Genomic DNA, 60948 nt, shown 5'->3' with positions numbered 1-60948 from the left:
TGCGGGACACCGCAAATCCTGCATTTATGTCATCGTGCTTATATGTGTCTCATGCTCTGGAATCTTACTACTCTCTTTATTTAACTCTCTTGGAGTAATGAATTCCAGGGATTAATTTTTAATCCCTTTTAATTTTCTGTTTATTAACTTTTTTCCCTTGTCTCTTCATGTTTTAAAGTAAATTGGAGCCGTTGTTTAGTTTTCAAACTGATTCACGAAAAATTCGAGGGGAGAGGAGGAAGGAAATAGATCCATGCCTGTAATTCTAGTATTAAATACAGTTTCAAAATAAAATACATTAGATTAGTTATTTATGAGGTATATTAAAAATAAAAATTCTTCTTTCCTTGGCACAGTGCCATAGGCCATATCCCTACTTTGGGTCCAAGAGGTGCTCCTAGCTCCTGGAATTGGGTATGTCCCATGGCTGCCCCTTAGAGTTTTCTCTAACTAGCCTCTCCTAGATCACTGGATTTGAAGAGTAGCCACTGTATAGGTTTGACAACCAACAGAAAGAGTGAGTGGTGCATAAGTCGTACGTAGAGAAAATTGTTCTGGCCTGAGACTATGGCATCTTCCCTGCCCCCATCCTTGGACAAAAATTACTTCGCTTGGCAAAGAAGATAAGCACACCCATGGAAAGACGTGATTAAACTGTCACCTTTTGGTGATGTCTTTAACAACCCTGGTTGAGTTGTTTATGAAAAAAAAAAAAAAAAAGTTATAAACCCTACTTTTCAGGCCATTAGAATGATAATTGATTTTCACTTATTTTTGCATTCAAGGCTTGAATCTGAAAGGGGGTTGGGGTGAAGGGATCCAAAAAAGCATGAGAAATTACTTCCTCTGGCAGAATACCAGCATTGTCCATCTGTAAAGTATTTTCCAAATGACTTATCTAATTCTTGCAACATCCTGATGAGGTAGGCATTATTTCCCCACTTTACAGATAGCAAAACTGGGCAGAGAATCAGTCAGAAGACACTCTGGCAGGGGAGTTTAGGACATAAAAGCACTCCTTCCTCCTTTGCGCCTGCTTCTTTTGACTCAATGGGTGGCAGTCACCTTGAGGTTACAGCTGCCCTCCTGCACGTGGGAACAGGCAGAAGTAGATGGATATGAAAAGCCTGACTCCTACCTCCCCAGCACAGTGGCCTTCACCACTGAACTGCGGTGCACGTGGAAACTATCACAAGTACAAAGAAAAGCACAGCTATGTTCTGCTCCTTCCTCTAAATTGTGGTTCAATCTGGAGTTGGATTAGATGACTTGTTCCATATCACAAGGCAAGTCTGGGTCAGAACTGGGAAACCACTTAAGAACTGGATTGGGGTTACTGACCACACACACATGCACACACATCTCTCCAGCAATGCTAGGTCAGAAGAATATATACATAGCAGTCAATGAACTATATATATGTGTTTCTATGATTCAGTGCATTGGGGGCAATGGCAAGTTCTGAAAAAAAACCACTTGGATTTAAATGACCATTAGGCCTCACTACCCTCCTCATGAGTAAAATGCATTTGTTTTTTTCTCAGCTGACTCTACTTGTATAATAAACCTTCATTCCATCACCACTACTTTTGACTATAATACATAGGTTAAACTAGGGTACCTCATTACATTGGGATGTGCAATACACAATCGACAGAGCAGTCGTCTGAGCTGAATAATCTGAATACAAGTAAAAAGAGCAAGTGAGCTTAAACAGTAATATACTCCAATTTACAATATAAGCAGAACAAGTAAAAATATTGCTCCCCATCTGATCTTTTTTTTTCCCCTCCACTACTGCTGTGCCTGTAAGGTTGGCTTAGTAAACCGGATGCACTAAAAAATAAGAAGTTTGCCTCTTGGAAGCTCATAAAATTATATTAGAAAAAGTTTTCTGACAGCTGATCCACACAGACTGCAGTCATTAGACAACTGGAACCGGTTGGATAGAGAACCCTTTCACAGAGCTGTGGAGAAATAGAAAGAAATAGCCACTTCACATATCTCAATGCTGTTTCTGAAAATGAGGGAGGAAAAAAAAAAAAGGCAACATATTAAGAGTCTTTGTCACTGTCCATCGTGCCATACATATCTGCCAGCTTTTTAAACCGTGGCCCCCAGTCACTGAGGTAATCATAGTCCTGATCTCCGTCCGTGGTCACCGACTCCAAGGAGCTGAGGGACTCTGCCACAGAACCATTACCTTCGTATGCGTAGGTTGCTAACGAGTCATACGGGGGGGCCGCTGGATCTGTATCGTTTTCCTTTAACCTTTGGTTAATGAAATCTCTGACATCCGTGTTATCTCGTGCTGTCGCAGTCCGCCGTGGCATAAAAAGCGTTTCTGGCACAATGTCTCTGCGCAATTTATTATCGTCTATGGCTTCGGGATTCCTCAGCGTGCCGATATCGAATGCCTGGGTGTCTTCCTCTCCACCACCTTCATCATTATAACTGACAATGTTGTCTCTGATGTCTTCTTTGGAAATAATCAAAGGCTCTTTTTTCCGCTGCCGTCTCAGTGCTGCAAACAGCACCACTGTAACTAGAAACAAACCAACAGGGGGAGAGGAAGGGAAAAGTTAATCCCCAACTCCATTAAAACCCAGGCGAAATGCTGCACCAGTGCTTACATTTCAAGTTTTTCTAAGATGTTTAGCAAAACCGCAGACGTACACATCCAACTTTTAGACTGTGTTCTGTCTGTGAGTACTGTGAGAGATGGGGTGGCATGGGTGGGTACGAGATGAAAGGGGATGTCAAGCTTGCAAGAAGTGGAGTGTCTTTCTGTCAGTAGGCATGTTTTTACCGGAGTCAAACAGCAACTTCATTGCTTGGGGAACAGAATTAGTTTCAGGAGAGCTGGGAAGGGAGAAACACCTTCCCCAAAACAACCAACCTGCAGTGTTATGTATCTTGGACCTCTGGGATGAAATGAAACCTGTGCTGTGGACAATGCTAGTATCTACTGGGCTATGATAAAAAGTTAGCAAAGCTGCTCTTCAAGATCAGTAAATCTTTCCTCCTCTGGAAACGTTTGGAATATGGAGTCTCAGCCAGCAGAAAGTCCAAGCTGTATTAACTTTCCTGGCATGCTTTTACAATGGATGCCACATTAAAAAGTCTGTAGCTTGCCTTAAAAATTACATAGCTTAAATCTTAAAGCCTGCCAACATACAGCAATGGTTTTGTTTAATCTGACAGGGATGAGATTTCTCAAACAGATATCTTATGCTTTTCATTCTAGTTTGTGTAAATTTATACATTTAAATTACAGAGAGGGCAGGAATTCTATCCAAGCCCCCGATTTAAACTTAAGTATTTTTACTCAATAATGATCCATGGTACTGTTGGAGAATTGTGCTATGTTCAATGTTTTATTTCCTTTTGAAGCTAATTTCAAATTTCTTAGCTGGATTCTGTCTTAAAATGGTAAATGACTGAATATTTACAAATGAACAGCAGCAAGAAGCAGGGATGTATTACTACTATCACTGTTGCTTTGGTAGTCTGAGGTCCACAGTGCCCAGTTTTCAGCTCTGCTTGCAAACTCTGAGAAAAAAGACAAATCTTGCTCTTTATAGTTCTTTCAGAGCAAAGCAAAGCAAATCAGAAAACGCCTGAACTCATTGATATGAGACAATAAGGTGGATCAAAGTTATCTTTCATGTCAGCTGTATTTCTAAAACTGTATTTCTAAAATGGTATGAGTCAAAGCACAGTAACTTTAAGACTTTTTTTTTTTTTTTTTTTTTTTTTTTTTTTTTTTTCCCTGCCTGCAGTCCCTTCCTTGTTTGTAACTCTGTTAAGGGCAATACTAAGGACTAAGGATATGCCCAAAGCAAAATTTAACTCCATAGAAACTTAGTTTCACCTCACAGACAAAAAGCTGGCTGTTGCCCCCCCCTCCCTTTTTTTTTTTTAATTTTTAGTTTGTTTGTTTGTTTTTTTTGTTTGTTTGTTTGTTTTCATTTATTTATTTAATTCTCTTCCCTGGAGAATTGCTTAGATCTACATGCTCTCTGCAGGTGTGCTCAAGCATGCTGTGAAAGTGCCTCATACTCTTTCTCTACGTTGACTGTAGAGGGATCCTGAGATTCTTACTATGTCTTTACCACAGGAATTGTCTGTTGTATAATACAAGTCAAAAGGAAATAAGTAATGTGGTGAAACTGGAAGAATGAGGAAGACTGGTTCAGATGGTGAAAGCCTCAGACTCTCACCCCAGCAATGACGATTTACTTATGGGGTCACATAAATGCCCTAACTTGAGCAATGCTTCTTTGTGCTGCTGTGCAGTAAGGGAGAAGCCTTGTCTTTAAGAGCATAAACCTTTGACCCTACTCAGGAAACTGGGTCTATGTGAGAGAATAATGATAGCTGGGGAAAATTTTGGAGAACTTGAAAAATACAGTCAATTTTGAATGGGCTCCTGTAACAGTGAGGGGCAGAATTATCTGAGAAAGCATAGGATTGATAGTTTTTATGTGAAAGGGTTTCTAAAGTATCTCATTAGCAAAAAAAAAAAAAAAAAAAAGGTGTTACACAGAATATGCTAGGCAACTGGAACTTGCAGGGAAAAAAAAAAAAGAAAAAAAAAAAGATGTTATATGTTAAAGTACATCACCTTTATTTGTATGTCAGTTTTTAGCAATATCTGAGGCATCCTGATAAGCTGCTAGGCTTACTCAATCTGAAAATAAACCCAGCACTTTACAGGCACTTTTTGTTGCTGCTAAACTTTAAATTGTGGTTCAGGTCTGCCCAGAGTATTGTTTTTCTCTCAGTAGTGGTTGCACATGCAAACCCTGCAACCAGCCTGAAAATAGAAAATTATATAGCTGAGTTAATTGAAAATCTGCTTATGGTGCATGGTGGCGTGAGCAGTAATTGACATAAAGTGCTGCTTAGCACACAGAATCAATTATTTTCGATTGACATAAAACAGGAAATCGTTTAATGTCAGATTGATATTAATGAGTACAGTTGTATTAACTAGTGCAAGACTATCTGCAGCACTAGATTTCTTTTTCTGGAAAGGAACTTGATGCAAAGTGAGCTCTATCTTTAGAGGCAATGATAAAACGTTTTGAAAAATAAATTTAATGACAAATTAAGAGCACGATTGTTATTGTGGGAATCTGTTCTGAAGAGGTGATAGTGCTTATTTGGGCAAGCCATGACTAGGTTGTTAAAGCCTGAGTGTCACAACATGTCTTTGGCTTATCACTGGAGAGGGAAGTCATTTGTTAACAGTAACTAATGATCAGGGTGATTCTGCAGTGGTGATAAGCATGTCTGAGAAGATACAAGCATGGCAGAAACAAGTGAAATCACTGAGGAAACATTTTCTCCTCTGCTTGTCCCTACTGCTACAAAATTGGTCTGACTCCCTTCTTTCCTGGCCAGATGCTATTGGTGATTAATAAAGTCTTCCTGAGGACTGACTGTGGTGTGTTGGACGGTTCTCCTCAGACTAACAGGTTATGGCTAATGGCTGTTGGATAGATCTTCTCCGTTTGCTGAACAAGAGGGATGGAAGTTGCCTAAGAGGAATGTGAGAGATGTTGCAAACTGGCCTTATTTTTTAAATTTAAAAAAAAAAAAAAAAGAAAAGAAAAGGTGACCACCTGTAAGTGCTGTGGCCAGATATCTGCACATCCTTGAGATGTGAGAGTGTGCCTTAGTAGCCACCCTATTTCAGCGTCCTTTTCCAGAAGACCAGAAAGACTGAGTGTGACTCGTTTCCCCTTACGTTAGACAGGGCAACTTAATTGGTTAAAACCAAGCTATCTCGCCTCTTTCTATGGTCAACAGTAAGAGTCATATTCACCCTGCAGAGGGTAATTAGTCTCGTCCTCCTCAGATACCAGTAACGGGATGGGATGGATGGCGTTCTAGAGGTGCCTGTCTCTTTCCCTTGAGCAGAGGGTAGAGCTCAGCTGCCTCATTTTGATTGGACATGTCTAGCTTTTAGACAGGGAAGATAAGGTGGGATGTATTCTGTATACACTACAGAATATATCACACATATCCAGCATCCCTCAAAGGATGAAATACAATAATAAAAATGCAGGATAACACACAAATGCGTCTGCTTTGCTCTTGCCCTAGCCTTGGTATAACCACTTGCAGCAATGTAAAATAAGTCCGTGTCATCTGTGACACCGATTGCTTTGATCTGGCAGGCTTACCCTCTTCCCCCTTGTGCCGTTTCTTTTGAGGTGAGCCTTTTGAATTTCTTGTTTGTTCTGAACGTGTTAAGAAGATAAACCTTCATTTTTTGTTTGTTTGTTTGATTGATTGTTTTGTGAAATGCTCAAACCCAATTCAATTGTGAAAGCAACAAAATGCCACTGAGCCACTTACCAAGTAATATAATGATACAGAGAAGAATGGCAATAAGAGCCCCAGTACTAAGACCGGTAGGATGAATCAAGGCTTCTGCATTACAGGACAGCATTTTTCCTCGATGGTCACAAGCACATACTCGAATAGTCACTGTTTCAGTGCTGCTCTGGATAGGGTAGTCATTGTCTGATATTACCACTGGCAAGAGGTAGGTACTCATTTCATGCCGGCTGTACCTGGTTTTTCGGGTGAAAATCCCTGCTGTGTTATCTGGAAACACAAAACACACATTTTATACTCATCTGAAGACTGAAAGCAAGGGTGAGATAATAAAGAAAGGTCTTCCTAGAAATTCACCTCTGTTGTCCTGGAGTGTAAAGTTTGAGCTGCTGGCTGCCTCAGGAGCTAAGGAGAATGAAAACTGGTGTCCACTGTAAGAGTCATCTTTATCAACAGCACTTAATGTTTGTATCAGCTGAAACAATAAGAACAAAATTATTTTTGAAGTCAGTGGACCTTACATTTATTTATCTACTGTAGGATTGTAAAGTGATATAACCGTTTGTTTTGTTTGTTTGTTTGTTTGTTTGTTTTATTTCTTTTGTTTTGTTTTCCTGCTTTAAGGCAGCTGACGTTGCCATGTTGACCTTAACAAAAGTGATCCATGTGCTACTGATGCTGTTTCAGATCATCAGGCTATTGTATCCCATACCGTTAGCCAGTAACATAATGAATCTGAAAGCTGGCAGGGAAATTGCATTGACATAGAGAGCAGGTTTGGGTTGATGCCACTCCAGCTGGGTAGGAAATCTTTGCATGTGACAGGCAACAGAAATGACAGGTGAGACAGTCCAAGCTGGCTACGTGTTCATCTAACCAAATCCCCCATCACAGGAACTGTTTGGCTGACTCTTTCAAATTATTTGCTACTTTGAACCATTTAGTAATGGGACTGGTAGAGTGAGAGTTATCTGGCAGAAAATAATTATCTCAGAGACAGGACCTGTAACAGTTTTTGAAGGAGACAGTGGAGGTGCCTGAATATAACAGAGAATCACAGAGGGAAAATGAATCAGAGATAACAAGGCACAGTACGGAAAACAGGTGTAAAACACAGTGTCACATTAGCTGCAAGAATACTAAGCGTAATCAGGTACTGTGCAGCCACTGTTTAGTTTAATTTTGCAAAACTGACAGTTTGATGCAATGCAAAGTATATCTCCTGATGAGGTGATGCAAGAGTAGTAGAAAAACTCAATTCATTTGGAATATTTTCTTAGTACAAGCACGCAACACACCTGTTCTGCCTTTGCATTTTCACAGACGAAGGTCTCATAAAACATGGCAAACTCTGGAGCATTGTCATTTACATCCAAAACCTTAATGAACACTGGGACACGGCTGCTTTGTTTTGGGTTGTCTGAAATGATAAAACCAGAAAGAACAGAGATTTTATTTAGCCTAGCTACTGACCCAGTGCAGGAGAAGAAAAGGACAGACTTGGGGCCTCATTGCCTTAATTCTTTTCTCATTCATTATATTCTCCTGATTCTTGTGGAATGAATTATGGGGTGAATTCGACAAAATCATGCTCTATCACCACACTGATTCTGTGTAAGCTACACAGTTAAGATTGGATAGGATTTTAAGGTTTGCAAATTCCTTTTTTGAACATTCCAAGTATGACTATGAATGTATGTTTCATATATATATACACACATACAAACCTAATAATGGAATTAAATTAAATCTGTGTATTAGCCTAACTGATACAGTTTGGTGGTAACAAATTTCCCAGAACTTACTAACTTCCTTATCTCTGAAACGGAACGACTGAACAGTCATGAAAGATGGGCTTGTGTTTTTGTTCCCTCTCCATGCATAACAGACAATATTCCCTCCACTGCAATCTCCCAACAAAGTTCCTTAAGCTACCATCACTACTCTTATGATAAATAAATAATAACTGCTGTTGTGATCACAGGTATTTTCTAACCTGCTGTGGATTGATTTGGCTAATATTCTAGAGTTGATATTAAAATGTATCAGCTGAAGAACACCAGCACTATGTAAAATCTGCAGGTATCTATATGTAAACTTTTCTTTTACCTTTAAGAACTAGGTAGGATCAGGAGATTGAAACTGGCAAGGATATATCTGACTGTAAAATACTGATAAAAATATTGTTAACTTCACATACAAAAATGGAAACATTTGGAAATACAGCACATTGTATAGACCATTCCTCTTCCTGTTGGACTACAGAGGAGAGAGGTTTTTGTCAAAAAAATAGTCAAAATAAGGAAAGAAAGGCAATGGGCAGCAACCTTGCCTGGGAGGCGTGAAAGAGAAAATAGGCATGATTCTGAGGCAAAGGGACACTTTGCAGTGACTGGTGGCTCCTAAAAGAGTAAGACCTGCCAACAAACCAATTGGTCATCACCAATCAAGAGGAAAACATGAGATTTTTTTCCAGGAATTTACATCAATGTCCTTTGTCCTCCACATCACACAAATATGATCCAAACCAGCTCACCTAGACATAACATACCCGCCTTAGTGGCTGTGGGAGTGCAAGAGTGAAATTGGAGGGAATGAATGGGACTGAAATGAGTTTTGTTTAAAATAAATACCTAGCCCCTTCCTTTCATGAGGACTTGCACTGCATTTTGCTACATTCATTTCCAACCCATGTAAATATAGTTTATTAAAACATTTTAACATATTATCCAAGTGAAAAAAATAGTGGAATAAAGTACAGATCTGTGAGTCCACATGCTTCTACAAACATTCATTATAGTAACTTGTTGAGTTAAGCCTTAATAAAAGCTCTATTACTGTATTTATCAAACTTTTATAAATTTGAAAATGCCTTCTCCAAAATTGGCGCTGTATATTTGTATTACAGAGCTCAGTCATTTGGACAAAATACTGCACTTTAAAGCTCCACAGGCCCATTGAAGTTAATATGATTCCATTAGGCATAAAACACTTTCTAATATAAACCATTGGGCTAAATTCATTCAATGTATAAAATATCAGTTTATGTACAATATAGACTAGGCTGAATTTTATGGTAAAATACATCAATATAAATGTTGAATTTTTATAATAGGCGGAAATCAAATGTATTCATTTGAATTTGCAGGACTACTTGGAGGACTATTTATAAGAGTATACCTTTCTAACAAATGCATTTAAATATATAGCCAAATGCATTTCTTTTCCTCCCAAGAATTACAATTTCTTTCTTTCCTGCTTTTTTTTTTGGGGGGGGAACTGTTCATTACATATTTTCATTTTACTTCTTCCAGGTGCTTAAGATCCCTACAATTGAAAATGATACTACAATAAACAGTAGCAGTATAAATACTACATGCTCTACGGACAGGGGCCTTCTTTTATGATTTCATGGCAATATGGGTTGAAAGATATTTATGCATCGTTAAGTTCTTTTTGTTTCTTTCAAATTATTTTTGCAAATGAATTGGTGTAGATTAATTTGTTTGCATTATCCTTTCATTACTACTGAGCTCCATCTCCAACAAAAATGTCCACCATATGAAAGAGACACATCTGCTTAAATCTATTCTCCTCTGTAGTGTTATGTTTTGTTTAGCCAGCAATCACACCACTAAAGATTTTTTTTTTTTTCTGAATGCAGCCTCAACGTCCTGCCAATGTTTGAGTTAACTTTAAGTGTTAAGTAAAGAATATTTATTATCAAATGCTCTCAGAATTGTCTCTGGCGAATTGGCTGTGATTCGGCATCTGAGAGTCAGAAGCCCTGGGAACTGAGCTTTATTAACAGTTTCCCTCAGAGTGTGGCAGATGTAGTGAGCCTGTCTTTCACCAAGTATTTGTTTGCAACACCAAGAGCATGATTCTTAGGGCTGCTGAGCAACTGCAGCTCATGCTGGTGAAAACAGAGAAGATTAAAAATGCAGCTAGCTATGCTTACTGGCAATTTCAGAAAATTCAAAGCAAAACAACTTCTGCATTTCCATTTATTTTCTACTGTCAAATGAAATTATGAACAGTCAGCACTGAAAGATGTTTCTCTTCATGACTACTATTATTATTATTTATTTATTTATTTACTTTTTTTTTAAAAAAAAAGGGAGCACACATCTCTCTGAGTGCGTGTACTGCCCGTAACTTGACTGGCTATTTCTTTTAGCTAACTTCAGTGAAATATACCTGGAGTTCGATGTGATGGGGTGTCACTGAGTGCAATTAATGGTTAGCTCTAAGTTAGTGGAATGGGAAGTAGCTAGCTTTGCTAGAAGTGACTGGTTTTAGCCAGGAGCATTAAGCAGTGGTGTTTTCCAGTCTAGTCTCTTGAGACTAAAATTAGTGTGGTAGCCTGGATCAGACCAAGGCTCATTTCAAGAGTAGCTGAATTTCAGCCAAGAAAATTGCCTTTGGAAGGCATCTACCCCGGTTACGCCAAATTCGGTCTGGGCTCAGTGATGCACAGCCTGGGAAGCAGCTTGTTGCAGCCTGGAAGGTTTCAGACTAAAGAGGAATTGTAATTAAGACATAAACCTGTGTCAGACACAAAAGGTTTATTTGAGAGCATTTGGCCCAGGAGGTCTGCCCTTAGGGGAGGAGTCAAGGACTGAAATAGGTATTTCATATAGATGCTAACTTGGTTTTCAGGTAGTATACAGTTTGCTGTAGTGTATATTATTTCAATTCCACTGGGATCAAAGCAAGTGAGCTTGCTAAATATTCTTGCTATTCTGTCCTTTTCAGGTGTTTATTTTTTCACTTCTCTTCTACCCATGAGCTCAGTCTGTAGTGCACAACTCTTGACCCTAGATCACTCCTTCAAAGACTTAACAGAAACACAAACAACTGGCTAAGTCAGCCAGAAGTCAGAGTGTTTGGTATGCTAAAACCACATACCTAGCATAAAAAGGTGCAAGCTTTCAAAAGAAGGGGAAAACTATTTAAAAAACATAATTCCTGTAGGCTCTAGTGCACTACTCTCATACAACTCCATCTGCTTGCCTCACTAGTTTTGTATCACTTCAGTTTTCAGCTTTAAAAAGACCTAAAGAACAAAGAAAACTGGAGTGAAATACCCCTTCGTTACACTCTTCTCGCCATAGTGAGAACTGCAGCTGAGTGAGCCATACACACGTACATGCAAAATGAGAAAGTAGAACTTGTATTTCTCTCAGTTCATGTTTAAAAAAAGAAAGTCATTTAGCCTCTGCACTGTACAAAGACTCTGGGACAGTCACAGAACTGGTGGCAACATTAGATCTACCATTCCACTATGCTTCACAGTCATAGGCAACGGCTAGCATGCACATCTTTATCTAGATCCCTGGCAATTCAGCTCTTAAAATAAACGTGATTATTAGCAGTACCACAAGATGACTGTTTTCTGAGCAGTCCTAAACTAAGCAACAGACCAACAGACAAATTTGTGATACGGGTTGTGAATTCAAAGGACATTAAAAAAATGGCTATTAGTGATCAGAAAACAGCATAGTTGCCTTCCTCCCTGCTCAGCTAAGTTACCTCTTGATGTGCGGTGTCCCTAGTAAACATAAAGCTGCAGACCACCTCCTCCAGAGTTTCAGCTTCTTCATTAGTATTGAGTGGACTATCCATATAACCTGACATCTGTCCAGCCGTGCTTTCCACACACTCAGCTAGAAAGCTAAATTCATTACATCAGGGACAGCAGTGGTATTTAGGTTTGACTTACTGATCTCTGCTGCTATTACTGTAATGTTGTGCCATAGCAGTGTTTCCCGGTCAAGGGGTTTTGAAGTAAATATCGAACCGTTTCCTGAATCGATGTTGAATACTCTGTCCATATCAGTGTGTCGATCTACAGAATATCTGCAAATACAGAGAGAGGGGTTAGGAGAATGCTTTCCTTTTAATTTCTATCTTCTTTAACCATTTTCTAAGACTAGACATAAAACACCCAGTAAATGGGGTTGCCTTTTGTTTTCAGCGCAGTCTTCAGCATCGTTATATATTCACTCAAAGAGCTTGTTCTGAGCTTCTGGATAATGACACATTGGAGGTTTGATTTAGAAGGTGGGGCATTGTCACTGAATAAATGAATTACTGTGGAATTTACATACCTCGGAGAATCATCAAAGCTTTGTTTTTAGTGAGAAATGTGAAGTCTGTGCCCTGAAAGATAGGAAGTTTATTTTGAGGCTGAGATGTCTTTCCCATTATCAAACCCTCTTTTCATGGTTTGATATCTCAACTGTTCCACATCATTTCTGATTTAAGATTTGACAGCTGGGGCGCGTTCCTGCCTTTCACTTCCCAGTGTTTAAAAAGACTGCCCCCCAAAAAAAACAAGCTGGCATGGAACAGAGATTCCACAGTGCCTCTCACATGAAGGTTTGCAGTAATTCATTAAAACTAATGTGCTCAGCCCCGCTTGATGGTATCTAGACGTGAAAATGAATGCTAACAGGCTCTGGAGGAGCTCAGAGCTTAAATACAGATGCAATTTTCAATCTGAATTTTTTTTTTTCCTGCTGAACTGAATCCAACTTTAAATGTGAACACTCCAGTTCATGGGACAGTGTCCTACTATCCTGATCCAGATGCTTTTGCTTCATTTCATCTCTCATGCAAATTCTTGCATAAATTATGATGTTGCTAAAGCAAGAATACAACTGCATTATTCTGCTTTTGTTTCTAGCTTGAATGTGTGCTGACACACAGTCCAGGGCAGAGCCTTATGAAGCCCAGTGTCCTCCCTTGGTCTCCTTGCAGGCCACATCGGTGGAGGCAAGGAAGCTACAGCTATCCCTTGTGTCTAGTCCAGGATAAAGACATGACTGAGCTGGCATGCAGTCAGATGAAAACTGGGCCAGGAGAATGACAGGCAGAGTTCATTGTCACTACAGAACTGCGGGGAAGGCAGAGGGTGAGAAAAATTTCCACTCCCTGCTCTGCCCTAGGAGCAGCTGTGTGACATGTCCCTTACTCTGCACAGATTTCCCAGGGCCTGTGTAGCGTTTCTTAACTTCTGAGAATAATCTTGTATGGAGGCAGGAGAGAATAGAAGAGTCCAGCTGAAATGTGATTTTAAGAAAGGTTTATATTTAAAAAAATAACTTGCTAATTATTTTGTAACTGCATGTTTTCCCTTTTCAAATAAAACATACAGAAAAAGGGATAGAGTATCCACATCAAATTAGACTGGTCTTATTCTAAAATAAGAACTTAGTGTCAAGTACCTTCCTAAACAAAATTATCGTAGGTATTCATTATTCTTTTATCTTTTTACACATGAAGTTCCTATGGAAGCAACCAAATGAGATTCAAAGGTACTCGCACAGCAAACTTTTTTTTTTTTTTTGGTAGGACTTGCATAGGCATGCCTTGTTAGTTGATTTAGTCTTTATTCTTCCTGTCATTTGACTAAAAGTGTCAAAATTTTAGCTGCACAAAGTCAACTGTGGTGTCAACCTAGTTCCTTTATGCAGCATTATAGCATTACCATCAGCTTGAACAGAGCATGTGAGAAGGTACGTAATAGGCAGCGCTGAGTGATGGGACAGCTCCAGCAAACCATGTCATTGTGTCCAAATCTAAATATTACACATGAGTTTGTTGACTTAGCTGAAATGTTTGATGGAAACTAGTTTACACCAAGCAGTCTGACTCTCTTATATTTTGACAAAGTAAGTATTTGATATGGTAAACATTTCATTTTAACTTTCATTCATTCAGGCTTTTATATGATATTATGTTGGTATTTTGTGAATTAATTTTTTTTTCAGAGATTCTTCAGATCTTTTCCATACCTTTCGGCTGAAATATTTCAGTATTTCCACTTCACAGTATATCTAGATTTTTCATTCTTATTTGAAATGAAAATATCAGGACTTTACGTAGATGTTCCAGCCAACTGCAATAGTATGTTTCAGGCTCTTATTCAGCAAGATATTTAAGTAAGCATCTAGCTGTAGGTATGACTTGTCCATTTGTTGTTTTCTTTCTTCAATTATGCCATCACTTATTCTTCATATTATGAATGGACTTAAAATTTCTTACAGCCTTAGCATATTTTAATGCTTTGACATATTGCAATCACTATCATTACTTTGTAAAATTGCCCAGTTCAATTGCATCTGTTGTAAAGTTTCTGAATAAAATAAAAGCAAATGTTCTGGACTTTTTCTAAGGTTACCAGAGCTGTATACATTGAGGACTTATTCAGGATGTTAAGAATTAAAACATGTAAATCCCAATGAAACAATTTGTATATTTAGTCATTTGTGCAGTGGAAAGTTAAACTCAAAAAAAAAAAAAAAAAAAAAAAAAGAACCAGAGAGCAGCTTCTTAATGAAATGTTAATTTTATTTCTTCATATTCAAGAGAAAATACATACAAGGTCATTGCAGTTAAAGTATAGTCTAATTATACCATTAACCCTGATCTAGAAGGATGATTTTAATAAGCTAGACTGTCACTTCTGTTTCCCAGTTTGTATAATCCAGTCTCTTTTGATCAAGGACCGTTAATTATTTTGAATTGGTGGTGATTCTGACTTATGGATCATAACCTAGTAAGAATTAAGCAGACATCAAACTCGTTTTTATATTTATTTAATGAAATTACTCGTGCATATTTGTCAGATTTCAGACATTGTCCCTTACAAACGGTTATGAATTGACAAGCTAGGAAGTTAAAGGTATCTATAGAGATTCCATTCTCTCCTTGTACATAACAGGAAAAAGGAGAGAGTGAAAGAGAGACTCAAACACATGCAAATATGTTGTCAGTAAAATACACAAACAAAATTAAGCCTTACATTTGTTTGCAGTTCATTTTCATCTGGGAAACTTTAGTAAATCAAATCACAGCAGGGAGACAGTTCCAGTGACTGATGAACTTCATTATGCCTCTGAGGAGTTACTATAGCAAAAAAACTCAACTAGCAATTTAAAAAGATCTGATGTACAATACAGCAGTGCCAGCTGCAGCATTATTTTTCCAGTATGCAGTGGTTCCTAACATCATTTCTGTTTAGATCGAGCACAAGCAGAATGCAGAACTTTTTTTTTTACAATGCAGCTGGACAGTGGTGTGTTACTCGTGAGTGTATTAATGTCACTATGTATGGATGATTATTCAAACATAGCCAAACATCTATTGGTGTATTTTTGTATTGTCTTAATGTCATGTGGCAGCAAAGCTTAGTTATAAGACCTGGACTGATTCTCTACCAAAACACAGGTTGTGAATGATGAAGCACTCTTACAACCAGGGCAGGTGCCTGCCTCATATTCTGCTATTGCTTCATTGTCCCCTGATGCTCAGCAGCTTGCTGTCTAATGCAACCACAAGTCAGGAAGATTTGTGGGTCAGGAAGGGATGTGTGTGTGAATTTTTCATAATGCATTTTCATAATGATATTGTGAAGGTTTCCTTTAATGGAAGATCAAAGGGGCTTTCATCTAACAGAGTTAGGGCTCACTTTGTTTAAAAAGAGAAATCTTCACTCAAGTAGAGGAGAAAATGAAAGGTTTTCATTGTAATATCAACTGTCTAAAGATCTTATTTTTAACTGTCAAGGAAAATTGACAAGCAAGTGACAAGTCATATATATACAGTCTAATTGTATCTTCCCCGAAGCTCAGAGTGAAAATCAGTTTTAGCATCTCCACTGCATGACGGAAAAAAATCATCCTGTCAAAAAGATGCAGACTCAACCCCTGACCCTAAATTCTAGGAGATACCCAAGATATTAGCACCATAAAATTACATATATTGCAAGATAACATCTCACAGGCTACTAGTCTCTGCTGATTTCATTCCTCTCTTAAGATTTTCATATTTCTTCTTGCTGTGTTTATTTCGGTTACTCTAACCTCTTCCTCATTTTTCTTTCTCTACTCCTTTCACTTTGATTGTTGCTTGTTATTAGTGTATAAAGGAGACAAGTTTTCTGCTGCTCTGCATCAATTTTGACATCTCCACTAAATTTTGTTCAGTAATTATGCTTTAATATGCAGAGTACCTGTACAGCATTTAATCACTGCCCTTTGAAAGATAGGTAAGTTTTAGCACACACATTCATTTAATAGAAAAGAGCCAGTAGGCAACACTCAACAATGCACAGCATAATCCCTATCCACTGTAAATCACTTAACAATTAGGAGGTGGTGTTGGTGTGAAATGCAAATGGTTGTAGTTATCACCACAGGGAAGCAGGGAAGCATTCCCCTCATTCTCCAGTGCCATTAGATACAAAAAAGCAGTTTCATATGAAGACTGGAAGGGGCCTGGGTTTCACCTCAACCAATTTTGTCATTTTCATTGTAGCATACCCACTAAGACATGCTATAGAAGTTATCTGTTTTGTCCCTGGGATTCACCACAGTCAACAAAGTACTATGTTGCCCTTCATGTTACTATGCTCTGCTAATCCAGAACTTCCTATAATTCTTGCATGCTATCATGTAAATGAAAGCAAACCTTAATTAAAATTAGAAGGCTTAATCCTGAACAAGAACTCACGTGCAGTGCATTGCATGAGAACCGAAAACAGTTTCTGCAAGAAAGGGTTTTAGGCTTAGTTTCTTCATCTAAGAAATTATGGTGATAATATTTACCCATCTCACAAGATGAGCTGAGAGCTTAAAACTTATTTATGCTTCATAAGCATTGTAAGATATCTTGATGAAAGATGGTTGTTGCAGAAGTGCAAAGTATTGATGTATTGGATTTTTATTAAACCTGCATTGTTCTATTTTGATCTTAAGACTAACTATTGCATTTCCAAGATGTCCAGAGACATGCTAAAATTTGACCTGGATTTAATATTGCTGTATTTTTTATTTCCATCTCTTACTACCTTGTCAGTATCAATGAAATCTAATTAAAGCACACAGATATTTAAAAGTTCTTTCATGTTCTATCCAATATGATATAAGTACTGAAGTATGTTTTCAAATACCCACTGAAACAATGGATGTATTAATTTACCAAAAAAAAAAAAAAAAAAAAAGAAGGCTTTAGTTTAGCTACTCCAACCTTAACATTTCCTCTACTTCCTCTAAGACTAGTATATTGATTCATTGCTAGAGCAATTTATGAGGTCCATAAGCCTGATTCTTTTCTTACTAAACTTACACTGATACGAGTGAGAACAGAGTCTGTGTACGCGCCAAGCTGCTTTTAAGGCACTTCTGCTTGTGGTGTATAGAAGGTAAATGCAACCTCTCTTAAGCAGGTCTGGATGGACAGGAGAAGAAAGAGATGCTGAATCACTCCCCTGTCATACAGCCAAGAGGATGCACTGCACTGCACTGGAAAATGTTAGAGGCGGAAGAAGAACACTAACATCAACTTAGTGTTCTTTTGCAGTACACTCTCCCAAAGTAAAAAGAACATTACACAAATACACAAACATTACTGAAGAGGCTAGTATGTAATTCAAGATGCCAGTGCCATGCAAACACCATCACACATACAAAGATAAGCTAAAGCGAGAGAGATCATTTACCATCTATGCTACTGCACATGCAAGCATATCTGAACAATTTCATTTTTAAAAGTGATTTTTTGTGTGTGCGCTGACATAAAAAAAAAAAAAAGCAAAATCAAAACAGCAACCAAAGTAATAATGAGCTGAAATAGTCTATGCTTACTTGACAGGGTTCTTGGCAGCATCTGGATCTTGAGCTGTTACTGTTCCTATGACACTGTTTATTGGAACATCTTCTTTCACTTCAATTATATACGCTGGTCTGCTGAACACGGGTGGCTCATCTACATCCTCCACTTGAATTCTGACTGTAGCTGAGTCCTTGAATGGCCCCAAGTAGAGGAATCGAGGGTCCACGTGAGTGTTGGTAGCTTCCACTTTCAGAATATACAAGTTTTTATTTTCGAAATCCAGTGCCTGGGAAGAGAAAGTAAAAGCTTGAGAGATGTGTGGGGACTGCTGTGGCTACCAGCCATATGAGCTAAATGAATGGGGGGTGTCATGGAGAGGCCTATGCTATGTAACAGGAGCCTGAACTGGGATTAACATGCCAGCAGAAAGGAGAAAGACTGGCCTCTTTGCCACCAATAAAAACCAAAATAACAGACAAACAAACAAACAAAAACAACAACCACTTTTGCAGGGCATTCTGTGCCCAGAACTTCTGAACTCCAAATAATTGTACCTTCTCAAATAGCCTCAACTCTTCATGCTTTTTTCTTCATGCTCTTTCATGTCTTTTTTTTTTTTTTGGGGGGGGAAGGGATGTTTTCTTGATTCCCCCCGTTTGTGGGGGGAGTGGGGATTTCTAGGAGCTACTTGTTAAAATATTGGCATTCCATCCCTGAAATGAATCGCTGTCATCTGGTGTCAGAGGACATCCTGGACCACCCACAGAAAATATGATTTTATGATAGTCAATGACTATGCCACACACTGATAAAAGTATTAAGAAGAAGCATTTAGGGACAGTTTGTTATAGTACTTAAGGAAATGTGGGGAGAGACTAGTCACCCCACTTTTCCATTAAGTTGTAGAAAATTCACAGCTTCTGTCACCAACAGACAGAAATGCAAACAGAGTTAGACTGATATCATAATCAGCCCCTGGAAGGCATCTCTTAAAAAACGAGTAATGACAGGTGTCGTACTGATATCAACAAGCAAGTGCATGTTCAGAAAATCTACACAATGTCTATTTAGTGATGACTGAACTTGAACTGATGGAGGATGATATCTGTAACCTTATCAAGCTTGCCTGATAACCCACTGTAAACAATATTTCTCAAACCTTTTCTGACAGCCAGTGTGCAACCTAGTAGATGATGTCTGTTGTGATCCAACAAGGCACAATGATTTTTTTTTTTTCTGAAGTAAGAGCATGTTGATGGATTTATTAATTACATCTTTACAATATAAGTCGAAATAAGTTTGTCTATGTACTTTAATACATTTTAGCTATGCAACTTAATACCTTCTGATAGTGTGAAGCAGGCAATGTGATACCGCTTATTTCTGTGGTGTCAACACAGCACCTTCCTAGTAAGTGAACAAATCTTGTAAGCATGTTAGGGATAAAGTCACAGTTGGACAGTGCTTTCTTGAGTTTTCCTGTAGACATGTTCAAAATCAAGATTTTTTTTGCAGTCCTATCCCACTCCATAGATTATTATTCTTTCAGATCCCTTAAAGCATGGGCATTGTTCTAGTAAAGCAGCAAGCATCCAAGTTGCTTATATAAAAGAAACTTTACATAAGTAATGTTGTAGAGGTTCCTAATAGACAGCATCCAAAATAATAAACAAAACAAGTTACGCTAAAAATGGCAAACTAATATGCGGTAGATAAAGTTTTTGCTGGTATTTCAGAGGCTGGGACGAAGTGTGTTTAAGAGGTGTACCTTTTTGACGGTTATAATTCCTTCCTGTGTGTCCTTGTCTGTGGTAATTCCAAACATGTCATATCCATCCCCCTCAGTGATGCTGTATTCAATCTCTGCATTTTCGTCCACATCTGCATCATTAGCTTTTATCCTGCCGATTGGTGAGTCAGGTGGTGTAGATTCAGGTGCTCTAAATTGGTATGTGCCTACAGCAGACAGAGGAGGAAACTTCTGTCAGTTGGACTTAGGGTATCTTGGACAACATCTCTGAGCCCATTGTCCATGTTAGGCATGCACAGATGAGTTACTGAGCCTTCAGCTTTTGCCTTACTTTCATATGGAGAAAAATAACTGCTTCTACCTTTTTTTCTAGTATGAAGGATACATATATGTATCATTAGCTACATATGTTTTTTTCTGGACACTATCACAGTCTCTGTTGGCCATGTTAAAACTAGATAAGAAAAATGTGTTGAGGTCAAAAGACAAATAAAATATTAAGAGCTGCCAGAGGCCGATGCAGCTCAGTATCACTAAATGCAAATCCAGCCCAAATGTATATTACTAATGTGGTACACTGAATTTCTCCTCTGAGAAAATCCTACCTGGGGAATGTTGGCATTATGAGCCTGTATCTTTGGCTTTTACATTGAAGACACTCATGTCCAGAGATGTATAATTAACTCATTGGAGGCAGAGTGCTATATTTCCTCTTAACTTGCTCTAATTTAAATGGAAACACTTTGCCCACAGCTAAGAACAGACTTTGAACTCAAATGACAAGTTGCTTTCAATAACTTTCCCAGTGACTTAACCGCCAAAGCTTGCTGATTTGTCTGATACTATCTGCCATTATTTTCTCAAACAGCTGTTCTTGACTTTGACACACACTGACACACTGATACACACACATGCACACACTGAGTATTGGTAAGACAAAGCAAAAAAAGAAGGAAGAAAAAAGAGAGAGAGAGAGAGAGAGAGGAAGGAAGGAAGGAAGGAAGGAAGGAAGGAAGGAAGGAAGGAAGAAGAGAAAGGGAAGTGGATGAAAACTGCATCACTGAATTACTTATAACCATGAACAATCTGGTATATTTATGTATGTGCCTTTGCTTCTGTTTGCAATTAATGTCAGAAAATCCATTGAGGCAAATGTTTCCTGGGTATAGACATTAACTTAAACAGAATTGCTCTTGGGATCATTTTACGTACTTAAATAAATGCTTCAAAAGTTAAATATGTTGTATTAGAGCAGATACCTTAAAAGACAGTCAACCACAAGGTCTATTATAGAAATAATATTGATCAGAAAATACAGATTGTATCAGTCAAAGCTATTAATGGGTAGGAAAAATAGGAGTTGTTTCTGTATGTTAATTTACTTCTCAAACTATCTACTGCAACTGGGGTAAAACTATTAAAGATATGTTTCCCAATTATTGCAATTAGCCTTAGCATGATGCTACTGTTTGCTCGTGTGTCCTCTTTTTCTTTCTTAAGTGATGTCTTAAACTCAGTAAAGTCATAACAGCAGAAACAATATCTGAGGTCAAAATAATCCATTTTACTGTAAAGACATAGAACGTAAATGTTTCATACTCTGGGGGAACCGAGGAGGATTGTCGTTTACGTCGGTCAGTGTGATGTTCACAGTGGTGGTTCCTGATAATCCGCCCATCTGGCCTCCCATGTCCTTAGCCTGGATGACCACTTGATATTGCTCCCTGTTTTCACGGTCCATGTTTAGCAAAGCAGTTTTAATAATGCCTGAAAACATGAAAATTAAAGAGGCAAAATTCACAAGTAATGTACTCACTTTGATGGAAATTCTTGTTTAAAAAACAAAACAAAACAAAACAAAAAAACCCACAGCCTTAAGAACAAAACAATCTCTATGTAATGAGTAAACTTTGCCCAGTACAAATATTTACTGTTATGAGATGGCACATTAAATTACAGACTTGTCATATCAGATCTCAGGCTTCTGCCTATATGACAGACACAATAGCAGTGGCATCCCCAGAAAGATGTTCTACCTATTTGTGAGCAGTATTATTTTACATAACTATTTACCCCTTTTCAGTTCCATGCTAAAGTCTCTCACTGAACTGGAAGAAGGCTCATTGTTCATTATAATGTGCTCCATCTTTTCTCTCCTGTTCTGTCAGTATTTTCATTTTGACAGACATGGCAAAATAAATAAATAAATAAAAAGCTAACTTCAGCAAGACATCATTAAAGAGGCAGTACAACATTAAAATGGGAGAAGAGAAATTAATTAAGAAAATTGTGAGCATCCAAGCATGCCCAAGTATATATATTTCTATTTATACATTGATTGAAATGATTTTGCCAGTCTGTTCCTTCTTCAAAAGCACATATGTCAGTTATAAGCAAAACTCCTATTGAAATTCAGTCATTTAGATTTACCATGAAACAAAATGTTTGCATTCTTACTGGATGTCTCAAGGCTAAGAAATTACTCCTTTGTAGGCAAAAGGAGTGAAATCCACATACTGAAATCCATGGGAAAATTCATAGCAGCTTCAACAGAGACTTAATCGACTCTGGGAGTTTTGCAATTGATTTCCATGGCTGCAGAATCAAGCTTGTGGTTTACCTTGCTTTCCCTCCATTCCCCATACAACCCTCTTGCTAAAAGGTTATTAATACTGAACTTCCAGGTAAATTATCCTTTTGTACTCTAAGAATACATAGTATATTGTCCAAGTCAGAATGAGTGCATCAGTGCAAAAATCCTCTTATTTTAGTATCTAATACCTTATGTTTGAAGGGAAGCTTTTTTCACCTTCCATTTTCCCCTGAGACATCTAATCTTTACTTTGCCTGAGTCTCTAAGATTTAGTTAAGAAACAATGCGAAAACCCGATTAATTGTCTGGGATAATCCATTCCTTTCCTGTAAGGTTGCTGAGGAGAATGTCTTCTCTAGCTTCCAGCAACCTAACAAAATGGATGTTTCCGTTTAAAGAATTTCTTGAAATCCTTTGTTTCTTGTAGAAGAAGTTTTTTATAAGTCTTGGGAAGAGAATACCTATGTAGTGAGATAGTCAGTGGTACAGCAGATTCGGTCCACCAGAATTCGTATGTGTTACACGCACGGGTTCCAAAGCAGTCTGTTATTCAGCCCATAAAAAATTCCAGTCACTGTATTTAATTTAAATATCTTCCAAAAACAGAACTCAGAAGTTTGGGATTCTATTTGTGATCTGCTAGTGTAGCGCAACAGCCAATTTTACCTCTTCTATCATTATTCTTAATTAAGATTTCTTTCACAAAATTAGCATTAAAGTGATATGTTGCAGATGTACAGAAATTATAATTACTTTAAACAAGTTTTGAAGAAGCACAAGGAGAAAAAAAAAAAAAAAAAGAGCAAACCTTCAGTCTTAATTTAACCATTATGAAGATCTATGAGGATTAAGCACTTTTTTTCTACACCCACCTGTTTCTCGTTTTCTTCTAAAAGCCAACCTATTTGGTTTAATTTAAGCATCTACAGCAGTCTCTGTACCCACTGCTTGTTAAAAATGATTGAAAACTGGTTCTCATTCAGTACTAATTGTATTTATTAGACTTTGCTGGTAAGATTAAAATAATGTAGGTGTCATGTTTACAGATGTATCGCTCTATTAGATTTGTCAGATTTTGCACTGACTAAGATGTAATCTCTTTGAAGTTTTTGTCTAATATGTCCTAGCTTGGCTTAGCATGTCATTTTAAATTGCAGACGTTGTCACAGAATGACAGATAAGCTCTCCTGACCTGTCTCAGATTCAACAGAGAAATATGGCTGTCCCTGGAGAATGCTGTAGACAACTTTAGCACTGTTCCCATATGTAGGATCATCGGCATCAGTTGCAGTGACTTGCACAACAAAGGTACCTGCAATGATAAATTAAACAAAATAAGGATCTGCATTTTTTTTCCATGTCCATGACAGTTTATGATGTAGAAAAAAACATAACTCATGTTCAATTCAAACTTAGGGCAAAAAGTGGAGATATTATTTTTCAGAAATTTCTCTGCCCATAAAGGTCATAGATCCAAAACCAAAATGATAGATGGCTTTTTCTCAGTTCATTAAAATGCAGTTATTGACTGTATTTGTAGATCCCTTACCATAGTTCTTATGAACAAACCTGAAACACACCTTTCCCCACATCCTGAAGGTATTTAGAATTTGAATCTCGGTCAAAAATGTACTTTCAGAAATTTACTCATGCTTATGAGTTAATTATGAGTTAATTAATGAGTTAAACTAAAATTTACAATCTGAACAATCTTAGACTTGAAGGTGCTTGACATTGGAATGTAAATCTGTTTTTTCATATACCTTCTAGAGAAAGAAATGGTTTTGAATCCTAGGCAAAGTGTTAACAAACATGAAAAATTAGCTTAGGTTTAAAACATTTAAAACAGATTTGTGAATAAAGTATTCACATATTAAAATGTGAATATTAGATTCTCCTTCAAAAGATGAGTTTTCATCCATGTGACAAGCCCCATGAATGAGAGGAGAGAGTATGCCCCAAAGTCTTTATTTTCATATTGGCTGAGCTTTATTTTAATCTCATTCTTGATCATGATTAATTAACGTTTCTTTCCCTAGGTATTATTTCAGATTAGAAATGTGCTTCTTGCAGTTCAACCATCCATTGCTCTCTGACAAAGAAATCAAAATGACCTTCCTCAGAATCACAGAGAAAAAATCAAAACCTGTCAACTTCTGTGAAAAAGATCCAATCTTAAAATCATATTTCAAGGAAATTATTTTCTTTTCTTTTGTTGATTGATTCTTACAGCTTGATACATTTGAAACCAATTGAAAGATTTCAGTGGACATCAGTGGACTTTGGAGCTCATTTTTGTTGCCTAAAAAAAGCAACAAGGGTCATGGGAAGTTAATGACATATCAAGAATTAGTGATGAGTTGACTTGGCTGATAGTTTTCTCTCTTGAAGTGTGTACATTCACTTCTGCGCTTGCCATTTTCCACTTTTTTTTTTTTTTTTTTGTACTTTCTTGAACTAAGCAATATTTGCTTAGTAATTCTAGGGGTTGTGTTGATACACATGGGTGACCATGGCTTAACATACTATTAAACTGCAACTAAATCACTTTAAAGGTATGTAACAGAGGTAAGCTCAGCTTACTTTCACTGTGAACTAAACAAGATTGCATTAACTTTCTTTTTCTGTGGCACAACAGAGAGATTGGGTTGCACTCAGTGGACACTTCTGTTTTCAGCAAGCTTCTGTTGCTAATTCTCCTGGGGTTAGATTTTTTAAAATGGCTGAGGTACCTTTACTCAACTCAAACAACAGATGTCTCTAAACTTTGGGGCCTTAATAAAATCCACGTAAAGAACCCGTATCAGACACTGAAATTAACTGTTAGTTAGCACCTACCAACGTCTGACATTTCAGGGATGCTGGCATTGTAAACGTCCTTTGTAAACATTGGCTCATTGTCATTGATATCATGGATCTTAATGATGAACTCAGATTCTGGTTCCACTGGTCTTCCAGTCCTTCTGTTTATAGCCTGGGCACGAAGTATGTATACAGGCTTTTCTTCCCTGTCTAGTCTCTTTGTGGCCTGGATGTCACCAGTGTTTTCATTGATAATGAAGAGGTCTCCTGCTCCATCTCCTGAAAGGATGTACTTAAGTGATCCATCTCCTTTATCCTGGTCTGAATGCAGCTGGTGGTGAAATGGGAATTAAAAAAAAAAAAAAAAAAAAAAAAGGAAAAATAAATAATTGGAACACAATTCTAGGTACTTTATCTTGTTATCATGATACAGGCTTTACTATTATTAACGCCCAGCCAAAAGGCTGTACACTGCTTTTAGGAAATGAGATGATACCTCAGTAGGAGCACTGAATTGATAGAGTTGTGTCTTCATGTCTGAATTGAATTGAAACCATTTGCTATATAATAAGAAACTACGAAAAACCACGAACTGCAGCTGCAGATCACTTCCACAAGCTAAGCATACGTCGATCTGATCTAAATGCCAGTGGCTCAGGTGAAATCCTAGGAATATATAGGATACTGAGATCCTACAGATGGAAAAACAGCAGACTCGTGAATTGCAGTAAGCAATTAAAGAATTAAAGAATTAAAAAGTGGCCATGCCAGTCACTTCTTTAGTTTAAATACTGTGTTCTGTGCTGTTATGTCCCCTGGACTACTAAGTACACAACTAACAGGAAAATACATGTATTAACAAATGCTGCAAATTAAGAGCAGAGGCAGGCATGTGTTCCAGACCATTCCAGCACCGGCAATGAAGACATCAGTTCCCTTTATCCAAAGGGACATGGACCAAGCTGAAACATGGTGGGGGCAGGGGAAAGAGAATGATGATAGCATGCAAATCATGAACTGCCCAAACCATCACCTTTTTATCCCAGGAGACTTCCATTTCCCTTGAAATGCTGCTTAGCACACACAAAGTACAACCGATTAAATCCTACTGTGATGGATCTTCCTTTGATAAGGGCATATTTATTCCCCTGGCTTTAAAATCAAGGCTAATCAACTACATTTTATTTTCTTGATACATCAGAGGAAAAATATATATTTATTAAAATGGATTCTAAGTTTGGTTTCATCATTTTATGACAAAATTCTTGAGGGAAAAAAATATCAGGTATCAGATTCTGCAGATGGTTGATTTCATAGAAAAGACATGTTGATGAGTCAGGAGAGATGGACTTTCTCGATCAGCTCATTGCTTCTCCTCCTGAATGCAAATAACAAAAAATATACCCAGCTGAATGTGTGGTGAAGCATTTAGCATTGCTGGATAGTATGCTGCACAGAACAGAAAGATTTGTAAGTTGGAAGAATATAGAATATTATGATCTTCACGTAGATTTTTCCAGTGCTTGGCTATGCCCCAACCACACTGGAAGGGCAGCCTCCAGTATGACCATATGGTCAATGTTTTGGGCTTCCTCCAACCTTCTGCCCAGATCAGTGCTACGCTGGCAGCATGCTGTCAACACCCTTGGTGGCACAGTGCTCCACCACGTGCCTGTGGTCCCTACAGAAAGCATGCTCCATGCAACCACTCCAACTTCAAGGGCAAATCTTTTTGACACCACACATGCAAAGAGTGTCCAATAAAACAAAATCTCAGAACTGTAGCATGCTTAATCATTAGCAGACGTGCCGAGGCACTGTTCCTTCATTTTCTCCTTCAGCGAGAAAATGAGCATTCAGTGTAATTTTGCACAGAGCCCTTTCTCTTGATAATAAGAATACCAATAGCCCGCTTGTATGCAACACTTTTCATCACATTTCAAAACCCTTCACAAAAGCAGTCAATAACACTTGCTCTGTTTTTTGAATAACAAAGTATAGAAACTTCAAGTTTCCCAAAACTGTACATGGAATAGAGTTCAAATCTCCCGAGTCCCAGTCAGTTGGCTATCAGGCCTACAGAAATTATACTACTAGATAGAACCTAAGCCTCTGAAGAATATCTGTTAGACCTGCTTGTTAAGAAGTTAGACTAGAAGTCTACTGTGGGAAGTAATTATAATAGGGTATTTGAATATAATTTTTTCAAAGGCAACCTGCAACAAAAAAAAAAAAGGCATGGAAAGAATTCTGTCTTTAAAAATGTGTGTTACTTATGGTTGTTTCACACCCCAAAATTTAATTTTTTGTTTGCCTTGAATGCCTCTTCAATTTTGTCTGCATCATATTGGGAGAAAAACAGCCCTCGGTAACAGACCATCATTAATTCATATTAATCATGGAATAGTGCTGTTGTGAGATTTATTACAGTCTGACTCCCAAAATAATTTTTATCACCATTTTAATTAAAACTGGTTTCAAGGAACAAGGTAGCAAAAAAGGTCAAGCTAGAAAAGGTGTTGGAACCACCTGGGAATTGTTTTCTATAATATTTTTACATAGTCTAGACCACCTAAAGAGCTAAAAATAGAAATGTGTGATTTTTTTTTTCAAGTCAATAGTTTATGAAATTTCCATTCTTTCCCCACAACTAATCCACCTGTGTGAGATGGATTGTGACTCTGTGTATCAAGAAAATGTATATCTCAGTGTACTAACTCATTAATGTTGAAAATGAGGTGATCTTCATCAAAGAAAGCTTCAGTCTCTAGCCCTTCAGCAAAACCACTAACTTTTGAAAATAAATATTCCATATGACAAGATACTTTTCAACTCTGTTACCTTCAGTTTTAAAACTTTCCTAAGACATGACAGAACAAACTAAGTGTTCAGTTGGTCAGACAGTAAATGGCATATTTACTGTAAGAATGAAATCTGAGGGAGGTCACATCTTGTGACTAGTGTATGTTACACAGAGCTCAGTCTGGCTGAGTGCCTGCTCTTCAAACCAACAGTGCCCTTACAGTGTGTCACCACACATGGCCTCAAGAACCTGCTTCATAAAGATTCTCAAAAGGTATAATTACAATGCTTGATTTCAGTAAATTATGATGATTTTCTAACCATTCAGCATCAGGTGTTTTGTTTCTTCTTTTTGGTGGGATAGGCCAATATCACAGCACCAGCATCGACTGCTTAATAGCTAGGCCAAAATAGTTTGGATTTTGTGCCCTTCTTTTTCAGAAAATAACATTCCTGCAGATATGTAGGAAAGTTTCTTACAGATGTTAAATTTGCAGCATTCACATGTGAGGCAAATATCTGGAAAAACAATTTATTATTAGATTTTACTTTATCTGTGTTTGGCTGTTTGCTCGGTATAAAATTTTATCCAGACAAAAGCAATCTGTTCTATTTTTTCTTAAGTGCCAGTTTACTTGGAAGCAATATTCTGTCTGTGTGACCTATATGAAAGGGGAGATTGCTGCTCTAACCATGTTAAAAAAAAATTAGGAATAAAATGCAAAGGCGAAACTAATGGTGCAAGCTTAGGCCAAAAGAAGGGCCCAGAGGAGAGATGCACTTAAAAATGCAGTTGATGGTGTTGTACATAAAACTTAACACAATTGTTAGGTTATGAAGATGAAATGAGTAGTGGTAACAACCCTGCTTTCCTTTTAAGCTGAGGTTATTTTTCACTACCCAGACACCTCATTTCACAGGAAGTTTGCTGTGATGAGATATGCATATAAAGTACACTGCAGATGCTTTCAGCAGGGCAGATTGTAGCCAACACAAGACATTATAGCTTCACTCTGGGTGCTAACCCGTGTTGCAAAAGAGTGTCCATTATCCTCTGCATAAAGTTGGTCACAGGCCAGATAAATGGACCATGGCAGATAGTCATGGGATAGAATAATACATTGTGGGACACAGTGCTCATGTCAGCTGGACTGTATCGTATTACTGTTCCTCAATACGATGTTAAAACAGCCAAATGTTTTTAGTGCTCCACTTAAAATTAGAGTTTTTATTTCCTGAGGAACTCAGTGTTACTCAATGACATTCATGTCAGCGGGGCACTGAACTGAGCAATACTCCAAAGGTAAGCAAAATTGTGAAGAAATAGGTCTATGCTGTTGCAAGGAAAAAAAAAAAAAAAAAAAAATCCAGCAAATGCATCACCAATTGAGGTGTATTAATATTATTGTAAATTGATTCACTCAGAATCTTGTCAGGACACTTGTGAAATCACCCATCAATCACTGGCTAAGGCTGAGGATGAATGACAAATTAAAGATTTTACTATGCCCTAGGCATACTTTTACTCATTGTACTTTAATGCCACTGTTATGTGAACCATCTGGTTTGCCTTTAATGATTTATAGTCAAATAAAAACTGTCCAGTTTTTTCCTTCCCCCCTTCTCCACCCCCGAAGTGTCCTGGCCCAAAATACCAACATGGCTGCTTCTGAAAACAGCCAGGGCCTAATTCCTCCAGCAAGAAACACAAAGAGATGTTTAAAATGCTTGCAGGACTGCAGTGTTAGCCACCTGTATTTGACATCATGCTCATTGTCACATACATAAGTAATTTTAAAAGAGGATTTTTTGTTGAATGTAGCCACAATCTGAAGCAGCCTTGCTCTCCCCAGTGTCACAGTGGCAGAGGCCCCCAAAAGCAGCAAGGGCAGTGACAAGCATCTCCTCAGCATGACTGAAAGGAAAAGGTAGGTGAAAGCTGTGCACAAAGCATTTGTACTGTGAACATTTTTTTTTTCTGACTGAATACATTTACAGTATTTGTGTTAATCTCCAATACGTTGGGTTGCTTGACTTTAAAGCAAAAATCCATGAAAATTTTACCAGGTTTTCAAAAGTTGAATCAGACACATGCTGCACAAATAGGAATTACTTCAACAAACTATGTGGGGAGAATTTAAGGGAGTCTTTCATGTACTTTCGTAATAAGACTATAAACTGAAATGGCATGAAAGCAGCAGATCAAATTGGCATTAAGTTGTTAATGTCTGGCTTTGGTACTGCAAAGTGCAAGAGCTGTACTCCAAAATGTCGGCAGTACTCCTGTAAGAAGCAGCGTTAGTGTGTTCTAGCACAGGTGAGGGCCAGGCAAGGCCCCTCCCAGTGCCCCACAAGCAGCCGGGCACTGGGGGCACTGGGGCAGACCAAGCACCAGGCACCTCCATGGGGCCAAGGCCGGGCTGAGCCCAGCTGGGAGGGGGCCATGGGCAGGCAGGGCAGGGCTGCAGGGAGCAGGAGCCCGGCCCTGCTGTGGCCTCTACAGGGCAGGGGCTGGTGGCCACAATGCTGCTGATGGGCCTCAGCCTGGTCAGAGACTGGTGGGGCCCTTTTGGGGCCCTTTACTAATCACTCAAAATTCACCTTGATACAAAATTGTATGAAACAGCAGCACCAAAACTCTGTAATGAAAGTGAGGTCCCATGTATTATAATAGGTTAAGATTAAGCTCTGTCTTTTTTTTTTTTTTTTTTTTTTTTTTTTATGTGTGTTAAAATGGAATGCATTAGAGAAAGGCAGCTTTCCAGCACACATATTTGTAATGAGGTTTCACTGAGAATGTACTTTTATAGCTGTGGTAATTAAATTCCAAAAAACTGAAATTGCAGGCCATGGATATTTTCCAGAGCGAAATAACATCCCTCCTCTACCTCACTCTGTAACACTGATTTAAACATTGTAGTTAATCTCATTCAGGAAGTGGCTTTAGGTTATGTAAGACAGCTGTAAATTGCAGTTTAGCTCCCACTAATGTCATATCACTGGTTATGATACCTGGCAATTCAGTGGGCTAGGCGCCTTTCCATCCATCGTACAGACCAAGTTCTGGTTCCTGTTGTGAATATAACCCCCAACTCCCTGAATTTCAGAACAGTTCCTGGACTTCTACAAAGACACAAGCCAGTTAACCTTGGGATGTACACACTGAACCATCAACCTACAGTTATCTAGAAATAAACTGCCTCATTTCTTATTGTTTGTGTTTATTAGAAGAACTTGCTATTCTGGAGTTGCTGTGGTCACATTTTCCCCCCAGCACAATAATGAAATAGAGACCAATTATTAAAGTAGTAAGTAGGCAGTTGGTAACAAAGAGAATCACTGGTTTACACTTGGCAGCATTCACAGCAATGATTTCACTCCAAATTGAATAGATCCAAACAGCAGAGTCTTGTCTAGTACTGAACAAATTCAATGACATGTATTGCTTGAGGTTACACAGTGCGATTCTACAGCATTCAGAAAAACTAAAGTACTCAGAATACCGTAATACTATAATATTGCACACAGTTTCTATTTCAGAATAATAACCTCCTTGTCCCTCCTGACGCTTTCTATCCCTGTAACGCCAACCAACCCTGTAAATTAATATCATAATCAACACCATTAATATCATGAAATAATCATCCCAAAAGCTTTTACTCCGCTTGGTGACTCTGTGTTAAAAGGAAAAAAACATTTTTTTGTACATTAGTACTTAGCACTAGTACTAAGTACATTAGTACTTATTTACTTATATATATTTTGCTGAAACTTACTTATTTGCTTCCTAATGCCCCAAAAAGTACCTGCCAAACACTGAACGTATGCTATATACCTACAAATTCATACACTGTGTCACGTATCATCAGGGCAAATACTTAACTAAATAAATTATTTTAAGACATAAAAGATTTTTTTTCTAAAAAGATAATCCACAAGATCCACAGGGAGATCCAGCATCACCAGAAATGAGAGATTTCCTGGGGATGTGTGTGCCATGTTCTTATGGCTTCAATTATGCAAAGCTCTGGTTCCTTTCATGGTTCACATAACCTCTCTTTCTGACTCACCCCTTAGGCAAAGCATCCTGCTCTTCCTCCTATCAGTTAGCCCCACTGCATGGTATTTCATACATCCTGCTCCATCCATATCCTCAAAACCTCTTGCCTGCAAAATGCTAAGCTCCTTCTCATATCCCCTAAATCCTGGCTGGGAAAGAGTCAGAATGTTCTGTGTTTGGCAACGGCTTATATGCCTACTTACGGCACAGCCAGCTGACCAGTCAAGGCACAAAGTAGGTTTCTTTGCTTCATGCAGCTACTGTTCTTCCAAACTGTTTAGGAAATGAACAGTTTCAACACTTTTATTGCTCTATAAAATTTAATTTGAAGTGGTTAATGGACTTAACATTATTGAAAGAGGACAGTGAACAGAGACTGTGGCTAGAACACTGAGGCTACTTGTCTACCGAGGTCACATATCTGCATTGTTACGTTAAGATGTAGGTACCTACCTTTAAATTATATCATTATTTCAAAAATTTAACTTAAATTTCTGGTAAAAATGGGGGGATGCTAAAAAAAAATTTGGAAGAGAATAGGAGAAGGTGTTTAGAGAGCTATAAGAAGTGATTCCATTCTTACACAAAACAATTTGAAGATTATATGAACATTTATACTCTACAGCCTGAAAAGAGGTGGGGGAACAGCAGTTTGAAGTAAGATTCAAACACTGTCATTTCCAAAGAAAATAAACGAACCAAACTAGAAGTATTGACAAGCTGAAAAGAGAAATGCAAACAGACTTGACCTTACCAGAGCACAGCACCATCATTCCAGATGTGCAGCTGCCAGAAAGAGCTCCTACACGCAGGGGCTTTATTTAGACTATTATGACAGGTGCTTGAAGTAGATAACCACTTTTTTATATCTTTTCACTAACCCAAGATCTGCTTTCCTAAGCAATCCAGCAATCTGGAGCACCTCCCCTATGAAGAAAGGCTGAGAGTGCTGGGGCTGTTCAGCCTGGAGAAGAGAAGAGGGAGACCTCATTGCAGCTTTTCAGTACTTAAAGGGAGCTTATAAAAATGATGAAGAGAAGCTTTTGCTTATGCAGATAATGATAGGACAAGGGGGAATGGTTTTAAACGGGAAGAGGGGAGATTTAGATTAGAGGTTAGGAGGAAATTCTTCACTCAGAGGGCAGTGAGGCCCTGGTACAGGCTGCCCAGAGAAGCTGTGGATTCCCCATCCCTAGAGGTGTTCAAGGCAAGGCTGGATGGGGCCCTGGACAACCTGACCTAGTGGGTGGCATCCCTGCCCATGGCAGGGCGTTGGGATTGGATGATCTTTAAGGTCCCTTCCAACCAAAGCCATTCTATGATTCTATGATCTTCATTGTTCCTCACTTTCTTGACTTACAGATGTTGCAGTTTTACAGAGTACTTGAATTAGTCTATTGTAGTGATTAGTTTACTATAGAAAGTGTAGTTACTACATTATAGTTAATACAATAAACCTCATACGGCTCAGTGTGACTGATTCCAGAGTGTTTGAGTTTGTGAATGCAGTTCTAATTTCCTTGCTTCCCACCAGGCCTAGTGAAGAAAAAGGTATGACAGGTACACAGTACCTATTTGAAGAAATCACTGCTCTGATGATTAGAAAAAATCTTGCTTCCCAGATTAGCTGTGTTCTCGTGCCAAGATTGTTTTTCTGTTTTAAGGACCTCCTCCCACATTCATGTATTTTTCCTCTTCCAACATTTAAAGATAATAATCCCTTATGCTTACAGTACTTTTCTTTGCTAGGCTAACAGCCTATATGTATTCTTTTATTGTAAAATGGGCACTTTTCAGTCCTCAGATGGAATCCTGTTTACAGTCATAGTCTCTCATTTTCGAGTCAAGTGGATTCCAAAAACAGTCAGTGAAGAAAAGGCCAGATATGAAGGACTGATGTTCCCACTAGTTTTTCTGTAATTGGTCCATTTTTATAGTCTTTCCTTCTGTATGAGTGGATGCAGGTTTTTAAACAGTGATGATAATATTTTCCTATCTTCATTACAAATGAGTAGGTACATTTGCCATTTTCATTGCCATATTGAGCTAGCTTCTTCCTGTCATCCCAGGACTGACTAAAACACTCAGGTTTTTCTCCTTTTCTTACTGTTTCAAATTTATGACCATTCATTGTGTATTTGATTTTTTTTTCCCAACTCCTGTTTCATGAACATTGCATTTCTATCCTGTTTCTATTCCTTCCATCTTTAAGATCATCTTTTTCTTTCTGTGAGATATTCTGATCAGTGGTAAAGGATATGATACAGTACTAAAATCAGGTGTGCAAATATTAAACCTGTAAAACCTGTAATAAACTGATGAAACAGAATTGAAGAATTGCTAAGGTTATATGAGATTTCTGGGGATGTTGGTTTCTTTGGAGTTATTTGAAAATACACAATGTCTTATTTGTATTGTCCTTACTCCTCTTTTTTTTTTTTTTTTAATGCTATAAAGGGTAGTATAGCAAACCCAGAAATACTTTAAACCCCAAGATATTCAGTTGTGGAATGCTATTGATAAAATAATATAAAATGGGCTATGTTTTTATATAAAGTTCATACCTGCAACCTACTTCGTGCAAAGAAACTGTATCAGCCCTAGTTGCATGGAATCAGGTAGATTAGCAAAAAAATAAAAAATAATTAAAAAAAAAAAAAGTGAAAATTGAAATATAAACCAAAAGTTCTGTAAAGGATTCAAAGTCCAATACTTGGACTCAAGTCCAAAATGTAACTGAAAAGTTTTATCAAGAGGCAAAGGTAAAACAAAAATGCCCCCTAGGTGCTCCTTTAACCTAGGTACTGGTCCTTAGCTCTAACCCTGAGGATTTTAAAATATAAACATCCCATGAGTTTAAAGGAGAAAAAAATGCTAAGATTGTACCCACAGCAAATGGGTAAAAAAGCTAGATGATGGATAGAAGCATTCAGTAACAGTAGAATCATCTGCAAAAATATTGTGCTGAGACTGAGAACAATAGGAGGAATAAAAAGACACCGACAAAAAAAAAAATAAAAAAAATACAGAAACAAAACAACAACAGTAATAACAAAAAAACCCACCAGGGTAATGGTATCTATCTGCTTCTTGAGAGTATCAAAATGTCAGTGGTATTTCTCATTCACTTTCAAAAGCAGCAGTGCCAATCCATTCTCTGTAATGACACTGAGAGAAGCTAAAAACAGTATTGTGCTTCCAAACAGCTTCAGGAAATGAATGGACTGAGAAGCAGTAAGAACATTTCAAGATTCAGAAGCAAACAGGTGCTTGAAAGGCAAACTGAGACCAAAAGATGGCATCTGATTTCAAAACAAACAAACAAAATGCAGGGAAGGCCCTATGATAAAGAGTATAGAGTGAAAAAAAAAAAAAAAAAAGGAAAAAGAAAAAGGAGTAACGAATAGAGTATAAAGGGCACTGGAATGAGAATTTATCATTTGACTGGAGACAAGAGACGAAGTGCTCTCACTTTGGACCCTCCGGACTCGCACCCTCCAGGCAGGTTGGAAGGCTCTTTTCATTCTGCTTTTGTGAGGACTGTACGCGAGACTGCACGGCCTGAGACAGACCTGGATGATAATTTGGCTGATGTTGTGATCCTTGGCTTACGGGACAGGCTGCCCAAAGAGTAGTCAGGAACCTGCTGTCCTCTTTAAAACATGCAAAACTAAGATTAAAGATCCGTGCTGTGGTGACTCATGCTTTTATTACACACCCTTCAAAATCACAAATGGGTTTTCTAACCCAAAGTGCAAACATGCAGCCACAGCTAATCATCTTTGCAGAAAATCAATTGGGAAGTGTCAGTCCTTTCAACGTTGCCTAGGGCCTATCAACTCTTTCCCTCTTGGGTTCCCCAACTGCTGCTGTTCTTCAATGGGATTAAACAGGGACAATGACACTCAAGCTTTTGTCCTGCACTGCAGTACATCAAACTGCGAAGGTCTCTTATTCTGTCGGTTGCTCCCTCTAGGAGCAACTTGTTATCACATCTTAATGACTATTTAACAAGGCTGCAAACTATGTAAAGGTGTCTCCATATTCTCTTGAGCTGAGAGCTGCTCAGCTTTTCTGTGGTAATGCAGTGTTATTTGTTCCTCTTGCTATTGTCTCTAACCACAATTATAATTGTAAATGATAAATCCACAGTTATGACAGACAAATAAGTCTCTAGTTAATAAGGCAGATTGTGTCCAAGCCTGATCTTCTCTATACATAAGGGCCCTTGAATTTCACGTTTTCACCAAACTTCTTGCTTTTCTTTGAATTACTTGATAACCAGAAGAAAGAGATCCAGTCTCACTCTGTAGGCACTGAAGAACTCAAAGCCATTACATCTCTGAGTAATTGATTTCTCTCACTTAATATACATATATATATTTGTTGTAAACTAATTTGTTATAAACTGATACAGCAGTTGGGTTTCATTATGCAGTTGCCCTCTCCAGCTAAACAGCAGCAATCATAACAAAATAGCAGACTTCAAGAATTACCCTTACAAAAGATACGGTTGTTAAACAGTATTCAATTCCTTATGGAAGGCCAAGGCTGTTAAAAAAAAACGTTTTTATGCTTTTTTGGTCCGTCCATGTCAATGTCTGGCATTTCTTTGTCATAGTGACTACCAGCCCCTTTTTGCCATTATTTTTTAAGAGTGCATAAGGTTAGAAACAGTACCTGGTAGACAGGGGGACTGGTTTTAGCAGAAGCATCAGTATTCACTTAGGGAAAAGCATGAAGGACTTAGCCACCACCAGACTTGCCTACCATAGCTCAGGTACAAAGAATACTCTCTTGCATGTATATCTAAGCAGAACATTAGGAGAGATTAAAAATTATTTTATTACCTAGTGTGTACACTTCGGTAGTCAGCAATGAAAATTCAGTCCTTTGAAGCTTTGAAAGCCATAAAGAGCTGCACAAGTCATTTTGTTATAGGAGACAGACTTGCTCATCACTGCAGGTTTCCTCCCATAACTGAATAGTCAGTCATTGGATTCGAGAATGTGTCTTAAAGACTAAACAGGAAGGTTAGTTTGAGGCATAACTGATGATTTTCTTGGTATAAAAAAATAACAACAGCAAGGAGTAAAGTGCATGCAAGTGCGTCTCTGACAAAAACACAAGATATGTAAGGGAAAGGTAGGCTTGTAGTTGAAAATACAGGACTTGCAGGTTTTAATATTGTCTCTGTCACAGTCTTACTGTCTGATCTTAGATCGCTTTTTGATGCTTCTGCGTTCTTCCTGCAGTCAAATGTGGGTTGTTAACAATGCTCAGTTCTGTACATAATGATTATAACATGATTTGAAAGTCTCAGGTATAATTTGCTCTATGTTAGCTTGCAGAAAGACTGAAGAAACTGGATTAAAGCAAGGGAAATACTGTGGCTATGCCAGTGCCTGCTGCATTTAGCGGATGGGTTGATGTCCTATTCCTAATCCAGCTACAACACTACAAACTGTAATTGCTCTCAGGTGCTTGTTCTCTACCATCTGAAAGTCACTGTCATCACACGTTAGTTAAGGGAGGGGGTAGATGGGAGAGTTTCTGCACTCTGGAGCTGGCTATATGAGCTCAAATAACATCTGGAGGTGTTTTAAAACTTATGACTTTGTGCAAAAGTGAAAATATATGTGTGGTTTTTCTTCTACTGGGTGAGCTGTGGAGTTAAGGAAAATTAAGTGCCTAACTTGTAATGAGTTTCAGTGGGAGTGCAATGAGTCCCTGAAGAAAAGGCAGCCTCCATGGAAGTCTCTTGCCTAAATCCCCATTTTTTCAATGAGAATTGCAAATACAATTCAAGAGCACCTACTTTCCTTGTAGCTTTCTTTCAAGTCAGAGCAAAATAGCTCCCATATCCTGACATCCTTGTATATCTCAAAGACAGGTATGTGCACAGGAAAAGATACCTACAGCATAGTTAATGTACCTTCATTCTTTAACTTTATTAAATAAGATATTGACTATGTTGCATTTCCATTTTTGCAAGAAAAGGTACTCACTGAGCCAGAAGACATATATATATATGTATATATACAGATATCTACTACATATATACATACATATATGCAGTCTTTTTAAAATCACACAGGAAAAAGGTATCATAAGAGTTTGTGTGTGTACGTAGTCATTTTATGGCAGAATACTTTTGTGGGTTGATCCACGTATCTTTGAAAATCTCCAGCTGACTTTTATGGGACTTCTATCCTGCACTGCATTACTTAGTCAGAAAGGGAACTCAAATAATGCTAGCTGACTACAGGTATTTACTGAAATTAGGATTTTTTTCTTCAAAAAAAAGAGTACTTTCTATAAACATGCACCTTGGTAACTAATAATTTGTCTCAGTATATGTCCCTTAATACCTAAATTACTTGATTAGAATAGTTACTGAAATCAGTCTGTATTATACGTCCAGCTTTGATTGCCTTCAGTATCTCAGGAAATTTACCCAGGGCTTACTCTTTATAAGAGGTCAAAATTACCCATTTAACTGAAAAGTGTTTTTCTCAGACTTCCAAACTTTAAAAAATATCTCTAAATCATTGGCAAATACAACACCTTAACTTTAATATTATATCAGCCTTGATCTTTTTTTGTGGGAATAACATGGATTCATAAAGTTAGATGAAGAAATACATTTTTAATGCAGTAAAAATCTCTATTCTTTGGGGAGGGGTGGGGAGGAGTGAGTAGATATCACTTAATGATGAACTATGGAAGAAAAAAAAAAAAACATGCTTGGCCTAATATCCAGAAATGTTTTTATTGGGATGTAGTTGAATAAAACATCAGGCTTCTTCAGTAAGTAACAGCTTCTTACTACTCCCTGATGGATGTGCGTGAAAGCAAATGCTCATCCTTTGCTTACTGACAAAGGTGACCCCTTGATTTTCTGAGCTGTACTTAATGCTGCCAATCAAATCCAGAGGTATGTGTATGAATTTTGTATGCTAGGTGAAAGTGTACGTGGCAGGGTGGAAAGTAGGGAGTGGAGAAGAGAGAATATAGACGAACACTCAAACAAAGGAGAAGCCACATTCTCATTTAAATGAAGATCTAACAAGAAGGAAATAAATTCATATCCACAGGTTCAGTAGAGTCTTTAATCTGTTTGCATGCCTGGCTCATCTAGGGCTGTAAAGTGAAGAAAGGAAAAATTTCTCCATGCTGTCATGTTTCCTAACTTTGTTTCTAATGTTTGTGTTGTGTAAACAGATAATTAAGAAGTTGTGTGAGGCAACTGAAAAGGCCTCATATATAAATCTTGACAGGGCCCTCCTGAGGAAGGCTGCTAGACCAAGAGTTTACTTATGGGAAACCTGAGCCTAGGTTGCCACTGAGTAGATTCTTCTTTCAAGAAGAATAACAGGTGACAAATCACTCAAGAGCTTGCAGATAAAAGGACAGACCACCACAAGTGATATCATGGTAGGCATCCACTACAGGCTGCCTACTCAAAGAAAGCAAGTATATGAAGGCTTCTTTAGACAGATGGTGGAAGGTGTGTGATTGCAGGCTATGGTACTCGTGAGGGACTTTAATCATTCTGATGTCTTGCAACCCAGGTTTCTGCAAAGTGCCATAAGACAATTTCTTCACATAAGTGATTGATGAGTTGACCAGAGGATGCACTATGTTGGACGTGTGCAGAGAGGCAAACTGCTCGAGAATGTGAAAGTGCAATTTGCCCTCAAGTCTCAAAGGTCCTTGAGCCTGGCAGCAAAAGCTGGTGACATAACGCATTACACGGCAGATAAAAATAAATAAATAAAAATTAAAAAAGAATAAAGACCTTTTAAACAAATCAGATAAAATCAAGTCCATGGGATAATATAGGATGCATCGAAGGATGGTGAAGGAATGTTTTCTTTCCGTAATATTTGAAAAGCCATAGTGACTGAGGAAGGTTCCTAATTTCTGAAAACAGGGAAAGTGATACCCATGCTAAAAGAGGAGGAGAAGGAGCTGGAATGAGAGGCTGGCCAGCTATACCTCAGTCCCAGGGAGCAAATTGCTTGGAAGCTAAATCTAGGAACATGGAGAAAACCAAGGTGATTGGGAAGAACCAGTGTGGATTGAGCAATGGCAAATCTCTTTACCAACCTGTTTGCCTTCCATGATGACATGGATGGCACAGTGGACAAGTAGGGAGTAGAGGATATTGCATGACTTCAGTAAAGCCTTTGTCACAGTATTTTGATGGACAAATTGGTGAGATACAGTAACGTGTGGAAGATTGGCTGGATAGCCATGCTCAAAGGGTTGAGATCTGTGGTTAGAAGTCCAGCTGGCGGCTGATTACTCGTGGTGTTCCTCGGAGGAGGAACTAACTGGGGGTCAGAACTGCTTAATGGTTTTATTAACACCTCGAATGATAGAATGCACTCTCAGCAATTCTGCAAATCATAAAAAACTTGAGGTTGGTTGCATGGAGAGCTGTCAGTATTGGGAAGGAAGAGCTGCTATCCAGAAGGACATCAGCAGCCTGAAGAAATGGAGTGGTAGAAGCTTCATGAAGTTCAGCACAGGCAAAGGCAAAAAGTCCTGTGTCTGTGCTGGACTAATCTCTTGCAGCAGTACAGGCTGGATAGAAAACATTTTTCCATTGAAGGATCCGGGTGTTTCGTTTCAAAAATCTGAAAATGAATCAGCAGCATGTCCTTGCTGAGAAGAAAGCCAGCTGTACACTGGTTTCTTTTAGAGGTAGTGTGGCCCATTGATAGAGGGCATAGTTCATTCTCCTCCATTCAGGGCTCGTGAGAATGCAAGTGGAGCGCTGCATCTAGTGTCGTCCCTCCTCTGTAAAAGAAAGACATTGACACACTGCAGGGAGTCTACAGAGGGGTCACCGAGAGGGTTAGGAGGTTGGAGTGTATGATGTATGAAGAGAGGAGAAAGGAATGTTTTTGTTTAGATTTAAGAAGAGAAGGCGTATTGTTGTTTACAGCTACATAATGGGGCAGTGTAGAGAAGACGGAGCTGGAGAAGATGGAGGATGAAAGGCAGCAGACAGAAGCCGCGATGAGGGAAACTGTGATTAAATATTAGGAGAAAAAAATGAAAGGAGAGAAGGCTAAGCACTGAAGAAGGTGTGGAATCTCTGTCCTTGGAGATACTCAGAACTGGACTAAGCCCTGAGCAACCTCTTATAAATGGACCTGCTTTGAGCAGGGGGTTCAACCGGAGGGCTTCTAAAGGTTTCTTCCAACCTGCATTATTCAGTGATTCTGTCAGAGTGATATTCAGTCCTCAGCAGTTCAGATCCAACACAGCTTGTCTACGAACGGGGGCTGATTTTGAGTAGAGAGCCTGGAATTCTTTCGGTGAGAATATTTGTGTCTGTGTTCTCCAAATTGCTACCTAGTATTTGTGGAATAAAGAAATATCTTAAGAACATGTAATGGATATGATCCAATCAGTCTAAATCATCTGAAAGTAGTTTTCCAGAAAATATTTTCTGTAGGTAAATCAGAGGTATTTGCGTGAGGTGGGCTTGTCAGGGTGCATTGTGTAGATCCTGAGGGCATTATCACTGGAAGTAGCATGAGGCTCAAGCTCACACCAGCTTACAATTATGAATATCCATGCAAGAGTTGTTATGCACAGGGCATTAACTCTCTGTCTGCAACACCCCTAGAGGTTGTTATTCCCTACGTGTACAGGACATTCTGCGAGGGATTTTAGCAGTTGTAAGCAGCATTAACTCTGCTTTAAGCAACTGACCTGAAATGTGTAAAACCACAGAAAGAGCATGGAGTGGAAAGAAGCTGTGAACACTCTGACACCTCTCTTTGCATGCCCTTTAACTCCTCTGTTGGTGCCCGAGTCAGCTGGATTACAAGGGCTGCTATGTAGGAGGAACCATGTCACAGAGCCAAAGGTACAGTGATATGGTTTGGTTCTGTCTTTTAGGGAGATTTTAACCCTTTATTGACTATGAGATGATTCTAAACACAGAAGTTACACACATTACTTGACTTGACTGATGCAGCCTTCCAACATGAAGATATAGTAGGTGCAAAGATGACAAACACACTAAAGAAGACAGAATGGTGATTATGAAGCTGTGCAGGGCAGTAAAACCTTCTTTGTTCAAATAGATGTCTAGTGGTGAAACAACACTTGATGTTTCGCAGAGAGACAAAGGAAGAAATAGTGCCAGATAGACAGGATTGCTCTACAGAGGTGCCAATCCAGCTGGGCTTTGCTAGAATCCTGCTCGGTACAACATGGCATATAGCAGCTGGGGATAGCTGGGCTGCAGTCTTCTTCGGATGATATAACCCCAGAATAAACAACTCTGAAAAGAAAACAGTAGGAATGATAGATCCAGAATAAACATTTGCTGGTAAGCTTTTTCCCTTCTCCTGTAACATACAGGTTAGCTCTCGGCTGACTCAGTTATTTCCTCTACAAAATTTCTTGGTGGTGGTATATACTTTTTTTGAGTGAAATTAGAAGAAAAAAAGAAAAAAAGATTTATATTTTTCCTTTCTCCCCTCCTTCCAGAGTGTGATTCTTACCTTTCCTTCATCTGCCGCCTCAGACTTTGATACTAAGTATAAGCTTCACTGAACCCTGAAGTATTTGCAAGTGCATGCGAAGGTTTGTTTCACCCCATTAATGGTGAAAGCAAGACATGGTCTGCATTAACGCATACGGATCAGCAGTAGCTATTCACATCACAACACATTTTCACTTTGTGTTTTGAAATGCTATGCTGACTGGCCACAGCTCTCAGACTGCTGCTGCCCCACTGTGAACCTCTGTTCACCAGCAAGAAAAACAGCAGCAGAAGCAAGGGGAGTCACAGAGGATAAGAGTTTCATTTAATAAAGAGATTTCTCTAAGCTTTATGGTTTAATATTGTCGGTGAGCCAACTGTAAATAATGAATGGTGGAATAACAATGGATCTTTGTCTTGAGCCTGAAAAGGGGGGTTTTTAGCTGTTGCTGCCCTGCAAATTCCATATTCGTGACATTGCAGCTTTATAGTGAGGACTTTACTCAGCTATATAAACAAATAGGAAAAGGGTAATCACAGCTCCAAAGACCAGTGATCTAAGTAACCCTCCAAATTGTGTGAACTTCACCTGCAGCCTGTCCTTGGGAAGAAAGATTAATGCGTTGAGCTATTTTTCTGTAGCTAGAAGTCTAAGGGCACACAGTTCAAGAAAACAGGCAGCTTGCTGGCAAGGGGAGGACAGGATGATCTGTGAAAAGAGGTGGCCTCAAATGTAAGCACTGGGTCATTAGCATACGGAAAACAAACTTGTGGAGTTCAGGGCACGAGAGATGAAAAATAAGTTTTTTTCATTTCTTTTTGTTTCTCAAGCCAGAGAGAAGTACTGGCTTGAGGGTCCCAGGATGTGCTTGCCTTGGCTTCTCTGGGTAGAATGGGAAGAAGGGGAGGAGGTTATGTACCGTTACATTGTAAGTACCATCATGTGCCATAAAGGAGGAAATGTGGTATGTTTGAGACAGATGGTTGTAAGGCTCTAATGTTGTGCAATGTGTTTGGGCATAAGGATGATGCCAAGCAGATTCACAATTATGAGGACCGTAAACATTAAACATGCTTTGTTTCCTCCCTTTCATTTTCTGAATAACATCTTTGCGCATCCCACCCATTTCTCATTATCTCCTTTCTTAGTCCCCATACGATGGCTTAAAATCTGCAAGCTGTTTCTGGATTCACGTCCTGGGCCTCTAACCTGTCAACTGCCCCTCGTTTCAGAATTATCTCCATTCCACAGGGACTGAGAGTATAGAGAACATCTATCAGCGCCAGTAAACCTTTCAAAGAGGAGTATAAGACAAGCGTGTGTGTGTGTTTGTGTGTGTGCAATTCAATATAGGAACGAAGGGCAGTTGGGAAAGTCAAGTGGTGGAACATAAAATATGAATGATGGATGAGGAATAAAGGAAGTGCAGATGTGCTACGGCATTTGTTCCACTTTTTACAAGAAAGACACATACTCAGCCTGTTGAAGCAGGAGGCAGGTGGGGGCTAAGAACTCTTGATTTTTTTTATTATTATTATTGGTTTTGATCATGGTTTAGAGAGTTCTGATTTTTAGCATAGGTCACTTAACCTCCCTGTACATCATTTTCCTCATTTATAAAGTGCTGGTGCTAGTGCTTCTTTCATGACAGTGTTTAACATATCATTGCAAGTAACTAATATTGGTCTTCGTGAAGGACCTTGTGACTTTCTTGTCAGCAGCAAGGGCAGGAGTTTCACAAATGGTCCACAAACGCCCTGTGCCCTGCTAAAAGAAAAGTGGCTTTGCGGAGCATGGTGCTGACAGCCATTAGTGCTCCCCGAGGACCCTGGTGCCCTCACACAGATGCTGTGCCAGAGGGAGGCTGCATCTGGAAAGGAACAAAGCTTTAATCCTCCTCCTCCTGCGTGGTGTGCACAAATTTCATGTGCACATCTGGCTGTGAAAGAGCAATGCTGAGGTCTTGCCAGGGACAGGGATCCAGCACGGAGCCCTGTGTGGGCTCTGGGTTACGCTGGAATCATCAGCTCAGCTGATGCAACCAAGAGGTGGACAGTTTTGCTGTGAGCCCTTCGAAGACCAGGAACTGCTCAGCACCAAGAGGCCATTCAGAGACTGGCTCGTTTCTCCTGGAAGCAGAGCGTTGAATCTAGTCCAAAAGAAATGATATCCTCAACATCAAAAGAAATCTAAAACTGTTTTGAGTAGACCCACTCAACAGGTAGAAGTCACAAATAGAAGTTTTAATTTTAGGCGATGTAAAGATAACAAATGGTCACTGCATTTGGAACAGGAAACTGAAGACATCAGGAATATGTTACAGCATTCGTTTCAAGGTAGAGCAAGTAAATCCTGTTTGTTTTGTGATTCAGTATGTGACTTAGTCCCACTAACTCAGAGTGGTTTGGAGACTCTGCCTTTGGTTTGGTTTGATTCTGATGGTGCTTGCCTGCAGAACAGCTGCAGCCAGAAGTAAAATCAGGGAAAAGAAAGCAGAATAGTACTGGAAATTATACTGCAATATCCAGTGCATCCCTCCTCCTCAGAAGCAGGATCAATGGTGCCTACACCATTCCTGACAGAGGGGAGCCCATCCTTCCCAGTGTTCATTTGACACCAACTGAAAGGAGTCTGGTGCTGCTGAGAGTGCTGCAGTCTCCTTTCTGCTTTGCCAGGGCACATAGCGGCAGGACTTTGACTTTATCTTCCTTGAAAAATGGAGTTGTCAGCAAAGGTTGATTGTTTATGATGGGTGGTACAGGTAGAAACATCAGATAGCTTCCAGGCAAGCATACTGCTTGAATTATACGAACATCAGTAAGACACAGGGAAAATGAAAAGTATGTCTGGAAGTTTCCTTTTACTGTCAGAGAGGCAGAGTGTGACAGAACCGCTCCACAGTTGTGCTCACTGTTATCAGGAAGGCAAGTTGCTTCTTTCTACTGCAGGCTGCTAGAAGCAGTTTCTGGGTTAATGAGTAAGATTTAAGGTTTGTTCAGACCTTTCTTTAGTCTAAAAGGAAGAAGCATCCTATCCCTTTATGTAACAATGACTTGTGGGTTTGTGCTCTGACGAGATGACTCGGTGATGGATGCCAGTACATGGATTTTATGCAGCCAGTGGAATAGCTGTGTAAAGACATCAGCTGCATACAAATGGCACCTACGCCTCAGAGCCTGCAATTTTAACAGGGCAGATTTTTTTTCACTCTGTCGCCCAGTAATATCTGAAGACCTCTAGGGAACATAGCATATATTTTCATATATAGCTGTGCTACCACTTCATCGTTTACCTGTGATTTAGAGCAATGTTCACCCCAGACCTTTAAAACTGTACAAAACAACCATTGGTACAACTGGATCTTTGTAAAAACCTAACTCAAGTGTTGCAGATTTTTCTGGGTTGTAGTACTTGGCACTTCTCTACTTTGATGCTCATGTAATCTTTTTATTTTATTTTGGGATTGAGTCCCTGCCAAGTGCCATAATTCCTGAACCAGAAGAAAAGATATCTTCAGGTTAAAATGTCACCGTGCCCATCAATCACACTTCAGCGAATAGCTGTGGCTCACAAGTTATTCAGCAGTGCAATGAATAATTCCAGCCTAGAACTTCTGTACAAGTTCCTTATATTGTCATGTCTGAGACTAACCAGGACTGGAGGTGTGAATTTCTATTCTTTTTAAAAGGATTTATTTTGTGAATATACGGGAATGAAGTGCAGGAATACAAACACTGGACGACAAAATGGTGGCCCTGGTGTCAGTGCCACAGCATATGATCAACTTGTATTGATAACACCAGCAGTTTCTTGTGTCCAAGGTGACACGGCAGCATGTTTGGGTTGACAGTAAAATACACGTCAAACAAAACTGGGGACCTCTTTGTAACAGTTCACAGTAACCATGGGTACCAGAAAATGGCTAATGTTTCGTATATGCTTGGGCAATTGTCTCCTAAAGGATGGAAGCATTTGGGTTTGTTGGATATAGAGTCCACAGAGCGCTGTAGTACTCTGGTCTGTGACTCATGATGCTTCAGCATTGCATTCAGTACTGCCCTGAGCTCTACTGCTGTTTGATATCCTCAGAGCTTACCTTTTTTATTATCTCGGACCTGAATGCATTCCTTCCCTTCTCTCCAAAACTATTATGATATAAATGTGGGGTTTGTAGCATAAACAGTTACAGGCTTTCACAAGTGTAATTTGGGCAGTTATCGAAATAATGCTGCTGGAGTCTTTTACGGCAGACATGTTACGTCTCAAATTTTGGTACAGGAGTCTGAATTAAACAGATGTGAACAATGAACAGAAAAGACAAAAGCAAAAGCAGCCTAAAAGATTTCTTTTTCTTGTAGCTTATGTACATCTTTTTTATAATTCTGAAGTTAATTCCAACTAGCTTCGACCACTGAACACAAAAAAACAGAACAGCTAGATATGACTGCTTATACAGAAAGACACAAGTACCATTCCCCTTTACTTTACTTTATATTGCTTCTGTTTTCAAAGACCTTCCTATTCACATTTCCTTATGATACAAGAATAAAAAGGAGATAGCCAAATATTTTCAGTTCATATTTAAAGTTAACATTTTGTCCTCTGAGCTAAAATATGCTTCATAAACATGTTCATTATCCTCATTTGCCCACACCAATCAAGTTTAATTGCTCAGTTAAATTGCCTGGTTACCTCGATTTGGAGACATTCAGCTGTTTCTATCATTTATCCTCACACCAATACTCAACTTTCTCTAATAATAAATGGCTGCTCTTCCATGCCTTTTGGCTAATTGTTCAATTACAAGGGTGTGAGCAGTTCTGGCATTTGAAAGACGTGTGAAAGGCCACTTGTGAACAGCCCAGGGACACAGAATCAATGACATTTATACATTATGTGTCATTTCTATGCTTTGTAACAGTAAGTGTATTATATTAAAGTACCAATAGACAGGAGAATAACTTTTTAAAATAACATCCACACTTTTTTTAACATCCACTTTTCTCTCTCAGTGACTCCACTTCAAACTTTCTTGATTTTCTGGTCCAACTAGACCATTTTTAACTGTCTCAGCAAATTTATCCTGCAGGAATATTTGCTCCCCTATCAATCCCTCTGAAGTCAATGGATTCTGCTTGAATTCTGCAGTGGAAAGTGTGGGGGACTTGGGACTGAGAAGGTTTAACGTCAGGATTTGCAGTGGAAATGATGTGCTGCAGACAGACCCCACTGCCTCGACCCCCCCAGGTAATGTGTGGAACAGAAGAGTGCGTGGAGGAGTGCTGTCTTCCAGTTTGTGCTCTTTCTTTTTCCTTGACTCCATATTTCTCATCTGTTTGGGTTTTGTTGTTGCTCTTCGTTTGCTGTCTCGTCTTCTGTTTTTATTGTGCTCTCTTTAGGTAACCTTTCTTCCTGACTCCTATCCCCATTTGATTTTCCTTTGCCCCCACTCTGTTTTGATTCCTCTTTGTAAAGTTTCCTCTCCATCCACCTCTGTCTTTCTACTTCTCCCCTCTTACTCTCTTCTGGCTTTTTTTCCTACCCTCTTATCTTCCCTTCTACTTCTCTCTGAGGACTTTCTGCCTTTGGCTTTTTTCCTGTAGATTGGGCTCAATGGTACTCTTCGTGAATGCTGATTATCCTGGTTGGAGCTCTATGAGTGTTACGCCAGCTGAGTAGCTCTTCATTTGAATCATGCCTTGCAGCCATTTAGTAGGAAAGGAGTGTCACATCCAGCTTTGAGTGACAGCTGATTGGCAGGCAAGAAAAGCAGCCACCATCTCTCATGGGGATGCTCAGAAGCTTGTAGAGGGAGATAAAATGTCAAACCACTGTGATCTGTAGCCTTTGCTGAGAGGCTTGAAAGATCAAACTAGATCAGACACAATCCCGTTTTAGTTTGGAAAACTAAGCTGTATTGTTTCTACTTTGAATGTCATCATCAATAGCATAATTTCTATATTCTGCAAGAGAGACTCCTATAGACTATGGCACCTTGGGCAGTCTAGACTCTCTAGATTTACCACGAGTGCAGTCGCTCTACAGTTCACACAAAGGTTGCTACCTACATGGGGTCTGCAGCTCAGGGAGGTGGATATTCTCAGAGTTGGGGTGGTATAAGTTTTGTTTTTGTTTTTTTTTTGTAGACCCTTTTCTGTCAGCATGCTTTGAGCTTAGCAGTTTTTAGCTGCTTGTCACTGCTTAGTGTACAAGCACAGTGTGCTTCAACTCTTTGTAATAGCATGGCTTGTGGTATGATGGTCATGTCACAGAGCACCACGAAACCTCATCAGAAAGTGGCTGCAGCGTTGGTGTGTGCAGTGCGGAATAAGCACTGAAATGGTTGCCGTCTGTTGGGTAGAGTAAATCCTCACCAAATTATGAGTACTGTGAATCCCAAATATCTTGGACTAGACCCTCTTCAGGTATATATAGTTTGACACTACAAAGCTAAGGAGCAGAGCATGAAGGAAAACACGTATTAAATTTTAAAGCTAATAACTGGCCTAGGCTGTCCTATAATTGAGTTGCATTATTTCCGGACAAAAATTATTAAAAACAAACAAACAAACAAACAAAAAACAACTCTAAAAGAATTGTGTATGATTGGCCATAGGACTTGCAAGTTAAACTGGGAACTTTCTGTTGTGAATTACAATTTGAAGCTGAAGTGTACTAACCTTTCTGCTGAATTAATGTCCTCTGAAGCTGGGCAGACAGGAATGAGAAGTGCAAGCTGTAGCAGGCTTTGTTCTTACCTACTTGCTATTACTGACTTTCTGACTCTTCTAAGATCAAAACACAGATGTGTCTAAAAGAATCTTACCTTGCCAACATATTGGTAGTCAGTTCCTGTGTATTCCTCCAATAAAAAGAACTGATTCCACATCCAGCTCCTTTTGGAACGACTGAGTTCTCTCCTGCTGTTTCCAGACAATACCAAAACCTTTCCCTTCTCTGGAAAGCCACTAGTCCTTTTTGACAATGAAGTTAAGAAACTTTGGTGGGGCTGACCAGCCCAAAACAGCAGCCAGAAGCAATGGTAAGTTCTCATCACGGCAACACGAGAAGATCTAAACAGCAACTTTTTTCTTGTCCTCAGACTAACCTACTTTACTGCACTGAATCCAATCTCATGCCGTCTTCCTCCTTTAAACAGCTTTTGCAGTCTCAAAGGATCTCTGAAAAGAAAAATAATAACATTTTAAGTATTTTCAAAGGTATTCAACAACCATCATTACAGCAAGCAAGTCCAAAAAGTAGAAGAGTAAAAGTGATCATTGCAAAGTAGGGCTATTCCTGGTTCAGAACATTGCAGGTGGTCCTTTAAGTAACTGGAGTTAATCTATGTTGAGTTGGAAGAGGTAGTCTTGATGTGTTTTGGTGGTGTTATTGTTGTTTTTGTTTTTGTTTTTGTTTTCTTTGCCTCGATTTACTTCCATTCAAGGACTAAGGCAAACAAGGCATTTCCTTTTTTATGACCTGGACTTCAGGATATAACTGATTAATTTCTGACCAGAGATCTTGGTAGGATTCACTATGTTGAAGAAAGGCTAGCAAGAATGCACACTCTTCTCAGGAAGCATTTTGGTTGCTATAGTTATGGACTGAAAATAACTCCAGAATATTCCCCTAAAATTTAAGGAATGTTGCCTTTAACTTCATTTAAGAAGGATCAGGTAAACAAGTTAGTGAAATATCTGTATGCATTTGTCAATATGTCCCACACACTAGGCCTGTTTAATACTATATGGGAGATTAAGTGGACATTTCGGTTTTCTTATTTACCTACTGCCTGAGTTTTATGTTGAGTTTTGAATCTTTAAATACATAGTTATATATGTAAATGTTTTCATTAGTTACTTACAAAAAATAGCTCGTTCATCTCTATCTGTGAGCTCTTACTAGCTACCGTTTCCTATTATTAATATTAAATATCTGTGCAGCTACAAAATAAATGTGAAAATGATCCCCATCTCAAAAGACTGCATGATTTTCGTCATGAAAAAAGCCATCCATGCAGTACTACAGCTCGGTGTTGACAGTTCTGTTTTAAAGCAGTTGAAAGCTTTTATTCACAAAGAAGAAATGATATCAGATAACCAAATGCCTAATGATCAGCTCTGGAACATTTTATAATCTGAAGAAATCAGAATTAGTTGACAGAAACATTCTACAACATATAAGAGTACTTTTCATAAACACTTTGTTCAATTTTTTAGTCCAAACAGATCCATACTCTTAAAGAAGGCTCATTTGCTTGATTTTCATTTTGTTTTGCACAGATGCTTTTTGGAAAAGTTTTTTCAATATCCTGATCAAAAAATATAGATCATTCTGAACCAGCTCAAAATTCAACACAACAGCTCACAATGTTTGTAAATAAAATTGTTGAATAGCAATCTAACTTCATATCAAATCACAAGAGGTTTGTTTAATTTTCTAAGTATTTAATGTGTCACTATTTGGATCGTATTCTACATCAAAGATAATTTTTAAGCTATATTTTATGTGGTTTTTTTTTGTTTTTTTTTAATTTTTTTTTAAAGGTGTAGATCAGGCAGAATTTAGCCTCTGAGCTACACTGATGGAGTTAAAGCATTTACAATGCCTCGGGTTAGCCACTCTTCTGGTTGTCACTGTTCTTAGTAATAAATTGTATAAAATAACCTCAAGTCTCTTACGGTTCCTCTTAGTAAATCATTTTCTATAAAGAAATACCACTTAGCTTTTAGATGGATAGTACGTAATGGAACAGGGCTGTTCAAACAATATCTTTTTACTGCTTCACAAGGTAAAATAGCAAAAGAAGGTAACTTCTGGTTGGGAAGGAGTTGTTTTTTTAACATTAAGAGGAGGAGTGGAAAAGGCACAGTTAATTCTGAAGTGGTATAGTTTCCTCCGGAGAGCAGGGAAGGCACCTAGTGAGCTCTTATTAGCACGGGTGAGTCTTCTGTAGGCAGTATCAGCCCTGCAGGTCTGGGGGCTCTGAGTGCCATAAGGCAGATGCTGACCCATGGCTCTGTAGGCACAACCCCCGTGTAAACATGTTCATACACAGAGAGAGCCCCCTAGCAGCACGCCTGGCAAGAAGCTCGCATGGAGCGTGGGTGGGAAAGGACAAGGAAAAGCAAGTTCAGGCTGCACACACGTGGCTTGCTTCTCTGGGGAGGCAGGGTCTGAGGTAGGGAGCACAGTGTACAAGCAAACCTATTATTTTGCAATTAGTGAAGTCTACGTGGATTGCTGAGGCATGAGGGAATGAAAATCATCACTTGACAGGCTCCCCCAGTGCTCATCACATTGCCTCTATGGCCAAATCCCTCAGTGGGGCTCTATGCCTCTGCTCCTGTATGTGATGTTTTCTGAGCAGCGTTGCCTAAAGCAGAGTCACCTGCATAGGATTTGTGCCATCCTTTTAAAGGATCAGTCCTTCAAATGCCAATTGCCAGGAAACAGTTATTCCTGTGGAGGAATTTTCTGCACTTGAAGTCAGCTATATTTCACAGCTCTGATGTCATGGGAGAGGTTTTATAGTGGCTCATGCTGAAATATAGCTCACGAAAATGATATCATAGCTGTCAAACACAGTCTTTTATTCTCCTCTGCAGAAATGTGTCCAAAAAGCTGAAATAAGGGCATGATCCCATAATGTTCCTCTTGACTGGGTGGTCTTTGCATAGTGGCTGAGCAGCTAAGCCCTGACAACCTCTGTGTGAGTGGCAAGAGAGCAGAGACACTTTTACAGACCTTGGCTTAAATATGCAGTCAGGGTAAGTACCCACCGAAGTCCAGGGTGTCTTTGCCCTATAGGTGCTGATAACTGTTTTATGGGTCATAATGATAAATGCAGTGAGGTGAATAAAAAGGACAGGAACGACATACTCCAAACCGAGCCTTTAGTAAAGAGTGAGCTCCTGTGGCTTTTAAATGACATTTTGTGCTTCAGTCCCAATGCCTCATGCTCCAGAGAGGTCTCTGCGCCGTAATGGTTCCTCGCCTGCAATCTGCGCTCACTCCCATCTTCAGTTTGAAAACAAGTCATTTTTTTTTTCTCTAATTGAAAGTGTGCAAATATAATTGATGGGACATTTCCTTTGGTCCACACCAAGGGACAGGAGCTAAAATTTCTTTGTTTTCTTGACATTGTACAAAGACAGGCAGAAAGACAGAAAGAGCACTTCAGACATCTCACTTTGCTCAAACATCAGCTGGTCAGCTGGTTGGGGAACGCACTGTGTTAATCAACTGAAATGTCAAGAGTGAAAAACGATTTTACTGTACAACAATCTCAGACAACTGGCTTAGCTCCGTCAGCTCAAATATATATCAAATCTGGGCTTTTTATGGGAGAAGGAGGAATCTGCATACCCAACCTTAAAAAAAAAAATCCCAGTCTAAGTTTAGGTATGATGATTGTTAACATAAAAGCAATGTCACTTGCAGTCAAAGAACTGTCTTCGATGTGACAAGTCGCAGATTTAAAGTTTATGTTCATGCCTCTTTGAAGGATCAAAACCTCAGACAATTGCTTAATCACTATAAATATCAGCTTACTTCAAAATTATTTCCCCTAGGTGACGATTTTCATAGTCAACCTTTCTATTCGCCCTTTCCCCCAGTATCTCATTAATGTAGATGTCTTCATGCCACCGATGTGAGAACTCAGTGTGAATTTACACCCTTCCTGCGAAGTACTTCATTACTGCAAGTAGAAATTGGAGGAAATGTCCATCAGGGTTCCTCCAGTGTATGAGGGAGCACAGTCCTGGAGATGGCTTTCCAGCACAGTGACAGCCATCAGGTGCAGGTTCTTGGCAGGAGGAACCCCAGAGAGGTCCCACCTACACTCCCAGCGCTGTGGGTTGTGGTGCTCCTTCTAGGTGGTGGTTAAATCAACCAGACTAGCAAGGAGCCTTCCCATCAGAGGCACCGGTAAGGAGAGGGAAAACATTGTTTTTTTCATTCCTTTCTCTTCGGCCCCATTGTATTCCCTCCTCAATAGACTCCCAAAGGAATATGACTTGTAAATTGTCCTAGAACCTAGACTTGAGAATTATTTCTTTTCAAATCCCATGAATTCAGTTCTGTTTCTGTATACATATCAATGTCGAACATTATGGGCTGCTGATGATTAGATTTAAATAGTCTCTAAATATGTCAACAATCATCAGTGTCTCTAAAATTTCTGACATAACCTTTATTCAAGAAGAAGTACCGTTATAATAGATCTTTTATGCCTTAGTCATCTAAGTATAGTTTCATTGTTTGAGAATTGGGTGCAAAGCTTCACACATTAGGATTAAGGTCCACTACTACATTTGATTTAACATTGATTGTATTCAAGAATTGGTAATTTACTGTTATTCTCACACGAAGAGTGAAAAAGAGGTGAGTGTTAATAGCTGATGTGTCATAATAATTGAGGAAACGGAGTATGGGGAATGATACAGATATACTCCATGAATATTCGACTAACAGGAACAGTTAGTTTAACTTAAAAAAAAAAAAATATTTCCTTGAAGAAATAAGCTGTATCTATGCTCATCAAGATTGCTTAGGTTCTTGGGAAAGAAATGTACAAAGGCAAAGAACAGACCCTGCTGTTTAATTCTAGCAGTATTACACTATGAATGCACCTGTGCATGTGCCTCTACTGCCTCAAAATCAAGCCTGTTTTATGGGCAGTGGTGAAAAGGTGGAAACTAGTCCCTGGCTTAAGCAACAACTATATCACTTGAAGTGTCTACCACTACCTTCAGAAGAAAAAGAGGGTTCTGCCCTGAAAGCTTTAATTTATGTTTAATTTTATAGAAGATGAAGGATGGGGGAAAGCGGTACAAGTATTTTGATATAATAACTTCTAGATGTTTACCCAGCCAACACCAAGTGAGTTTACCAGGTGGAATGACCCTGCAGAAATCCCCAACAGTTCTACAGAGCAAACTGCCAGCTGTGGCTGCCAGACCACAGGTTGCAGCTTTGCAGCTATCCTATGCAAGAGGCTCAGCTGCCAGTCCTGTGCTGGGTCCAGGCAGAGGTGCTCTCCATAATCACCATCTGCTGTCAGAAGGACCCTCCCCTGGCCCTGACATCAGGTGCAAGTGTTTAACCTGTCAGGCCTTCCTGAGAGAGAGGAAGGTAGAGCATTAATGGGGGAAAGCAGAATAGCTGGATACCGAGTCCTAGATTTGGTGTGTAGGATGTGGTAGTCCCCAGTTTGGAACTAGGTATGCTAGGTGAGGATCTGATGGTTATTTGCTTGGATTTTTACCTTGCTGCAAAGCCATGCTGAAGAAGCAATATCCCAGTCCCTAACAGAATTTGAGCAACCCAGAGGAGGCAGGACCTCAAGCTGTCCTTGGGGCTGTCCTTACAAACATCAAGTTCTGCTACCCTGCAGGCAAGACGGCAAGAAAAGGATTAAGGCTGTAAGGAAAATCTGCAAAAAAATTACTTTCTCATCATGGGGAGAAAGGTTAAAGGAGCAATAGCTACACAAAGAAAAGAAAGTATTCCAACTAACCTTGAGAAATAGAGGCTTCCAAAGTTATCATATCCATTTATTTTCAGTGTCATTCATATATTCAAATATATCATATTGATAATTTTTTATATATAGGAAAGAATTTCTTGCTTGGTATTTCCAGTAATAACTAAGTTTCATGTACTCAGAAGCTGTAACATTGCAGACTTGTCCATAATTGACTTGGACTTAAAAAGCAGTTGAGTTTGAGCTTACTTTACAATTATGTCTCTCTTATGACCAGTTAGATCTGAAAGTCTCCATCTAATAATTTTCTCAAGTGTGAATTAGCTTTTACTGCTCTGAAATCCAAATGCCCTTTTTCCTTCATTCTCCATGGGGTATTCCTTTGTAAATATCAGTCATAAACAGGAAAAAGGGAAAAAAAAAAAAAAAAAGTCAATTTTTCAGAGAAAAAGATAGCTGATGAAATTTTAATCTTCTGATGCTCACTTTTTTTTTTTTTTTAAGATATCTTTGTTATATAAACCCGTATGCCCTAGCGATCGTTTCTGTAAATACACCTCTGAAATACCAAACAGAACAGAGCCAGGAGAATTCAAACCAAAAGATTTGTAGTTTTAACCATAGGTTCTTTCTGAAGACATCAAGTACACAATGTAATTGCAGCCAGCAGTGGTTGATTATAGTGTCTTTGAAAACCATTTTTTTTTCAGTTCTCTCAGCAGGAGAAAAGGTCCAGAACTATAAAAATAACTGAATGCAGCAGAAATGTTAAGATAACTACTACCTCCATCCTGCATTGGGATCTATTAGCATGGCCCTTTTGAACAATGCAGCTGCTTTAACCCCAGTGAACCTGAATGCACACAAACACCAGCCTTCACAAAAGCACACGCTGACAAAATAGGCAAAGTGAGAGGTATCTCTCTCCCTTTTGTGCCTCGGAGGTAATGGCAATAGATGACTGCATGACTTTTATAAGATTATTCAGTAGCCGGTGAGGGGACTGATGATGTGGTTTATCTGCTTTCAGATAGTTTGATTTTTTCACCTGCCGTTTGAAAAGAGCCTCAGTACTGTCTTGTTTCGGAGGTGCCGATGCTAAGTCTCTGTATTTAGAAACACTGAAATCATGTCTTATATCCGCTGTGCATAAACAGTCTCAACACACAAGATAGAGGCATGTCACAAAAGAGGAAATCTTGTTTCCACTGTTTGGCTGCACTAAGTGACTAATCCGTGGTCATTCAAGAATATCCAAGTCCTTCAGCTGGGTCGGGGTAATTGCCAATATCAGCACAGACTAGGGATCAATTGACAGAGGAGCCCTGCAGAGAAAGGCTTATGGCTGCTGGTGGATGAAGAATCAGATAAGAGCTGGCAATGTGTGCTTACAGTCCAGAAAGTCAATTGTACCCTGGGCTGCACCAAAAGCAGCGTGCCCAGCAGGGTGAGGGAGGGGATTCTCCCTCTGCTCTGCTCTTGTTAGCCCTGCGCTCACCTCTGAGGCCCCCAACACAAGAAAGATGTGGACCTGTTGGAGCAAGTCTAGAGGAGGAACAGAAAAATGATCAGAGGGCTGGAGCACCTCTCCTAAAGGCTGAGAAGGCTGGGGCTTTAGTCTGGAGAAGAGAAAGCCTCAGGGGTGACCTTACTGTGGCCTTTCACTATGTAAACTTATACAGAAGATGGAAAAAGACTTTTTACCACAGTGTGTATGAAGGGACAAGGAGCAATTGTTTTAAACTGAAAGAAGGAAGATTTAGATATAAATCAGACATTTTAGATATAAGGAAGAATATATATATATATGTATGTATATGTATATTATTTTTTTTTTTTCAGTAAGGGTGGTGAGGCACTGGAGCAGGTTGCCCAGAGAAGATGTGGATGCCCCATCCCTGGAGGGATGTTCAAGGCCAGGCTGGATGGGGCTTTGGGCAACCTGGTCTGGCGGGAGGTGTCCCTGCCCATGGCAGGGGGCTGGAACCAAGTGACCTTTAAGGGTCTGTTCCAACCCAAACCATTTTATGGTTCTACCTGTAGCAGGGCTGTAACCTGGACTCGGCTTTCCTAAGTCATACAGCAGCACTTTAATCACATTGTTATTTTTTTCCTTCCTGATGGTGTGCCAGTCAAGACATAGTCCCTGTGCTTTAATCACCACGTGCACCTTTGCTGCACATACCAGCTGCACACTGGTGCATGCTACAGGGCGTGCGGGCAGGTGACATTGCAGCAGGAGCACCTGGAAAAGCATCTGATGTTGCCTGGGTCTGCAGGCAAGAGTAGGAACTCCAGCAACCCTACACAGGTGTCACAGGCTGTTCACCTCTGAAGCCAGCAGCTGCATGGAAAGGGTTGATCCTGTTCTTTTTGTGAGCTACTTCTGTGTGAGTTTAACAGGAAGCAGGAACTGATCTTGCCAAAGGCTTCCAGCTGCGTCTGCTTCGTGCAGGTGATGTGGGGACAGGCATCCATGGCATTTCATTGTTCCCCTGCAGAGAAAAGCATTCAGCTAAAACTGTGTTACAACCTGAAAATGGGGACAGGTATGTGACTAGCAGGTAATACAGCAGAATACAGTAAATAATATTAAGCTGGTTCTTGATGGAGGGGAGATAAAAACAGCTAAGAAAACAACTGTATTTAGTAGGAAAACAACTTGGTAGCACTTCCACTGCCGGGCATATCTAGCACATGGGTCATTTATTCCTAATCAATACCTTGATGGCAAAGTAGTAGATGTGCCTGAAGTGATAGCCAAAGTGCTTTCAGCAGTACCAAAAAATATCCTTGAAGCCATGAAAATGCTGTAGGAAAACCTTATCACAGTACTTGCTGGAAATCTGCAGTTTTGCCACCCCCTCATGAAATGTACTGTGGTTTTCATACATGCAATAAGCTATTATTAAACCTACAAAATATTTTTTCTCTCTTATTATCAGGTTCTTTAAAGCAGGAGTGTCATAAAAGAAAAAGTCACTCCGCCTTATGCACCAAAACTTGATGTCTGAAAAGGAACCTAGCCTTCCTACCCAGAGAGGAAGGGTCTTGGGTGACTTGAAGTGCCTAAGTTAAAGCATTTTGTCTCTTCATTGAAACAGCTGTATAGTGTGAATATCTCTTCTTCTGTTTCTTTCTAGACTCAGGTACTTGAAAGTCTCATAGACAGGCTCTTAGAAGGGATCAGTGACTTCTTAGACTTTCTTCTTAAAGAAAATATATACAGCTATTTTAAACAAGACTCCATTCTTAGAATAATATGAGATGCCAGCACCTAAAAATCTCTACTAAGGGAACTAATCCAAATTATTAGACACATTAAAGAAATCTTGGTCAGCTTGTCCCTGAAAATTATCTTTTTCTTAACTAGATGAGATGCTGGGTTTTGCTTTTTCCATCCACGTACCATTTATTAGGCACCTGCCTCCATGCCATCAGAGGCCCCTGATGTCATCCACAAGCTCCTGTAAATGAGACAGAGCCACAGGCAACAGATCCTTTCTGTGCTGATCAGCAATTACTCTAAGCCAAGATGTCACAGATACTCTCCAAAACCTGGCTTGAGAAAAGAGAAAAAGCTGGGCTTGCAGCTGTTTCAGTGGCATTGCAGTTCTTCTTAAAGCATTGCAGTGTGACAGTGAAGGCAGAGGCTATATTGCCACATGCGTAGCCAGGAATAAAAGCAAGCAGGGGGGAGCTTCTTTTTCAGCAGGCATTAGCGTATCTTCCTATCAAAGACTGACTATTTTTGACAGTAGTAATTAGGCAGTTCAATAACAGACACGGATAGAAGAAAATTCTTTGACAGAGTATTTTGGTTGTGCTTTGGGCAGTATATATTGTTGTCAAGTGTGATACTAATTGCTGAAGTCCTAATTTGTTTCCTACAGAGGAAACCCACAGACAGAGATACCAGAATTATTAGAGCAAGTGGTCTAATTGAGGCAAACCAGGTAAGCAGAGTTCGCCTGATTCCAATTTAGGCATGTTGGAGTTTATATGTTTCTCATATGTAATGAGTCATTATTATTTCTTTTTATTATTATTATTTTTTATTTACAGCCATCTGTAAATTCACATTTCTAGGAAAGCCCCAATCCCACATTTGACCGCTGCATTTTAGTCTTTTTTAGTGACCCTAATCTCTTCGGCTTGCCTTTTGCAGTTCTCCCTTACAGGGACTTTCCTCACCACCCGCGTTGCCAGCACGCCCCATTTCATCTGTGGCAGAGCAAAGCAGTTATCTTTCTTAAGTAGTTTTCTAGTTACCAGCTGCTGTTTGCTTCTTTCTCTCTGCTAGAGGCTTGATGCTCTCTCTAGTTGTCTGTGCTTTTTTGACAGTAACATATGGTAATTCCCACTCTGAACTTAGGAGAAAACAATTGGTAGGTGGAGCATAATGTACTGGACCTGGGAAGGGCAGAAATAGCTAAACTTTAGCTTTGTATGTGATCATTAAGGGCTTTCTTATTTCTTGTGGACTTCCACAGCCATTTACCATGGAGAAATGGATGTGGGCTGCTACCAATCAGCAATCCCTGTAAGGCTCAGCATATTGCGGGCAAGTGAACTCCATTTATGCAAATACGCTCCAACAGGAGCAATTAACAGGAAAATAGAGGAATGCCCATTAAGACTCATTTCATTACAAATGTGCTATTAAAAGAACTGTAGATTAGTAGGTCATGTCTCTTTTTTTGATGAAAGAGTCTCTTATTTCTTTGATCATGGCAGTAACAGGCTGCACTAAAAGGCTATGGCTTCTTTAAAAGCCTCTTAACGCTACCCCTATTAACTGCACAGCTTAAGAAGCTGTAGCAGAAGGCAGGAGAGCTAATGTAGGTCTGCCGGCCTCCCTTCTCACAGCTCTTGATCCTCCCTCGGATCCCATTAAGGAGCTTGGAGATCTTCTCAAGCAAGACTAGATGGCCAGGAGTGGAAACACCTGTGGTGAGTCCTGGGTTCTCCTCACAGCTGGCAAAAGAAGCTGTAGCATTTAGGGGGATTGAGCCCTTTGTGAGTGATTTCAGAGTTACTAGGGCTGGATGATCACTGATAAATGGGAATGAAGTATGCTCCCTGTTCATCCAGGGTGAATAAATACCATGCCATTACAGCAGGGATTTTGTAGGACTCTGCTCTCTAGGATATTCTTGTCCAAACAAGATGATCTCTATTCATAGTACAGCTCTAAGCTGGAACTATCTGTGATGTATCTCTAACCCGTATGGGAAATCAGCCCGTGACTTCAGGTGGGGCAAGAAACTTCACCACTTCACTGCGATCCAGCCATGGTGACTCATTACTTAACTGAGGTTTTGTGAACGCTGAGTGATGTTTCTGAAACTCTTGAAGTTCCCTGAATAGGAAACATGCATACTTGCTTTTCAAATCGCTAATCTGAGAGGTGGCTTTCTTCTTTGAAAGGGGCCTTTTAATATGTTTTTGCTAGTAATTTCATGTTTCTTAGAATATGAAAATGTATGAAAGAATAACGTTACTTGTGACTGAATAGCTTCTGAAGTATTTCATAATGCCACTTATGTCACTAGTTCTTTGAAAAACCTTAATGAGTTGTTTAATTAGGAATATTGAAGAAATTTGAATCACAAATTTATTTATTTATTTTCTCTCTTTTGGTGCACACAGCTCAGTGTGCATATACCATTAACATCAAATGTTGTGCGGGTGACTAAGCCCATGCTTCTGTTATTCAGGCATGCTTCTCTGGGCATTGAACCCCATGAGAAAACACCTCTTGGGGGTTTATGATCAGATCCCTGTAAGCATGTTGCTTCTTAGGAGTAAAGAAGTCTGGGAAACATTACTTGATCTGCCTTAAAACAATGGGTGTTCACAATGTTGTTCTTTGCAATTGTAAGTGGAATCTCTTTGGAATAGAAGGCGAATATATATATACATATATATATTTTTTTTTTATTGTTATTATTTTTTTTT

At 39.2% G+C, this 60948-nt stretch overlaps 1 protein-coding gene across 2 annotated transcripts; it reads right to left on the bottom strand.

The window, feature by feature from the left end:
• Positions 1-2054: 2054 nt before the first annotated feature.
• Positions 2055-49548, bottom strand: LOC311206468 (cadherin-6; the record flags this gene model as incomplete). Of its 2 annotated transcripts, none has more annotated exons than XM_084281802.1 (11): positions 2055-2545; positions 6370-6621; positions 6709-6826; positions 7650-7771; positions 12077-12213; positions 18006-18259; positions 19742-19929; positions 21323-21490; positions 23509-23628; positions 25155-25449; positions 49321-49548. In XM_084281802.1, 11 exons carry the CDS (start codon positions 49546-49548, stop codon positions 2055-2057), a joined length of 2373 nt encoding a protein of 790 aa, XP_084137928.1. The 2 variants fall into 2 exon arrangements, with proteins under 2 accessions (XP_084137928.1, XP_084137929.1); XM_084281803.1 differs by having other exon boundaries at positions 2055-2539.
• Positions 49549-60948: the final 11400 nt, after the last annotated feature.

The sequence above is a fragment of the Netta rufina genome (assembly GCF_964035555.1).
Source record: "Netta rufina genome assembly, chromosome: 2".
In the NCBI taxonomy this organism is placed as follows: domain Eukaryota; kingdom Metazoa; phylum Chordata; class Aves; order Anseriformes; family Anatidae; genus Netta; species Netta rufina.
Note: the sequence above shows the minus strand (reverse complement) of the source record. Positions and strands in the feature narration are given on the sequence as shown.